Genomic DNA, 72089 nt, shown 5'->3' with positions numbered 1-72089 from the left:
AATGCACATTGAAAGCCCAATTATGCACTGAGCACACTTTGTATGACCAAGTATTTCATGGGCATAGTTGGGGGCCCCAATTGTGCCCTAGGATGCTCTCGGGCTCCGAACGGGGTCCCAATGGGCTCGAATGGACCCAAAACTTAGGGTAGAGTAGAATAACCATAGGGGGATGTCAGAATTGTGTTAAGATGTAGTCAAAGGTGGTCAAAGTGGTCAATAATTTTTGAACTTAGGGTATATGTAGGTCAAACTTAGGTAAATGCTAATAGAGGAGAATACAAAGGGCCCAAAAGGGTGTAAACAGACTTGGAACAACCAAAAACTTAGACCACATGTTCAAAACCCTTGTAACAATTGGAAAAATAGGTAAATTGAGTCTACAATGTTTAGAAAAAAGTCAAACCTAGTCAAACTTAGCTTTGATGGAGGAAAAAGGTTGACGGATAAATAGGGACAGTGTCAAAATGATGCAAATGAGCTCAAAGTGACCCAAAACTTGGTAAACATGTTCAAAACCCTTAGAAAGAGTTCAAAACATAAGCCACCATAGTCAAACATGCTTAGAAAAATTCAAACTTAGTTAAACTAAGTCAAACTTTGTTCAAAAGTAGGGTAAACTAGATACAAAGCCATAGAAGGCTAACATAGCCTACATGGTTATGTAGGAGGAGCTGTCCCTGTTATAGATGAGGGTACATAGGTTGAAAACTCTTATGTTACATCGTTAGATGATAGCTAATGAATGAGGGGTCTTGGCTAGTCTTGGTTTATATCATATTACATTTATGTCAAAGGTGAGGGGCAACAGAGCCCTATTGATAGCATGGACTAAAGATGGCACTTGGAGATGAGTTAATTCCATATACCAATAGGAGAGGCTATAGTGACCTTAGAGAATGTATTGCACATCTTGATGATATTGATTCATGGAGAGTTAGCAGTGTACAACCTGGTGACTCGGTAGCATTATACCAATTGTTTGGATTTGAAGATGTGGAGCTAGGCATCTACAATTATGAGATTGGATGGGACTTATTAGTGGCATGCCATAAGTAGTTGGTAGTGGTGATCTACTAGGTGATTGGTGGGATATTGATACTAGATAGGTAAGGACATGGATTTCCTATTGTATGGGGCTGGGTTTTATAGTAGATGATGATAGAGGAGACCATGTTTGCCTGGGACCCATGCATGTTATGGATGTTGTATTACTATTTAAATTAGGTAGCCTATAGAGGTCGTTTGACATTTAGTACCAAGGGTACATTGTTATAGATCTAGGCTTACAAGCACATTACAGTATTTCAAGCAATGGTTGAGAGGGAGTTAGTAGAGGACATGCCATATGCATATAGTTATAGAAGTGTACTAGCATGGGGACCACTAAGATATACGAGGTACTTTCAACATCAGCTACACACTATGACATAGTTCATTTGGAGACCTTACAATGATTGCCTCAAATGGGATGATGATTATATTCACCTACCATACTGTAGGGAGGCATGCTATCTCATAGGGCACACAGTGATTGGGCACTTGGTAATAGAGATGTACCTACTAGAGTCGATACATAGATAGTTTGGTGAGATATAGGATGTACCAATTGGTCCAACATTATTTGAATAGTCTAGAGCAGAGGCCTGAGAGGGAGGACCAAGGTGGCTTATGCATAGCTAGAGGAGTTATGGTCACAAATATAGGGAGCATCAGTAGATGTAGTGGATGCAGGCATGATGACAGCATATGATAGATAGTTTACATAGCATCATCTGAAACCCTTGATAGATGTAGTAGTACTAGTACCACGAGCAAGGTGTCAGGTAAAGAAATATGATGCGGGAGAGGATGAGGATGGAGGAGATGAGGGTGATGATGAGGAGGGGGTAGATGAAGATGATGATGGGGAGGAGGGAGATGAGGAGGGAGAGGATGTTGAGGATAATGTAGGGAATGGTGATGAGGATGTTGAGGGAGAGGATGAGGGAGATGATGAGGAGGATGCTAAGGGAGAGGATGAGGGAGATGAGGAGGAGGAGGGAGGAGACAGTGGGGGTGGGGATTTTGTTAGAGGTAGTGATAGGGGAGAAGATAGGGATGATGGTTGTTAGGCAGGTGATGAGGATGACATAGGTGTGGGTATAGCTATGATGCATGTGAAGGGGGATCTAGTGAATTACACTAGGAGGACATTAGTACAGGTATTGGCAAGGCCTAGCTAGTTAGAGTTGATGGAGTTGAACAAAGGTCTACAAAGTTAGTTGGACTGATTTAAAGTAGAGAGGGATGCAATGATAATAGAGAGGGATGCAGTGATAGCAAAGACGGATTAGGTTGTGGTTGAGAGGGATGTCATAGTACGCAAGGTAGAGAGGGCAGTGCAAGAGTTCCAAGAGTTCATTAGCAACATCAGAGATGCAAACTTCTGAGAGATGGTGACGACTATGAACATGGCTCATATGAAGACACAGTACTAGAGGGATTAGTATGAGAGGGTGGTGTCACCATGGTAAAGAGTAGAGATCTTTCATGCATCAAGATCTCACTCACATCAGACATAGAGGACTCAGAGTAGTGAAGGGGTGATAGGACTAATGAGGCCACCACAGATAGTAGAGGGATCATCCTCAAGGCCAAACAAAGGCTACGAGGCTAGGGATAGCATAGGGTGATACTAACATGCTCATGTCTAGAGGGGCTTATCTATTTTACTTTTTTGGTTTTATGTTATGCTCTTTCATGGTTCATGCCTACGAGTGATTATTATTTATGTAAACCATGATCACATACTTTGATACTTTTTTATACACTTATGAGATGCAACTATGTTATGATGACTATATGAAATGGTTTATTCATATATTTTATATGTTTTATATGGATGCATTTATGCCATTTTATGTGGCCTTTTATATGATGACATCATGCATTGGTTTATTATGTATTATGCTTAGAAAATGATATCTTTGTTTGCCAGATGCTTTTCTCATGAATGGATTCTTAATGAAAGGTAAATGATATGAAATGAATGAAAATGAAATATAAAATCATATGAAATAAAATGTGAAGATAATATAAACTCCATGTTTATGCGAAGATTCATTCTATTGATGGACATGGGTAGTGGTTCACCCGCTAGAGTCACAAGATGATATACTCTGGACCCAAATGATGCAATAACTATATAAGGTCCTTCCCAATTTGGTTCAAATTTGCCTTATTTTTCTCTATGCTATTGAGTCTTCTAGTTCATCTTTAGGACTGAATCACTGGTCTCAAAATGAAGACATTAGAATTTCTTGTTATAGATTCATTTGACTTAGTTTTGGTAAGCTTGCAAATGTCTCAAGGCAACTCATCTTCGTTCATCAACCATTTCTAGTTTGCATAGTCTAGATATTTGGTAGTTTTCATCATCAACAACACCTAGTAGAGACGCTCTCAGTGATGGAATTTCAACTTCAATGGGAAGTATGGATTTAGTGCCATAGACAAGAGGGTATCATGTTGCACTAGTAGGAGCATGCATACTTTTTCGGTAGGCCCAAAGAGCCAAATTTAGTTCTAGGTGTCAGTCTTGACCAGAATCATTAACAGTCTTTTGGAGAATCTTAACAATGGTCTTATTAGATGCTTCTGCTTGGTCATTTCCCTATGGATGGTAAATACTAGAATATCCATGTTATATGTTATACTTTACATAGAACTTGTCCACATTTTTGTTTTGAAATGAGCTACCATGGTCAGTTATAATAGCCAAGGGTACTCCATACTGACATATGATGTAGTTAAAAATAAACGTTAAAATCTACTTTCCAGTGGTGAAAGTTAAAAGAATAGCTTCAACCCACTCGGTAAAATATTATGTTCTTGCGATGATGAACTTATGACCATCATAGGATGGAGGATAAATAGCTCCAACAAGATCAAATGCCCATTGTGAAAAGGGCCATGGAGATATGACTGGCTAAAAATTTTGTACTAGTCCATGGATCAGATTACTATGTGTCTAACACTTCTGACATGTTTTTTCAAAATCATGGGCATCTTGTTCCATTGTTGGCTAGTAATATCTAGTTCTAATAAGTTTCTTAGCTAGGCTCAGACCATTGAAATGACCTCCACATATACCTTCATAAACCTCATGTAAGGTAGTTTCAGCTTCTTGCAAGTGAAGGCATTTGAAAAGGGTTTTTTCAATGGACCCATTGAAAAGGGTGTCACTGATGATGACATATCTAGTAGCTTAGCAGATAAAGGCTCAACATTCATTTTTGGATAAATCAGGTGGTAGGATTTGGGTGTGTAGGTAATCATAAATTTCTTGATACCATAGAGAATTGGGACCAACAAGTTTGCACACAAACTCAGATTAAGGGAGCTCAAATGCTGGAAACAAAAGTTTCTCAACAAGGAATTCACAAAATTCCACATTTTGAGGCATATCGATCATAAAAGTTATGGTAGCTATAACATCAGCTTGCTTGTTGTGTATTCTTGGTAGCTGATGAAAAGAGATAGTGACAAATTTAGACTTAAGGAAGTCTACCATTTGCTTGTAAGGAATTAACTTATCATCTTTGGTTTCATAGTCATCATTGACTTGGTGGATAATCAACTAGGAATCACAAAAAACATGTAAATGTTGGATGTTCCTTTGGCTACTTTGCTATGTTGTTTGTACAATGGAACACTATCCTATATGACCTAGGGATTATGTCTCCTTAGGGAGTGATAAACGTAATGCCAGCTCCTGAACCATTTCTTGTATGTGGTCCATCATAGTAAAGGTTCCATTCATTAGCTATATCCATGTTAAACATGGCTTCATCTAGAAATTTTATCAACATGGGATGACCATCTATCATAGGTGCTTCTGCTAACTAATTGGCTAGCACTTGCCCCTTGATTGCCTTTCTATCTACATATTCTATGTCAAATTCACTAAGGATCATGACCCATTTGGCTAAGCATCCTATGAGAGAGACCCTACTTAGGAGATACTTTAATGGGTCAATCTTTTAGATGAGCATCATTTCTTGATGGAGCATGTAATGTCCCAACTTTTGATTGCAAAGACAATAGCAAGGCAAGCTTGTTCAATGAGTGAATAATTTAGTTCATAGCCCACTAGTGTTCTTCTAATATAGTATATTGCTTGCTCTCTTCTATATATGGCTTTCTCTCTTCCTTTTTCATCATTTTGTGCTAAGAAAGCTTCTAATGTTGTATTTGTAGTGGATATGTATAGAATGAATGGTTTTCCTAGAATAGGAACCATTAAAATAGTTAGATGTAGAAGATAATCTTTGAGCTATTGGAAGAATTCTTAACACTGCTTGTTCCATTGAAAGGATACCCACTTACATAATAGGTGTTGAAAGGAGTGACACTTATGTGCTAGCTATGCAATGAATCTATAGATAGACTATAATATTCCTTGTAGACCTCTTAATGTTTTCAAATCTATTGGAGGAGGCATGTCAAGTATTGCTTTAACTTTCTTGGGATCCACTTCAATGCTTCATTGAGAAATAATGTATCATAGGAGCTTTCTAGAAACAACCCTGAATACACACATTTTTGGATTTAGGCAGAGCTTATAGCTGTCCATTCTGTTGAATATCTATTCTAGGATGCTCGCATAATCCTTTCTTTTATAGGATTTGCAAAGTAAGTCATAACATAGTCTTCAATTAGGATGTGCATGAAATCATGGAAGATGGTAGTCATTACTCTTTGATATGTTGCCCTAGCATTTTTAAGGCCAAATGCAATAACATTCCAATAGTATGTTCCCCAAGGGCATGTAAAGCATGTCTTGTGTTGATCTTCAAGAGCTATTCTTATCTAATTGTAGCTAGGAAAGCCATCCATTAGTGATAACATCTCATATCTAGCTATCATGTCTACACTGATATCTATATTTAGTAAAGGGAAATAATCCTTGGGACATGCCTTGTTAATATCGTGGAAGTTAGTAGTTATTCAGATGCCCCCAAAGTGTTTTCTTACTAGTACTAAATTAGATATCCATTTGGCATAATCAATGGGTGTTATGAAGCTAACATCCAATAATTTCTTCAATTCAGCTTTGACAGGGAGGGCAACTTGAGGATGCATCTTTCTCAACATTTTCTTTACTAGTTTCACTCCTAGTTTTAGTGGTAAGTGATGAAGGACTAGTTCAAGTTCTAATCCATGCATGTCTACATAAGACTAGGCGAAGTTGATCTACCTCTCTCGAAAGAATCTTACAAATTTATCTCTTTCCTCTAGTGATAATGTGCCTGCAAAATGTATGACCTTGGGGTTGTGAGGGGTTCCCATATTTATCTCTTTTGTCATTTCCACAATTAATGTTGACCTTTCCTTCAATGGGGGTGTGTCCAATCTTCCATTCTCGGGTGCCTCTAAGAGGTTTTCACCCTTGGATACATCCATTATTTTTACTTTTTCATGGTCTAATGGTGCCTTGTTGTTTTCACCAAGAGACCTACTTTTTTTTTTGTTATTTTCTCAATTTTGTGACTACAAGATGGAGTTGACTCCCCAAAATATGCCATGATATTTAGATCAATGGAAAATCTAGACTTGATGATCTCCTTGCGGTAAATCTTCACGGAGCTCAAAGAATTTCATGATGGCATCATCATTTTCAAACTGGTCAAATGTTGGTGGTCCTTGTTGGTCCCAATAAATAAGTTTAGGAAAAATAAGGAAATGCCATCATCAGTGTTTAATAAGCTTTGGTCAAAGGCATATATATGGATATCAGATTTAGTGGTATCATTAGGATCGTGTTCAAATGTAGGAGGACTTGGATCCCAAAATGTTTTAATCCAAGGTGAAGAATTTTTCTGAGTGATAGGTGGAGTTATATGTTTGTCTTCCATAGGTATGCTATTAGGGTCAGCAAATATATGATCAAGACCAAGGGAGGTATTAGGATCATCAATTTTGGATATAGATTGGGTGGGTTTAGGTTGGGCATTCTCAAATGCCTTTTTATCATTAGAAGCATTTGCATCCTTAGATGAGGATGACTCAGTATTAGGAAGACCCAAAACAAATGGTTTTAATCCAAGTCCCAAGCTACAAGGTCATCCTAATGCAATGATGGTATGAATAATGCCCTAGTTCTGAGCTCCCAAGCCACTACATCTATCATATCCCTTTTTATGCATGATGGTTAATCCAGGTTCATACATGTCAAATGATATAGGAGTAGATTCTTGCTCTACTTTAGCCTTTTTAATCCATGTAGAGGTCTTTTCATAGACATGTTCTTCCTATAGTCCACTGCCACTAGTAAAAGCCACAAAAGGTTTCTTTTGAAATGCGAACTTAGGCTTGTTCTGTATAAGATAAGGTTTACCATATGACTTAGGAGATAAAGAAATTTTTCCAATGCAAAAGGCATGGGACATGGAATACTCACCACAACCTTGGTCTTCAATTTTGAGCTTTCCTTTCAATGTGGGTGTGAGCATAGAAGGATCAACATACTTGGAGGACTCAAGTAGATTTATTGCATGGTTTGTCAGGAACTGGTATACAGTGCTTCCTCTAAGATTGGCATAGGATAAGAAGGGAACTGGATCACGAGGGATGGTGACCTCTATATTGTTATAGGAAAATTTTAAGCACTAGTGATATGTAGAGGGCACTATTTTCATAGCATAGATCCATGGGTGACCCGGTATCATGTTGTAGTTCATTTCTATATCAAGGACCTAGAATAAAGTGTTCTCATTAGCTGGACCAAGTCTGGTAGGTAAGATGATGATCCTCATAGGGAAGTTCTCACCATCATCATAGTCTTTGATTGTGATTCTTTGAGAGGGATTCACATTTTCGTCAGAATAACCCAAACCTTTGACTACTTTAAGTGTACAGTTATTTAGCACTATTGCCTTGTCTATCAAGACATGTCTAACCTTAACATTCTGGAAAAGGACTTCAATTTGAAAAGGATCATTGTGGTTTGGTCTGGCTTTAGGAACATCCTAAGGGGAAGAGGTGATATGTTGTGATGCAGATAGGTTCCACAACATTTCTTAGAACTGGGAAACATCAATGGTATCTAGGATTACTGACTCTTTAAGGGCTTGATCCAAGATCTTTTTATGTTGGGTAGACACACCTAGTAGGTCCAAGATGGATATTTGTGTAGGCATCTTGCTGAGTTGCTCAACAAGGCTATAATCAAATGAAGTAGGAGCAATGGTTCAACTAGGGGGTCCAGGTCTAGTAGAGGTAGTAGGCCAAGATGGAGCTCTAGGTAGGGTGATCTTGGTGTGGTGTGTAGTGATAGCACAATCAGGGTCTTCATCCTTTTAGGTGATTTTGGATATGTGAGAGTCATACTCATTAAAATAGTTGATGGTGTAGTCATATCCAGTGCAGGTGTAATTCACATTACCTTGTGAGTTTGAGTTTGAACTAGAGGGTTTCTCTTCATCATGATTACCAAAAGGATCTTTGAAGATAGTGTAATCAAAGTTGGATGCTAGCATTGATGCATTGACTATGATTACACAATCATCAATAAGGTCTTGTATTGCATTCTTTAGCTAGAAATATGATGAGGTCTTATGTCCTTTGGTGTGGTGATAATCACAACAAAAAAAAATTCATCCCACCAAGATGCCTTAGTTAGTGTCTTTATCTTTGATTGGGGGTAATTGCAGGAAGTTATTATTGAGTAATTGTTGAAGTGTAGTCTCAAGAGGTACCCCTAATGATGTGAATTTTCTATCTTTTGTTCTATGATGTCTCCCAGGTCCATCCTATGTGGAAGTCTCAATTTTCTATTATGGGGTTGATGTTTCATTGGGAGTTTATGAATTTGTAGGGTTTGCACCTTTCAAAGTTAGTTCAGCTTGTGTTTTGTTAATTGTATGTGCATCTACAATGCCATCATTAGTCACATTCTTGTTTTTGGATTAAAAAAATTCCATGTCATTGGAGGAGTTGGTGTTTGTGTTTTCCTTGTTCGTCTTGAGGATTCCATTACAAATAAGAGCATCTTCAATGCTAGCCCCTTTTTTCATCAGTTTAGAAATAATGCTTGGACCTTTGATTTTGAGTATATACATTAGGTCAAGAATTAGGTTTTCAATGCAAAAGTTAACTTGTTGGTCTTCAAGAATTTCTAGTGAGCATTGACTGACTAAGCTTCTCCAGCGTAGTAAGATTGTGATAAATGGTTCTTCCATCTTTTGTTTAGTTGAGCACAAATCAGAGAGTGTCACCTCATTTGTAATATTAAAGGCAACATGGGAGATGAACTTCTCTATGAGTTTTGACCAAAATTTGATAGTACTAGGAAGTTTGGAGTATCATTCAAGTGCAAGACCACCTAGAGAATGAGGGAACAATCTGATGAGGTAAGCAAGCTCATCACTAAGTTCATTACAAGAGGCACATAATTCTTGAATGTGATCAACGAGGTTGCCTTTTTCTCAGTATTTTTCAAATCTTGAGCCTTAAAGTGTTTTGGGAATGGAGACATATTTAGACTTTTGTCAAATGGATTAGGATGTAGGTCCCTTTCTATATATAGAGCCTATTTCTTTTGGACTCCCAATGCCTTGACTTGTTTGGAAAGTTGTTTGAATTATTTAAATAACTCTTCATTAGGCTTTTGCATAATAGTCTTCCGTTCAAGTCTTTTGTGTCTATGAGTAGACCATTTGCTGTGGTGAGAACTATGTCTACTTGGTTTTGATGTTTCTATATCTAATGACTCTGCTGATATGTCACTATGTGGTGGGGGTATGTTACTACCTTGAAGACAAAGGGGTCAATATTGTGGTACTTGTTGTGATATTGACTATGATTGTTGTACCATGTGTTGTTATTAAACCATTCGTTATGGTTGTTGTTGGGATACCTCTGTTGGTTGCATGTGGGACCATGTATGTGACTGTTGTTGTAGAGGTATCTATTGGGGTTGTTGTAGCAAGTGTTGTTATTGTGAAAAATGTTGTTGATATGCGATTTGTTTCTGAAGGCATCTTTGGTATTCCAAATATTGTTTGAGTTGCTCTTGTTGTTTTGTAAACATGGCTTCTTGTTTTTGGAATTATTTTTGATGCATTGCATGTAAGTCAAGTGGGTTTATATTGGATTGAGTGTTAGGGATGTTGGATCCTTGCACAACTTTAGGTTGGTATTATTATGGTTGACGTTGCTACTGATATGTCAAATGTGTATTAGAAACATTAATTCCTTGGACTAGTGTAGGTTGATATTGGTAGGGTAGTTGGTTATGTCCTTGAGAATTGATCACCATGTTGGTATTCTTGTTTTGGAACCTTTGTGTGTCAGAGGTTTCTCCTTGCGACATCATATTGACCTGATAATGTGAAATGTTCCTCTTGGGAATGGGCATAATGTCAATAAGACTTTTCCTTTGTTTGTTAATAGGGATTGTTGCAATTGATGTTTCACATGGTGTACTCATGGGAGGCTCCATAACATTTCACATAATAACACTTAGTAGAGTTAGGAGCAAAGGTGCACTTTTTTTATTGTCCTCCAAAGGAGGTATGTTTGGCATCCCTAGAGCACAAGTCCCTTTGGGTATGTCTTTTTGTTCCACCATGTGATTAAGATCAAGTCTTAATGTCCTTTTGGAATACTTAGGAAAAGTCTTGTTTCCCTTGATTGGTTGTGGTTTGTCAAATAAGACATTAATGTTGATGTGTTCAAATGTACTTTGGAGGATTTCAATGGTTGATTATTGATGGGACCTTATAGGTGCCCTTATTATGTTTGGAAACTCCAAAGTTTTTTTTCCCTTATCTAAGTCCAAATTGATCATGGGTTGTAGGTTTTCAATTATTGTGTTGGTTTGATGTTTGGACTTAGGTCCCTCCAAGTTTGGGTTGAATTTGACAATTTCTTAGGCTACCAAAAGTTTGAACTTATTGTAGAAATTTTTGTCTTGACATGCCCTATCCATTTCTTTTTTAGTGATGCCATAATTAGTGTCACATTCATCACTTAGGTGTACAATACCTTGTTATGTGTTTGATCTATTAGAATTCAAGGTACTTGTGTTGGGTTTGCTAAATTCAAAGGAATGTGTTTGTTCATCCTTGGGTGTGGTTGGTACACTTCCACCTTTTGGTGGTTTTAGCAAGAATATAGGTTCAAAGTCAAGACTCAATTGAACTATCCCATGTGTAGACAAAGTGTTTGAAGGAAACCTCATGGTAGGTATATTGCTTAGGGTTTGTTGCATCATCCCTTAATGATGGTGATCTTGTAGATACATGTTCAAGGGGTTTGCAAGTAACAGTTGTAATGACTCAATTTGATCTTTGTCAAATGTTTGTTGGGTTTTCTTTCTCTTCTTTTGTATTTGATGAGGTGTTGGTTCTTTTGGCACCTCAGAAAACAAAGGTTGGTAAATTTCTTTAGGTCTTTGAGTTGATTGTGTCCTAATGAGTGTTAGCATGATACCTAAGGATGTAGATGCAGTGCAAGAAAAACCTAAAATGACTCCCTACCTCTTAGATGTGCACCTAAACTACCAACTATGCTTAGATAGTACCAACTGTGCCCTTGGTGCACTTGGGACACTACAAGTAATTATTTGGCAAGAAAAAGGTATTTAGTTGGAAAAAAAAGGTGTTGGGGTGCTTAACATGTAAAAAATGAAAGATTTGAGTGATTTTGAGTGTTTTCTCGAGTTTTGGGATGCAATACAAGCTATGGAAGTGTAGATTAGACTTTTGGAACCTAAGATGAAGTCCCATACTACCAAGTGTGCTCTAAAACTACCAACTACACTCTAAAACTACCAATTGTATACCTAAAGTGCTCATTTGGTAAAATAGGAGTGTAGTTGGTAAAACGGGGCAAAACATGGAAATCTGGAAGTCAGTATGCAAGATATGAGTTTTTTTTGGATTTTTAGGTGTTTAATGATGTTATACGACCTAGGAAAGTGCCAAATAAACTAGGGTTTTGATATACAAGGTGTAAATGTCCTAGGGAAACTATACAAATCCAAATATGAATGGCATTTTGGAATTTTGACTAAAGGGTATGCAAAATGTAGATTAGGTTGTGAAAAATGAAGGTTAGGGTTGGATTTTGGACTTTATAATGATGCTAGAGATTGATGTATGCAAGGTGGACTAAGAAAGGGATTTTGTACTAGGGTTGATAATGACATTTTGGATATGCCAAATGAGGATAAGTGACCAAGGAGACAATTTGGTTGATATGTGAATTGATCGAGTTTGGTTGTCAAAATGATACGAGGACTTTGAACAATGCAAGATGAGGGGGATATACCACTAGCGTAAGTAAAAGTGATGTTTAGTGAGACTACATATATCATTATACTAATGATAAGGGTATATGCAAGATTCTAAACTTAGGTGAAATTTTTGGAAAGTATTTTGTCTAGGAGTTTAACCTTGTGAAGATGGACTTTGGATCTTGACAAAAAAGTGATAAAAGAAAAAAAGATCAAGTTGATAAAGATAAAAAGGTCAAATCTATCAAGACATAGAAAATTTTTGAGAAAAGAAAATGATAAGAAAATACAAAAGGACTAGTCAACATCCATCATCCATGAACAGTAACAGATACTCTAGGACTCATACTTTGTTTAGATTTTTAACTAAATTCAAAGGTTTTGGGTTCAAAATGGTGTTTAGAGGGCTCAAAATAATGGTGATGCTGAGCAGGTATGAAAAATGAAAAGGTTCTAAGATGAAAAATGATATTTTGGGTGCAAGATGTAGTTTTGGGTCATGTGCAAAATGAGGACCTATGGAGGCTCATAAATGTAGTTTCAGGGTCCCAAAATGCAATTTAAAGGCCTAAAATGGTCATACAAGTTCCCAAGTGCACTCTAAAAGCACCAAGTGCACTCAAATAGTATTAATTATGCCTATGGTGCATTTGGGGCCAGTTTGGGTGCAATTGGTAGTTTCATGGCATAGTTGGGAGGTTGTGTTGGATGGTTGTTGATTCTAAGTTGGATGATTGCCAAGTTGTTCTACCAGGGAGCTAGGATTTTTGAGTTGATGTTATGATGGGATAGGAGATGCAAAATGAATGTTACAACCTAAGGAATGATGTCTTATGTGGAGGTAATGAAGACTAGGAGGTGCAGAATGCAGATCAGGGCATGTTAATGCAAGTGGACCTACCCAAGTACCTAAGGACACCTCTGAAGCCTCAAATGTTCTTAGACTACCAAGTTTGATTAGATAGTACCAACTCCACCTATGGTGCAGTTGGGGCCAGTTTGGGTGTAGTGGTAAACTAAGATGAAACTAACGCAATTTTAAGTTCTAAAGTTTCCATATTGATGTCATAGAGAGCCAAATGCTAGAGGACAATGCTAAGACTTGAATGAAGGTTTAGAATAAAATTTAGGTCAACTATAACGATGATTAAAGTGTGTAATATGAAGGTTGGGTATGCAAAGATGCAAGATGGAAGATGCAAAGTGTAGATTTTGAGGTTGAAATGTAAAAAACTAAGGGATGCACGCTAAACCCTAATGAATGCAATATCAAAGGTGAGGGATACCAAGTGAATTCTAAAAGATATGATGAAGCCTATATGATGCAAGTATGAGTCTTAAACTAGGGTTAATGCAAGTGGGTTCTACGCAAGGATGAAATCTATGTTATGTCAAGCACATTTACGATCACAAGTTGCCATGTTTTCCAAGTCTTGAGTTTATTGGACCAAAGTTTGCAAATTTTTGACCAAAGTTGTAATGTTTAGATAGTTTTTGTTGTTTTGACAAGGTTTTAACAATATCCAAGGTGTAAATTTGTAAAGTGGCTTTTATCTTGATTAGCATTTTACACACACGCAAGACACATTCAGACAAGAATAGTTATTATTAAAATTGAACAATCACACCACAACCTAGGCTTTAGGACTGTATCCACTAAAATCCTACTTGAACTAAAGTTTATCTACACTTATCTAGAGTAGAAAACTTAGGATCTTGGCAGTAGAGGCTCCCCCTTATAGTGCACTAACTTCTCAAGGCTACCAAGATCAGCTTCCCAAGGGGCATGACTTCCCAAGGCACTGTTGTCTCTACTAAGGACCATGAGTATCTAGGATGTTTTCATGGGCATGAATGAACCCTTGAGCTAGTGGATAGAAAGGATTTTAGCCACTAAAACATAATTTTTAGTAAGGGAATTCCATTTGAAAAGTGAATGATAAACTTACTCAGAAGGTCTCCTAGCCCCGAGAACCAATATTTGATGCACCACAAGGGTACTAGAGGAGAGCTATCATGTAGCAATACATCCAACATGGCTTTCACCAATATTAAGTTTTAGATAGCAGCTAGAACATTGACCTGGCTTTTGGCTTATTACTACTTTAAAGATGTCCCCTGGCATACCCTATCTTGGGTATCTTGGTCCAAAGCAAGCTTCCTATAGAAGTCACATGGATTTCTCTTACACCCAAGATCCATGAATGGTGAGGGGAAAGGATACATCCATGTAACCCCTAGGGTTTTAAACATTTTAGACATGCCAAGCAAAAAATAAAAATTTCATTTTATGCACCAAACAAAGTGTTATCTAATCTAAGAAATCCACACACATGGTTTTGACAAACACATAGGGTCTTCAACAATATCCTTCAAACAATAATTAGGATTTTTTCAATGATTAGTCTACATCCAATGGTCACCACATGCTACAAATAGACCATTAGTAACACAAAAAACATCTACCCTAGGTCCTAGAAAGAAATAGAAACCCTAGATGCAAATTATGAGTTATGTATGTGCTTTCTATGAACCAAGTGTGCTCTGACAGAGCAAACTACACCCTAGAAGGCTAGAATGGATTAGGATGCCCCCAAGTGTTCTTAGACAGTGCTAATTATGCCCACGGTGCACTTGGGGTTGAGAAGTGCATAGTTTGTAGTTTATGGGCACAATTGGGAGACCAGGTGCAGACAATGTGGAATCGAGCCCTAAATAATACCCAAAAACTCAATTTTTGAACTCTACCCTCCCAAGTGCACTCAGATTCTGCATACTACATCAATGGTGTAGTTAGGACCTAAAAAGGCATCGTTGGTAAGCTAGGAGTGGCAAAGAGGGGTTATGGTGGCTCCTAAGCTCCTAAAATTGCCTCATAAGGGTCCTCAGTGCATCCTGATAGAGCAGTGTGCACCCTAGGACAACAAGCTAACAAAATGTCTAAAAAAAGAGTATACAACCCTATTATTGGGGCCCTTAATTAGACTAAGTGTGATAAAGGATAGAGAATAAGCATTATACCCCTCCAACTAAGCTCCTTCCTTGCACCTACAAGCACAAACACAAGAAACCCAAGTTAGTTAAGCATGCTCACGTTGGGTTCACCAATTGTAGGACTAGAAAATGGAAAAATGTCTAACATACAATGAGAAAATCACAAACTCAATAAATATACATCAACACTCTCTAGCATCTATCAATTGATTCAGAAAAGTATTGAAGACATTGCATATGAATCAGTACTTAAGGTACATTGAATTTCATTTAAGTTTGAGTTGTGTTGTCTTTGGCATGTGTTGTCAAAGAGGGAGATTTTACTATCATATCTTTCTAAAATTTGCAAGAAAAGAGTGTTTATGCAAGAGGGAGAGATTACTATGAAAGAGGGAGATTACTGTATTTGACAAATTTTTTGGAATGAAATGTAAGAAGGTGAAGCATTCTGTCAGAAAATACTTGTTCTCAAATTTCTTTCTACTATGACATGTTGTGTTGCCTTCAACTCTAAAGGGGGAGATTATTGGATATAATTGTTCAATTGTGTGTTGTCTTTGATGTCACACAAATGTCATATCAGTTATTAGTCAGAGTCTACCAAGCTCAATTGGTTAGCAAGGTAGAAGACAAAGTCTACCAAGCTCAGAAGGTTAGCAAAGATGGTTTATAGTGTCTACCAAGCATTCTTGGGCTTTACCTTATCTAGACATTTGTTATCAAGTTTTCAAGGTTAAGCAAGGAAATTCAGTTGTTATTGAGCTTACTCAATCATCAAAGGGAAATATGGCTGAAACAGTTCTTATCGAGCTCTCATGGTTAGCGAAGGAAATTTAGTTCTTACCGCATTAACTTAGCAACTGAAGGATTTTGCAAAATTTACAGTGTTAACTGAGTTGAGATGGTTAACTCAAGAAAATTTTTTTGGAGCAATGTTTACCGAGTAAGGTCAGTCAATGAAGGATTTCATTTTTTTGGGAAATAAAGTTTATTTTTTTAATGAACTATTTGTAGCCAATTGATGTATTTTTTATTGGTAAATGTAACTTGTGAATGAGCTGACTTGATAATCTAAATGGAATATATAAGAGGTCAAGTTGTTAATTCTAAGTGTGTGATGGATTTGATGTGATGTGAATGTGAAGGAGGACTAGTTATTGAACAACAAATTTTGATGGATGATCAGAGATCATTGAGGAGTAAAAAAAGCTATATTTGATCAAGGAGGATCTATTGGTGTAGAATAGAGATCTATAATCAGGAAATTCAGTTGCATCTTATTCAAGTCAATTCATTGTTACTTTCTAACCATCGTAGTAGTGATTCCAAAATCTCTTAACAGAGTTGGTTTAGTAGCCATTTTGTAAATCCTCTAACAAGGTGACAATTTGGTTGAATTGTTCTAAAGACCTCTAGCAAGACCACTTCTAGTAGGGTGATTAAATAATCTAACAGGGTCACACCTAACAGTGCATTTTGTAACCTTTAACAGGGTTGGCTCCTAATAGGGCTGACTTTAAAAAAGTGAAAATTGGTATCTAGTTACTTGGTGGTTTTTTCCATATTGGGTTTCCATGTTAAATATGGTGTCTCTTGTGTTCATTTTATTTACTTTTGCATGCATGTTAATAATTATGAAAGCTTAAAGATTGGTAACAAGTTAATATACCAAGTTACAACATTTTTGTGAAGTGTTTACCAAGTGATAGCTGTAATTAGTTATTTAAGACATCTAAGGCATCTAGATTTATTTTGGTCATAACTAATTCACCCCCACTCTCAGTTACTTCATCTATAATTCCAACAATTGGTATTAGAGCTTTTGGTCCTTGCAAGGAAATATTTCAAGGATCTAACCTAAAGATCAAGATGTCTTACAAGAGGGAAATTCCAAGACTTAACAGGGACAACTTCTCAACATGGCAGGGATTGATGAGACTTCATCTAGCTTCTATTGGTGATACAGGGTTGAAGTACCTTGATGAAAAATATGTAGAACCTACTGGCACATTATCTGTCAATGATATTATTGAAAAGAAGACTCACAACAACATGATGATAGATATTGCATCTACCCTAAGTTATGAATAATTTGATGATATCAAGGATTGCATAACTACATTTGAAATGTGCAACAAGCTGAAAGAGATCTATGTAGGTGATGATAATGTGAGAAGAGCCAAGGAAAAAATTTTGAGAGGTCAATTTGATCATATGAGGATGAGAGAAGATGAAAATATTGTAAAATATGTTGAAAGAGTTAATTCATGTGTTAGTGCAATCAAAGCATCTAGAGGAGATATCAAGGAGGAAACAATTATAAGTAAAGTTCTTAGAACACTACTCCCCATTTATGCAATTAGATTTTCTACAATTCAAGAAAGAAGATGTGAAGAAAATCATAAGATAAATTTAGAGGACATAGTTGGAAGATTGAATGCATTCGAGCTAGATAACTGTGATAATTATGTTCCAGCTACCAAGAACATTGTATTAGCATTTGAAGCCAATCTTTCACTCAAGGAGAAAGGCAAGAAGATAAAGGATTCATAGTCAGACAATGATAAATAATTAGATCATAGTTCAAACAATGATCTTGAGGTGGTTCAAGCTCTGCTAACAAGAAAATTTTCAAGAGGCAAAGGGAAATACAAAGTAAGGTTCCTCTAATCTGTTTCTCCCATATTGGTAGCTAGTTACTTGATGTTTTTCCCATATTGGGTTTCCATGTTAAAACTAGTGTCTCTTATGTTCATGTTATTTACTTTTTCATGCATGCTAATAATTATGAATGCTTAAAGATCAATAACAAGTTAATCTACTGAGTTACAACATTTTTGTGAAGTGTTTACCGAGTGATAGTTGTAACTAGTTATTTAAGACATCTAAGGGATTTAGATTTTTTTTTGTGGTAACTAATTCACACCCCCCCCCCAACCACCCCCCCCCCACCCCTAGTTACTTCATCTATAATTCCAACACTATCATGAAAGAAAAATTAATAGAAAGGAAGCAACACAAAGTTAGAAACCCCCTCTTTCATTTGTAGCTTCAATGTCCTTCTTTCTTCTCCATATGATGTAGCACCAATATTGCCTATAATGCACACAATGTTGAAGAAAAAGCCTAAGATGGTGATAATGCTATGAGAATACTAAAATATTTTATTTTATTATGAAAGTAAGAGTGAAAATATATGAAGCTAGGGACCTAAAGCACTTAAGAACTAGGGACTAGAAATGAGAGGAAGAATGCTCATTTTATAATCACCATGAAAGATGAGATCATTGGAATCATCACCTTGAATATGTGACTTGGCAAGAGATTCCTTTAAGAATACATGCAACATATGAATCAGGATGCCAAGAGTAGGATTGTATGATGGTTGGAAGTCAGTTTGGCTAAAGATGGAAGAGGATCTATGACACATCATACGACACCTCAAACCCACTTAAAGCCAAGAATCTATGACAATGGAAGATAAATATGGATGTGCATAAGAGAATAAGAATATATGGAGTATGACATATCTTAGCCAAGTATCAATGGAGAATCCATGATGTGTCACACCCATGTGTCATGATGATGTCAATATTAAGTGGAATATTTGAATTAAAAATCCATTATTCCACACAAATAGAAATTAGTGAAAATGGAATTAATGGTGGAAAATATGACTTAGGAAATTGATAATTTCCATGGTTTGTGGATGAGGAACCAATTAATTAATAAAATAAAAATTAATTGAGAAGTTTGGTTCAGAAAAATAATTAGTGAAATGACATAGGATTAAATTATGGGTTGTTTATTCCTATAAAGAAAATTACTAGATGATTGGCTAGTTTGATTTGATAAGTGTGAAAGTATGCTTTGATGAAATGTTATGATAATGGATATTGACTAGAATGATGATGGATAGAACAAGGTCATGCTCAAATTGATTGATTGATTTAAATTAATAACATGCCAAGGACACATGACATGAACTAAAGATATGTAACATTTAACTAACATTGCAAAATGCTACAGGGTCAAAATTGGTTGATAGGGTTGACCATAAGAATATTGATAGACACTATAAATGTTATTAAATGGTTGATATCGCAATGATCCAACGTTGAGAGACTTGAAAATGTTAAAGATTAGATGATGTGAATGATAGTTTCACCTAGCACTGAGAGCCATGACAATACTAAGGTCAGATTGATAAGGTTTTATAGATTGGTTGGTTTCCAAGGAATTGAAAGGCACAGATATGCCCAAGATTGGACAAATGATGATAGATATGGGATGATTGGCAGATTTTGGGTTGATTAGGATTGATTATGGGTGATTCTGGGTTGATTTGTGGTGATTCCAGGTTGATTTGATATGATTCTAAGTTGATTTGATATGATTTTGAAATGATATGAAATTGATGTAAAAGAAGATACAAATGATGATAGACATTGTGGAGATATGATCAAGTTGGCCAAAAGATCAAAGTTAGTGGAATGATAAAATGGAATGAGCTAGTATGAAAATGTGATGAAATCGAAGATGCAAACCATTTTTTATTGTCTACAGCCTTTAACATGGAAGACTTTTCATAGCATAGATCATGTTTCATGGTTAAAACATTGTAACCTTCATTTGATACACTTTATTACTATAGTAATGAAGATTTGTGGGTATCATCCCCACCCTAGTTTTATCTTCTCACTTGGATGGGTTTTTGGTAATCATATCTGGTGTTATGTGTGTGAATGCTTACATGGTTATATGATTTAGATGCATATGATTTACATGTTATTTTAGCTTACTTTTTAATGCATGAGATGAATGAATGGTGAAAGTTTTTATATGTCCAAGGTTAAACTATTGATTCAACACCCCCCCCCAGCTCCCCCCTAGAAATTCACCTTTCCTCTTGTAATTCCAACAATTGGTATCAAAGCCTTGTTCTCTAAAAGAGAAGATTTGCAGCAGTGAGGAAAGATCTTGAAATAGAAGTCTACAAGTTCGAAAAGACTATTGAAAACTAGGAGATTGAAATACATCTCATACTACATCAACTGAATGCAACAAGAAATGAATTAAAGAAATCGTTGAAGATAATGAAAGAGATTGAATTTGTAGAGAATGAAATACTATACAAAGAGATGGACACTACTAAGCTATTTGTAGATGCAGACTCAAATGAATTTGATGCATTGTTGCATATCTAATGGAAAAAAATAGAGTCCAAGCTGAGGAAATCAGAAGCTTCAAGTTAGAACAAGAATTATAAGCTATATTGCTATGTGAGGTGACTAAAGAAAAGAAGAAAGTCATGGAAGACAAAGCCATGATTGAAGAAGAAAAAATAATTTTGGCCAATAGATTGGAAGAGAAATCAACAGAGCTAACCAAGATATCTAACATACAATTGGATACCTCTAAGTTAAATGATGAATGCAAGCTATGAATTGAATGTCAAGGAGATTGAGATAACTACATTAAAGTTGTAGATTGAACAATTGTAGAGTGATCTAAAGAGAGAAAATGAATTTTCTAAAGATTTCAACAAGCCAAATGAAGCCATCAAATACTTTAAGAAATTATTGAGATCACCTAAATCTAAGAATAATACATCAAGACCAAGATACACAAGCACTCAAGAAGTAGAATCATCCAAAAGTGTAGAAGAAAGGAATGCCAAAGGTAAGAACTCCAAACCTACATGTCATAATTGTGGTAAGAAAGGACATACTGCTAATGTGTGTAGCAGCAGGATTACAAATCAGAATGTCAAGCCTAAGAACATGACTCATTGTCACAAGTGCAACAAGCAAGGTCATGAGGCACATGAATGTAGGACCAAAACTATGCATACACAAAGATTTGAAGAATATTTCTATAATTGTTAGAAGTATGGACATAGATCTTTTGAATACAGATCAAAATCCATGCAGTCATCAAACAAGCCAACAAAGGTAAGACATAGTGGCAACTCTTATAATTGGGATTATAATAAAAGATATAGCTATCACCACTATCAAGAATATGGACATGTTCCTAAGAACTATAGTAGAGCACATTTTAGTGGCAATTACAAAAGATGGTTAAGTCAAACTACATGTTTTAGCTATTTGAAGACTGGTCACATTGGTAAATATTGTCTGACTAAGTCAAAGACATGAAGTTGTGAATTTGATAAAGGTAAAAGAAAGGCAAATGTTGAACACATTAGAGATGAGATGAACAAGAAATGGAGAAAGAAATATATTTTTTGCACATCAAATGGAGAAGGGATCACTTTACCCACTGGGTTAGGTGATCACATCTCATCAAACTAGGCAAACAAGAGGTACGTGGGACTACTATTTAAAGGTTATATCATGGATGAGTTCTAAAAGGAAATAGTATTGAAAAGACTACATTAGCATGAATAAAGATGTAAGACGTTATTAGAAATTCAAGACAAATCTTTAAGTTTTTCATATAGTTGCCGATTATGAAAAGTTTCCTTTATATTTCAAGTGGAATGTTAGTTGATGCCAAGCTACCAAACTAGTTAGTTGATGTCAAGTTCATAGTAGCTGTCGAGTGGTAGAACTGTCAATAGATGCCGAGTGAACCCAAAATTGGTAACTGCTAAGGTTACAGTTATGTAAGCACTTAGCATTAAATTCAAGGTTTTCAAAGGGTATATCATTGATTTGAGGTCATTTTTCATCATTTTGAAATTGAGAAAGAGCAAGAAGAGCTAGAGGTGACCTAGAAATTTGTTAGAAGCGATTGCAAAATATTTGTGCAGCAATTCATCACCACCTCAACTGATCTCGCAAGGTATTTATCAAGAGCCAAGCTATGCAATTTAAATTCCCATAAAAACAATCTTGTCACAATGGCATCAAGTTCAATAAATATTGAAGGAAAGGAAGTTTTAAATGTTTAGCTAGTTAGTAATGAAGTTAAGTAGCCTATTCTAAAGCCATTCCTAACATCACTTATAAACAAGACCCTTCTGGTGTATTGTAGATGATCCCACCAAATGTGATAAATGTGCAAGATGTGAGGAGATGCTAAAATTGAAAGATAGGAAGCATTGCTGACATCGAAATAAGAGGTGCATACAATAGGTTGTGTGAAAATGGAGTGTTGAAGGAAGAATACAAAATTGTTGAGAAAAAGGGTTTAACACAAGCCTTAGATTTTCCAAATGTATTTAAGAATGAGTGGATATGAATTGTACTAAGCCAAATTCATGATGGTTCCTTGTGGCTAGAGGGAGGACCAATCAAAATAAATAGGAGAATAATTCATAGGGTTACTAGCTACCCAACCCTAGATTGGTCCAAGACTCTTAGAAGTGATTCCAAGAAAATGATTGAGAAGAATATTGGAGTAGTCTAGAATAAGAGAGGTATGACTATAGATACAATCACAGATCCCCTTATCAATTTTACTATAAGGGTAATCTCACATAAATTCTATCAATCTTGCAGATTGAATAGTGTACCCTACATAGCTATGGATGTTGGTTATAAAATTGTTATTAAAGATCATACATATGATCTAGTAGAACTTCAATTACAACTAAGGGAGAAACTTGGAGGAATAAGGAAAACCAAGAATGCACAATGCAATTTTGGTTCTATACTAGTTTGCATATTCCTTTATGTACAAAACACATTTCCCTCATTTGGAATAGTAGGATGGAAAACTAACAAATCAGTTGCAACACAAATTGGGGAATACATTGAGAAACTAGGAGAAAACTTTGAATCTATAATGACTAGCTACTTTAAAGACTTCAAAAAGTCAATGAAGAAGAGACTCTAAATACCAGTTTCCTTAGTTGAGAAACATTACAATGATGTGTATTTACTTGTTGATGCTAACTACACATTTGTGCAAGCTACCACACCAAGGGTAAGATGGTTAAGACCCTTAGGTTATGAGGTTATGAGATAGTGAAATCAAAGATTTCCATGGAATTGAAGATTGTCTCTACAATCAAGAAGAAGGATAAGATGGTAAAGAAGTTAAAAGAAAAATTTAGAGAGGCTATCAAGGAGGAAGAGGAAGAAGAAGAGGAAGAGGAAGAGGAAGAAAGAACACAAGCTCAAGAACTACTAGCATTAACTCAACACATGGGAGAAGACAAAGAAGAGGAGGAGACTGAAGGTGTCAAGGGGGAAGAAACCAAGGAAGCACCTATTGCTACCAATTAAAAGAAGAGGAAGGAAAAGGCATAGCTAGTGGAAAGGGAAAAGAAAATTGTAAAACCAAGTTAGCCAAAGTCCACTATACCTCCCACAAGGGCCACCACACATGAAACTACCCTAAAGGCCAAGGAAAAGTTAAAGTAAACATAGCATGGAGGATAAGAGCAAAAAAGACAGAGAAGGAAGTATGTGGCTCAAGTAGATTATGATGAAGAGAAGATAGAATTAGATGATAATAACCAATTCAAGATGATAAGTCACAATCGTCTCTCAGATCTTGAGAACTTATGTGAAAATATCAAGAGCAATGCAAATTTATCAATTTTCAGCCATGTTAATTTTGAGAAATTAGGTAAAGAAGAGAAAATTCAAGTGGAAGAGACATTATATGCCATGATGTCAAAGTTCAAAACCACATCACTAGAATTTTTGAACTCAGTACCAAAAAGTCTACATAACATTTTTGAGCAAAAATGGCATTATTGTCTAAATTTGGAAAGACAAATTATGGAGACAACACTAGCTCAAGTAATTCCAAAGTTGAAAAAGGGACAAATTGCTAAGGTAGTAAAGAAATATGTAGTTAGGTTCACACCTAAATATAGAGCCTTTAGCATTCTCCTAAATAATATTAAAGATGTTAAGAAATCAACTCAAATATTGAAACTCATTTATGGGTTAACCATTGTTAAGAAAGGAGTCTCTGAACCTTCAGAGGACAAAGATGATGATGATGATGAAAAAGATAACATAGTTGGAGGAGAGATAGAAAAGCAAGATGATGACTAAGGCAAAAACTGAGCAACAATAAGAAGAACAGAGTGTGCATGACACACAAATATTTTTTGGACAAAAACAACATAGATGTATAGCCCATTTGACATAAGTGTCCAAAACGAACAGAAATATAATATGGGGGAGTATGAACAAAAGGGAGAGAAATAAGAAATTGGGAGCATAGCAGCAGGGAGAATACAACAGAGTTGAGATATATCATTGGGGAGATATACATTTTGGGGGAGAAAGAGAAAAAAGGGATAGATATCAGCTAAGGAAGAGCATATTAGATGAAAAAGTATCAGTAACACAGTGCATTGAAGTCAAAGTGCATCAACAGAGACACATTTTACTAAGAGAGGAGCACAAAATTTTGGATACAATATAGACATATTAGCTCAAGGGGAGTTATCAAATTTTTAGGTATACATGTTTGTGCAAAATTTTGAAATTTTGAAATTTGGTATATAAGCCAAGTTATGGATATGTTATGCTTGAGAGATTAAGGATAATATTGTATATTGAAGTGTTTTTGACACTCATGTCAAAGGGGAGATTATTGATCTTAGATTGGTTTTGACAAATGAGTGTCAACATACTTAAGCCATTTACCTGGTTCATGTCAAACTAGTAATACATCCCAAGCACAACATGTAAATATTAGACCATGTCAAGTTGCAATGAGTGTTGAATAACTCAAGCACTAAGTAGATAGACCATGCTGAATGATTCAAGAGCCGAGTAAATAGTGGATACTGAGTAACATAGATGTTGATTCATAGTATAAAAAATAATGCATATTGAGCATTAGAGATTTCATATGTTGAGTGACACTGTTTTGAGATTTTTTTTGTAATTGCACAAACAACTATGTAAACTATATTTTATCCAACCTAAGATTATATTTTGATATTTGGAAGATAAGGATGAATCTCAGCTGTAGATTCATACCTAACCCTAACCATGTAAGTCTTCTTAAGGAGGAAAAAACCCTTAAACTATCTATCAAGTGTGTTAGGAAATAAAGGTGGGAAAAAGGATATTTTGCATGAGAAAAAAAAGCATTCAAATTGACTTAGAAGTTATGAAGAAAGAGTAAATTGCAAAATCAGCTAGAGAGGAATAAAGGATAGAGAAAAGGATACACCATTGAGACATCTGATCCTGAAGGATCAAGATGACATTTTTTAGAGGTGATCTTTTATCAGGAAAGCAAGTGCCAACTACAAGATATAAGCTAACACATTTTAACAAGTGATTTGAGTCAAATCTCTTAACAGAGTAGTCCTAACAAGCTATATGAAATCCTTTAACATGGTGCTTACTTGTAAGTTGAAATCTTCTTTAAAGACACACTTCTAATAGGGTGTTGAAATCCTCTAACAAGGTGAGACCTAATAGTCTTTGTAAGCCTTTAACAGGGTAGACATTTCATAGGGTAGATCATGTTTCATGTAAAAAATATTGTAACCTTCATCGGATACATTTTATTACTATAGTAGTGAAGATTTGTGGGTGTCATCCCCACCCTAGTTTTACCTTCCCACTTGGATGGTTTCTTCGTAATCATATCTAGTGTTATGTGTGTCAATTCTTACATGGTTAGATGATTTAGATATATATTGTTTACATGTTATTTCAGATTACTTATTAATGCATGAGATGAATGAATAGTGAAAGTTTTTATGGGTCCAAGGTTAAATTACTGATTCAACCCCCCTCTCAAAAGTTTACATTTCATCTTGTAATTCCAACAATCCAAGGATCCATAGTTTTTATCATTACCTAGACAATACAATATGGCATGAGTTCACTTTTGTATTTTGCAATATTTCTATCAGAAGAAATCCACAATGGATTAATAGGTGTAAGCAAGGCCAAAGTTGAGAAACCCTTTTGCTGATATTCAATGTTGATGTACATCTGTTTGTACTAAGGGGTTTCTATTTTCTCCAAGGAGATGAAGTTGGAACTGAGAAAGGATGGAGAGAAACTAGCAATCTAACTATGGAGTGTTGATATGGCTTGGGAGGTCAATGATGTCATCTTTGTCAGATTTTACAGATATCTTTCTTCCAAATTGAGGATTCTATTGACTAGAAATAATCCTAGAATACCTCAATCCTTGTTAAAATTAACTAGACCTAAGGATCATGCCAAGCGGATGAAGGTGAGTCACAATTGGGGAGACATTATCCCATATTCATTCTCAACTATGTTTAGAGTATATGGTTTCTAAGGGAGGCCCCATGTCTTTCCCTATCAAGTGCCATTAAAAGTTGGAATTGCAAAAATTTTCTAGAAACTAGGAGGACTTGAAGAAAAGGAGCTCTTAGGTAGATCCAAAGGTACTCTTTTTCCTTTTTTCACTCTAATCCACAATTTTGTCATTAAAAAAGGAGGATAGAAGCATTTAGGTAAATTTCTAGATAGATATCAGATGGCCCAACTCACCCCCATTTTATTGGTCCTGAAGGGTTATATGATATGTTTACAAATAGAACAAAGGCTAAATTCTATGAACATTTTGTTTACTTTCCTTAAGATATAATTAGGAATGAATTTTAATTACAATAACAAGAGGTTAGAAAAGAAAAGTTGAAAGTATATAGTAGGATTCTTGAATTCGTTAATGTTTTAGAGCCAAAATATGACCCCCTAACTGATGTAAAGTATTGGGATAATAATATAAACATCCTTATGAATAATTTTTTTGGGTTCATGCAAATCCTAAATGAGAAGAAATAAATTTTGGCTCAAGCTTATCCATACTAGACTATTGAAATAGAAAATAGATTGGCTAGCAAATATATCATAAGCCTAGGACAATACACATTATAGAAAAAGGCGAGATATGCGGTGGTAAGAAGTGTACAACATGTGCCTCTCTACAAGAGAAAACTTTTAGAAAGTCCACCTATTGTGACTATTGTAAAGAAGTAGAAACTAGTATGGGGCTCCTCATCCAAGGTTGAGGAATATTCCCCTTCACAAATCCCCATACATATAGATGATGAAGACTCCTAGAGGGAGAAATTGAGGCAGATAGGAGGCCAAGGGGATGTTGTGATCACCAGAGTAAAGGTAGAGGAAGGAGCACCTGGAGAGCCTCCCATGCCATTATTAGCCCTCATTGTAGTGAACTTTAGAGGAAAATATTTTCATCTTGTGGTGGAACATGCATCAAAGAAATTTTTGGATGATGAAACTTTTGTTAGATCTAGAGCCTTTATTCAATTTCTATGGTGGAATAATATTGAAAATTGTAATGCAAGATGCAAAAGGATAAAAGTAGAGAAACCTAATAGACAAAAATTTTACATTGAATAACATGTCAAAGCTAGCCTCATGCAAGAGTTTTCATAGATAAACCCTACATGGGGGAAGGCAATTGTTGAAAGATTCAAAAAGCATGATATTTTCTGAAAGGGACATTGCTAATGCAATGGTCTTTGATGTAATTAGAAAAGAAAAGGAGACCTAGTTTAGAACCGAGGATAAGGTGTTACAAGCCCATAAAGGGTTCAAGTATAGTGATCACCATAAAGCCTTGGTTATGTGATCCAACCAAAAGAGAGACAAGGTTAGAATTCAACAAGTCTTAGATTCTAAGCATACGAGCAGTATCATGGTATACAAGGTTGAGGAGGTTGATAGTGAAAAGGTGGCCCTGATGAATAAAGAAATGACATACTTTCATGTAGTGGTTGCTACCAAGGATAAAAATAAATTCCTAGAGTTAAATAAGAAATTTTCAAAAAGTACTAGAGGCTTATGATGAAAGGGGTAGACAGATCTACCAATTGGAAAATAAAATTGCACAATTTGAAAACTAGTTTGAGAAGAGAAAGGTAGGTAGGCATTCTAGATAGCTTAGAATTGTTTCTCCTTGTCCCTCTATGCCACCCTTCAACATTGTGCTAATAGTGAAAGTTCCAAGTACACCTCAAAGGCCCTATTTCTACATAGTTGAGGAGCTTGAAGAAGAAAAGGCCAAAATATGGTCACTAAATGTAGAACTAGAAGTCCAACATGAAGATACAATTAGGAATACCATTTTGTACCTAGTAGATAGGGTATTTTGGCCCCTCTTTTACCAATAATTTTCAAAGGTGGTAGAGATTTGGAATGAATTGAATAATCATGAAGCCAATTTGAGGCCAATCTTAAATAATTGGATTAGCAGGGATAATTCTATTATAGCCTCATATTGCTCCATCATTGATCACTCTAATGATCTAATAGAAAAAACTTTTGATCAAGCCAATGATCTCCTTCATTTTGATCATAAGATGAACCTCCTGTGAAGAAGAATAAATAACTACTTTCAAAAATATCTTGGCAAAAAAGTTGATCTCTTTCCTCATGTACTCAAAGCCATAGGCAAAATAAAATAAAAAGAAGAGTGGGCCAATGAGTTAAAGGAATTAATGAATACCAGTTTGAATAAGGCGGTAAACAAAGAAAATTATATTTGGTTTTCTAGGACCAATGAAGAAGTTGTACAAGTGCAACTATTTTTTGATTCATTTAAACAAGATTTTGTTGAAATATTGAAACTAGGGAGAGATATTTTGAAAAGGGAGCAAGAAATAATGATCTTTAACTAGCAAGATGACACACTTTTTGACAAGTGGATGGAAGATTATTCTCCTACAACACAACTAGTACAGATGGCCCAAGTGAAAAGGAAAATATGGACAAAGCAATTGCTATTAACAAGGTACAATTTGTTGATAAAGAAATCCAAATGGAAGAGAGAGAAAGGGAGCACCAAACTCGAACAATGAACATAGCTACCAAAAATTATGATCTAGTGGTAGAACAACCAATTGTAATAAATATCCAAATATCAAAACTTGGTATAGCTCAAAAGGAAAAAATGGTCCAACAACCTAAGGAATAGAAAGTATAACAAGATCAATCATCAGGTGCATTGGATGTAAAAGAAAAAACTACAATAAAATTGGGCCCACCATAGAGAAACTAATGAAGAAGTCATTCCATTAACAAAAGTAAAAGATCACCATTTTTTGTCTCTTCTCGTGCTAGTTTTGATGTTGACAGTTTAGTCCTTTTGTAAGTCTTTTTGTTCTAAGTATAGTTGTCCTTTCCCTCTAGACCTAAAGCTTGTTGCAACTCATACGGTATAAGTGAGTTCCCAAGGGTAAAGGATGGTCTTTGTTTCTTTTACTACATGAGTCTTTGTAATTTTTAAGTCACTCCATGCATACTGTAAATCAATTCCAAAATTGAATACATATTTTTATTTGTTGGTCTATTGTGTTATTTTTTATGGAGAGGATCAATGAATTGTATACACTTCAAAGAAAATGAATACAAATACTAAAAGTCAATCTCACTCCATACCTTGTCTCTTTCCTTATCTCTATTGTGTTCTCTAAAATTCTAATAGCAAAGTTTATTGAGTTTTAGTTGTAATTCATTATGAATTATATTTCATTTTGCTTTTGCTAATGACCTAATGGATTATGTAAATGCTTAGTGCAAATTAAAATAACATTATCATTTTGGGTAAAGATGGGATTTAAGTATAAGATCTAGAAGTTAATATAAATAGATTTTTACACAAAGTGTTGAAATAAGATCTAGAAGTAGGTGTATTATCTCTATGAGTTCAGTCCAATGGATAAGACCCTATCCATCCTTGTCAATTAATCTGAATGGAATATTTTTCATAGTTCAAAATACTATAATCAATTAATATTTTATATTTATATTAACTAAGTGTGAAAATGTCAGTCTATACTTGATTCATGGTGTTTAGGGTTTGGTAAAATAGTTGATTATCATCTCTTAAGATCTTTGAATTAGAAGAAATAAGGCTCAATAATCTATTGTAATTGGAATTTAGGATATGAATTGTGATTTGAAGAGTAGATAAAGTTGATTTCCTAAGGTAAACATACCTAAATCTTGAAGAATTCAAAGTGGAGAAGACTTTGATGTCTTGTTATTTGGCCCTTTTTAATTTGTAGATTTCCTATAATGGTTTCTAGCTAATTCCTAGGTTTTTCTCACATCATAAAAGGTAGTTGAAGTCACTGTTAAATTAGGAGCCAACACATCCATTTAAGAATTTTTGTATTTCTTGAAGCGAAGACCACATACTTGACAAATTGTTAACTATTGAGAGAGGAAGGCTTGATTAAATCAGGGCACAAAATAGCACAACCAAATATTTACAATATTTACAATTGTATAGAGTTCAAAAACTATTGTTCATGGAATAGAAAGTACCTTCAGAATAAGTACTTCTTCAGGAATTGTCCATGAACTAGAAATTCAAAAATATCTATTTTGATAGTTTTTTGATGAAATATGAAACATGTCCTCACTTTTCATGAATCAAATATGGTCCAAGCGAAATGTGATCAAGTTTCCCATGTTTACTCTTGTCTTCCATTCTAGCATTCTAGAGTAGCACTAAATCTTCCAACTCAAATTTCCTCTCTAATGCCTTCCTACTATATGGGTGTTTTACTTGTAAATGCAACTTTGCATTTCTTGTAGAAGCTTCTCTTCTAGTTTCATCCTATTGTAGAAAATCATCAAGTCTTATATGTATCTCATCTATTGCATCATCATCATACTATTGGATAAATTTGTACATTCCATTTAGATTGTTCTATGGTAACCTAATTTATATCCCATGAACTAAGTAAAAGGGTGCAAAACATATTACCTTCTTCAATGTCACTCTATCAGCCCATACTACTAAGGTTAACTTGGAATCCCAAGCCTTTTCACTCAAAATCCTTTGAATGATCTCCAATAAAATTTTATTACTAGATTATTCATGTCTTTTGGGACTCAAAATCAAACCCCCAATTTTGAGTACAATTGAAGAAATTAACCGCTTAAGCACTCTTTAATGCATGTGTACCTAGCTATTCATTTGAGGCCCATGAGGTTTTTAATGTTTCTAACACCTTGCATTCAGTATATGCACTCATCCTATGAAGATAAATTTCCATTCCAAGCCATTCTGTGAAGTCCTATTTTGACCAATTTCTGAATATGCATTTTGCCCAAGTGTCAAACAGTGATAAGAGGTTGTGTTTGCAATTGAACATCTCACACCCAATTATATTTCATCACTCACTTCTTTGGAAGTGTTTCGTGTCCATACTTAAGAACCTATTTTTTAGATTTTGATTTATTTCGAATTTGTTTCACTAGGTTGGGAATCCCTCAAAGTTGGTCATTTATTGTTGTCATGATGATGTGAATTGTTTAGAATTTTGTAAGGCCTTGTTTGACTTGTCATAATTTTGACCCAATTTATTTTAATGATAAAATTTCTATTGCATTCCACTCTAGAGGTCAGGAATATGTTTTGTTTCAATTTTGAGTTTATGATGAATCCATTTGATCATTTTTCTAACGTGATTCTAAATGCAATTTATAACTTTTGACTAGTGTCAGTAGATGCAAATTAGTTGGTACCGCTATTCATCATGCCATATCTTCAAATATATGATAGATGAGATTAAATGGATTGTAACACTATGTTTTACAACAAAAATACTTCAAGTATACCAATTTGCAATTCTTGACAAATTTTTCTACATACTTTCCTAGGTCCATTTCGTTCACAACAATCACCTTTTTGTCAGTCTTTCCAATCAGCAATTTCAAGTAGCCAACTTCAACTACTCGCCAAATGTTTTGTGTTATTCATCATGAGCCCTAATAGAATATTTATGCTCTCCTCATCACAGTGAAGCAATGCCCAAATTTTTCTTTCGAAGTGCCAGTTTACCCAGTTTTCGAAGCCAAATCCGAACATGTTTTATGGCTTTTGGATTTGTTTTATTGCAGGCAGTTCTGAAAGGGTAACTTCGATAGTCGATATCTTTTTACTGATAATTTTTCATCAAACAAGATTCAACAAGGTAGAAGTAAATGGAATAGAGAATCAGTGTGTTTGATTTCAAAGCCCAGCCAGTTGTTTGGGTTAGCTTTTAAGGCTAGTCAAAGGACCTCCTAGCACTAAGTTGAAAAATTGTAGAATGATGTCAAATGATTTTTTAAAATTTTTTCCAATGGTTGAATTTTCTTCAAATCAATATTATATGATAAATGGATCAGTTTTGAATATCAGTTTTTCAAAGACGAAAAAAAATTTAGCCAGAACCACTTTGGGGCTCAATTTTTTCCATCAAATTGATAAGTTGTTGGAAAATGAAATTGATCAAAAGATGTTTTAATGATTATGATCATTAAATGTTTGTGATAGGAAAGTGGATAAAATGGATCAAAATATTTGAAGTAAAAAGGATAAAAATGAAACCCCTAAAGTGATGATTATCTTGAAGATGCAAGGCTGACTAGAAAAAGTTCTATATTGCTATTATTTTCAATTAAAATGGAGATGTTACATTCTATATTGCTATTATTTTAAATTAAAATGGAGATTGTAACATCTTATGGACACCATGTTGAATTTTTGAGTCAGCAATATTCCATGACAGAACCAAATCTATGGTTTCCATCTAGAATTGTTGGCCTTGTCATGTGTAGAATTGCTTATGATATTATAAGATTGGTAAGCTAGCTATATTTTAAAGGCTATACCAAGCTCACCAAGATGGAACAAGTTGAATGTAACAATAGAGGCTGCTCTTCTATCCATGTCATTATTGTTTTAGGGGCATCTAAATATCTTCTATTTATCTTTCATCTATTCTACAATCATGATCAAGATGAACCAACAATACTAAGAAGCTCCTCTTCTCAAAATTTGTTTTAGGGGTATCAGTTGGTTATTTTCTTTCCGATTTTGAAATGATATTTTAATATTATCCATCCTTGGGTGGTAAAGAGTATATTTTGCATCATGCATTTTCCATGACTACAATTGGCATTTCACTTTATAGCAACAAGGCACAATTCTATGTATACATGATTCTATTATATGAAATTACTACACCATTTGTGAATGCAAGATGGTAACTAGACCTGACAGGCCTAAAAAGATCAAAGGAGTATATAATACATGGAATCACATTATTATTTTGTTGGCTGATCGCAAGAATTATCCTATTCATTTTCTACTTTATCTATGTTCAGTCACATTACAATGAGGTTGTAAAGGTCAAACCTTCTATTACTATCTATTCATAGTTACTTCATTGTTGACATTTACAACCATATATTGGTTTTGGAGAATCACAGAGGGAGTGCAAGAGAACCATATCCAAAAGACAAGGTGGCATGTGAAAGCACCTACTGCTGAAGAAATAAAGAAGTCACAGTGTAAAAAAAAAGGGGAGCCATTGGGAATGATCAACACATATAGAGGAACCCCCACATTGATTAAGAAAAAAAAAGAGAGAGAGAAAGCCAATGCAAATCAAGAAAGCCACAAAGTTATGTCAAAGGAACTAGTAGAGGAGCTAATGGAAAAGGTAAGAATGTAAAGTATCATCTAAGCCCAATAAGTAGAGGACAGCCCATGGCAAGAACAACTACAAGAAGAAAGCATCGGGAAGCAAACCAGCTTGAAATAATTGAAACAAGATAAGTGTCAAGCAATGATAGGTGAGGAGGTAGAATCCTTTAGTAAGGCTGCAACATGACATGTAAAAATAGAGGAGCCTCCATGTTAAAAGAAAATAAGTAAGACACATTACTCAATTTTCAAAGCAGTACAGATGTATAGAATGGAATTTCTAAAAGTGGATAGATTGATCTCAAGTGAGATTGACAACATAGATTTCAAAGAGAAGCTACTTCAAAACAAGGGCAAGCCTACAATAGTCAGTGTTAATATTGGGACTGTGGTTAAGGAAATTTTTGATTATTTGGATATGGTAAGATAGACCCTCAAAGAAACAGGGTTCACCCAGCATAGATTCAATACTCATTGTGATGGACCTCTATTTGGGTTAATGATCCATTTTGTCAAGTGTGAGCTTTTGAAGTGAGCAGAGAAATTGCCATTTTCTAGAAGTATATGAAATGCAAGTAGTTTAGAAGAAAGCCACAAGTTTTTAAAGACTGAGAGAATTCATTTGAAAGCAGAGCTAGGTGTGGGAGCTCCATACGCAAAAATCTTAGATGTTCCATCTTTACCAAATTCTTTAATCATTATATATAGCAAGTCTATGTTTGAAAGGCCAATGATCCATTGAGAGAGAGAGAGACAGAGAGAGAGAGAGAGATGCAAAAGGAATACCATCTTGTGGTGTTGCAAGAATGAAAGAATAGAAGAAGTTCCACAAGAAAAGGAAATGGAAGGCTATGGAAAAACACATAAAAAATTGTTAGCTTTTGTCCTACATTGGGCATAGGGTATCTCAAAAAGTTGTTTTTATATCTTGTCACTCAAACACCAAGTGTCTAAAGTGTTCAACACTTTATGAAAAGACTTGCATCTAGAGCCTGTGGATGGCTACTTGGAGGAAACATAAAGAAATTTTGACCAACCATGTAGCCCAAGATACTAACATCATCACCGACATGAAAGCCTACTAGAGAAGGTCGCCAGATTCTAGTGGTCGCTATGTCACCACCTCAAAATGGGAGATTTTCCAATAAGTGACACGCCAACCTCCCAGAAAACCAACAATCTAGTTATAAAGGTGTGGGACTTGGAGGTAGTGATGACAACGAACCAAAATTTAATAAGTGGTAGTGCACGGTGAAGAAAAAATTGACATGGTGGTCTAGATATCAGAGGTCACTAGATCATGCCACATGGTAAATCTAACAACAGTCGCTATGTCACCAAAATGAAGTTGCTTGACTGTTAACTGTGCAACATGGTGACCCAACTAGAAGGTGACACATTGTAATGAGTTGATGCTAATGTGTCGAGATGAGGTAGACTAGTGACAGGGCGCTAAGGTGGTAATAGGTGACACATGTCATCAAGTCACTATGTCGTGATGATGTGGCATGAGGAAAAGGAAATATGTGACATGGTGACCCAACTAGCAAATGACATGTGGCATCTAGGTGGCAAGAGTCAAGTGAAGAAGCAACAATCATCCAATCAGGTGCTACCACGTGGCAGTCTGGTCAAACTAGGTTTCACCCAAGAAGCATGGGTAGGGTAAAAATTTGAAAATATTAAAAAATGATTTTTAATTATTTTTCCAAAAAAATGCACGTGATTGGTTTTGAATTCAAAGAAGAATTTTTCTATAGTTGGAACTTTGGGATTTTTTAAATTTTTGAAAAATTTAAAAGTGCTAACTAGAGTTTTATAGTAGAGGGGTATGTTTTTCAAAATGAGATTCAAGGGGTTTTCGATATGCCAATATAGTGATATTATATATTTCCAAAACCAAGAGAAGATGAACTTTCCATTTTGTAGTTTTTTTGGTATAGGAAGCTATCTATTCAAGTTATTCAAGGTTTCCTTCTAGATTCCCAACTTGCAACTATATTCAGGTGTCAAAGTTCAAAACTATTTCTACACTGGTAATGAGTTGAATGTGGGTAAAACATGGTAAAAAAGAAATTAGGGTCAAATTTGGTCACCTTCAAATTAGTTTAAACCCAAATTTTACCAGTATTTAATGATGCAGCTCAGTTATTTTGGTGATACAAAGGTTTTCATCATTCAACAGAGATATTTCCAAGTTTGTTACAAGATAGTGATGAAAACTAAATTAGATCAAATGCATAGAAAGATGAAAAGAGGTTTTGCAACTACAAGGGATGGAATTTCAAGTGGAAACATGCCATTCTTAGATCAAATTCAAGAATTATCTCCTTCTATATCTTCTTCTTTCTCATATTGTAAGGGTTGGTAATTTTTAAAGTGAGACCACTTTGTTCGATCTAGAACTATGATTCCATGATTATTCTTCAACAAATTATCTTTTTTATGAATAGAAACAGTGAAGATAATATAGTTAGTTTTGATCTGTTAGGTGTTTTGATGTTTTAAATTTCATGAATCTAAATGTATAGTTTCAAAGAAACGAATACAAGTGAGCAAGAATTTCTTTAGTTTCATTTTGATTCTTGTCTCCTACCTTTGTAATATGCAGTCTTATGTGGTCTAGGAACAAAGAGCTAAGAACCATTTGCATCCCTTTAAGGTTGTATGTCATATATCTTTTGCTATTGGAATAAAGGGCCAAAGTAAATGCTTGATGTGTTTGATAGGATTGCTAGTTATTTTGAGAAGGATACTTCATAAGAATTAGGTCTTTATGGACATTGATCTGTAATTCACAAAATGATTAAACAAATCTGATATTTTGATGTATGGAATACATCATTGATATCACAGATGTATGTGTTTGATTCATGGAATTTCCTAATAGATAAGGCACTGATCAGCTATAGGATCATTTGTTCTTACTGTTGCATATTTGGGGCTTTTGTTGATATTCAACATCATTAATCAAATATATTTCATTTTCATGTTGAAGAGCTGAAAAGTATGCCCTCACTCAGCTTATGAATTGCATCGTCTTTCATTTAGCTATTGTACATCTATGTTATTGCATGATTCATTAGGAGAAATAAGGGTTAAATCTTTTGTTAATAGATTCAAGAATATGTTTAGTACCAGTACCATATAAATTGAATCTATAGGTCCACCCACCTAGGTTTTGTAGAGCTTGAAGTAGAATTAGGGTCTAGCCTTATAGTTGGCCCAATGTCTGAAAGGATATGTTGAAAATGAGAGTTAGCTGCCCCTAGATGTGTCTTGTTCTCATTGGGATAATTTGGAACCTGTGACATTTCAAAACACCAAAAAAATGGTCACTATGCTAGAAATTGTATTGAATCTAAATAGTAGACAAACCTTGAGAATTTTAAAAGGAGATTCAATACAATATGACAAGTGCATGGAAACAGTTGTAGTAGTAAGTTATCTAATGTGTTTTCAAGTTTTCTTACTCAAATATCATGCACCCTAGTGATGCTTTGTTCAAGACAACAGTATCTTTCAAGGTTGAATACAAATTGTATTGTTACTAAGTTTTATCTTCAATCAATTTAGCCGGTTGTGCTTTTCAAAGTACTACTATAAATTCAGAGTCAAAATTGTTTAAAGGTGGTTTCTCTCTTGCAAATTTTTAATGATTTGCAAGTCATGCAAGTGGAAAGATTAAATTTAGATTTGTCATGTTGTAAATCCTATTTTAAAATCCTTCTCATAGTTGTGAGTGGTGACTCTGTAAAAGACCTCTATATCAATGAAGATTGCTTATATATAAATGTTTTCAGACCTTTCAATTCAATTGTGCAGATTTGAAAGTTATGATAAGTTGTAAGCAAGAACAGAGAATATATGAATTCTTGACTAATAAGTTTTGAAGTGTTGTGTTTGATTTTCTATCATAAGAAATTTGAATGTAAGAATGAATCACAACAATGATTTCATTTGGTTCTCCTCAAGGAGATGGTGGCTCTACAAGGATTTGATCAATGGTGTGAAGAATTGAAATCAACACCTATGCCAATCAGTAGATCAATGTTTTCAGCATCAACATTTGAGGTATTTCATTTTTCATGATGTTGTTCTTGTCATGAAAGAAATGGTATATGTATGTATTCTCGATCAAGTTATTTTCAGCACTAAATACAAGAATGGTTTGATACATCTTAACATACTTTATGAGGGATAGATTTAGCAAGTGTTTGAATTTTTTTTAAATGTCAAATTTCCCTTCACCTAGTATGCAGTCTATGGATAAGAATTATAGATTTATTTTTACCAAAAGATACATGCTGTTAAATTTTAATGGCATTCATGATTTCCCTAAACCTATGTCATATAATCTTAGAAAATGTTTACCTATGTTCAATGGGAAACATGAAAATTCAGCTAGTCATCATGTTCAACTATTCAATGATTTGATTGGTGGTTTTGAAATTGCTCATGAAGATGTTCAAATGAAGTTGTTTGTTCAGACTTTAGAAGGTGATTCTAGGGATTGGTTTTCCTTTTTACCAGCATGTTCAATTTCATCTTGGGATGAATTACTTTCAGTTTTCATGAAGCAATTTGGGGAAAGAGTAAGCGTCTCTGATTATTTTGAGAAGTTATTGAAGATCCAAATCAAGAATTGTGAGTTAGTTCCTAAATTTAATATCAGATTTGAAAAGTTTTGAATAAGATTCCTGAAAGTTATAAGCCAGATGATCAAGTGTATTTAGTAGTTTATCTTAATGCATTTGACAAGAAGATGAGTTATCTATTGAGAGATAAGGAACCTAAGACTTTGCATCAGGCATTCATGATAGCAATAGAGATTGAAAACAATGTAAAGTATAGATTAACTATGAGTCACTTCTCTAGGAATGTTTATCAGCAACATGAGGTGCAAAGGACAAATCAATGTCAAAAGGAGTTTTTAATTTTAGATCAGCAAATAGATACCAATGCTATTGTAAATAATTTTGATCAAAATTTAGAAGTAAAAACATTTGAAGATTAAGTCTCTTTGTTGCAAAAAGGAGTTGAGTCCATTCTTGTTCAATATAGTGCACATGTTTGTGATATTATAATAGGAGATGATAAAGTTAGTTCACTTGATGAGTTATGCATGTAAGATATAAATTCAATCATTCCTTTTCCTATCAGTAATTTGTATTGTGTTGAAAACATAATGAATCATGAAGTTGAAAGGTATTCATCTTAGTATGAGGATGAAGAAGCTAAAAGTTATGTTTCAAATGATGAAAATAAAGTTGCTAATCTGACATATTATGAATAAGCACCATGTGAAGACAATGACGAGAGTTGTTACTCAAGTCAAGAAGAGAATAGTGTTAGTATATCTTTGTCTTCATGTGAATCTGATGCAAATTGGGAAGAAGAAAGCAATGATGGATGTAAGTACTCTTATGCTAGTAGAGGTATAAGTTCTTTTTCTAAATCTGAAATTGAAGTTCCATTTCAGAGTTATACAAGTCAGCTTGAGAATGAAAGTTGTGAAGAAGATTTGTCTATACAATATGAAGACAAAGAAATTATTTATAAGGATGGATTACCCAATTGTGTAGATGAGTGTCTTGAAATGTATACAGTAGTAACCAACAATATGCAAATGATTTTGAGGTTAATGCATCAACACCTATTGGAAAGATAAATGATAATTGGTTTGTAAGACATTTGAATCACCTTCATGAAGACAATGAAAGGAACTTTGATTTATATATTTTACATGCTTCGTTGATGGGGTGAATATTGAGTCTTCATATAGTTCTAATTTTTGTTCATATGCTAAGAGTCTCCATGAAGATGAAATGGGTAGTGAGCTTAAACTTTATACTAACACTTTATATGATGAGGATTATGATGATGATCAACCCACTTTTTGTCAAAGTTTTCAAAAAGCATCCTCATATGGAGTTATGAACCCACTTTTTGAGAGTGCATGAAATGTTTAGATTTAGTTAAGGATGATTTTAATGATGATACACTATCCTACTGTTGTAAGAGATCAGATTGTTATTCTTCTGAGTATGATAGTGAGAATGAGAATAATGTTGCTAACAAGGTGTTTAATGAAGTTTTTATTGAAAATCAGCATGGACCTTGTAATGAGTTTCATGATGAATACTCTAATAAGATGGCTAATCCATTTTCTGATTTCAAAGGACTATTGGATTATTATGGATTAGTTTCAGATTTTGACATTGATGACTTTTGTGAGTAAAAATTTGATTGCTCATCCAAGTACCATCTAGTTATACATAAGGATACACAATTTCAAGGTATGTGTGACATTTTTCGCCAAGTTGAATATGAAGCTTTCTTATTCAAGACTGATAGCATGCTTATTTCATTAAATGAAGAATATTTTTAGTTTGAGTCTAATATTTTTGAGCATTCTGATAGCAACTTTCATAATGAGAAAGTTGTTGAGAATGAATCTAGTTTTTATGTGTTATGAAAGTGAAGATGTAGATTCAATTTTGCTAAGTGGTCTATTTCAAGATCTATATCTAATTGTTTAGAATGATATGAATGAAAATTTTAGTTTACCTCAAGAAAATATCAATGAGAAATAGGTATATGATAGAGGTAAAAGATTTTGTTGAAGTTTGGTGACCTGGGGCCATCATTTGTAAATAATAGGAGTTGTTTTTGCTTTCAATAAAGCTATTCAAGAGAACAAAATTTTTTTGTCAAGAGTGTGATCTACTTCTCCCATAGATCTAAATACTTGCCATGCCTGCAAGGGACATACATCCCCAAAAAAAGCCACTGTTCATACTCAAAATTGAAGCCCTGATTTTGAGTACAATTGAAAAAATTAAGCCCTTAAGTTCTCTTTAATGTACGTATACCCAGCTATCCATTTGAGGCCCATGATGTGTTTAATGTTTCTAATACCTTGAATTTAGTATATCCACTCATCCTATGAAGATAAATTTCCATTCTAAGCCACTCTATGAAGTCTAATTCTGAGCAATTTTTGAGTTTGCATTTTTCCAAAGTGTCAAATAGTGACAGGAGGCTATGTTTGCAATTGAATATCTCGCACACAACTATATTTCATGAATCGTTGCTTTGGGAGTGTTTCATGTCCATACCTAAGAACCTATGTTTCAGATTTTAAGTCACTTTGAATCTATTTGGCTAGGTTTTCAATCCCTCAAAGTTGGTCATTTATTGTTGTCATGCTGATGTGAATTGTTCAAAATTTTGGAAGGCCATGTTTGACTTGCAATAACTTTGACTCAATTGACTGTAATGATAAAATTCCTTTTTCATTTCATTCTAGAGGTTAGGTAAATGTTATGTTTCAATTTTTTATTTATGATGAATCTGTTTGATTAGTTTTCAAATGTGATTCTAAATGCAATTTGTAACCTTTTACTGGTGTCAGTAGAAGCAAATTAGTCAGTACCCCTATTTGTGATTCCATATCTCCAAATCCATGATAGATGAGATTGCATGGATTGTAACACTATGTTATACTCTAATAATACTTCAAGTATGCCAATTTGCAAGTCTAGACGAATCTGTCTACATACTTTCCTAGGGCCATTCCTTTTGCAAAAATCACCTTTTTGTCAGTGTTTCCAATCTGCAATTCTGAGTAGCCCACTTTGACTATTTTCCAAATGCATTCTATTATACTTCATGAGCCCTAATATAAGATTGATGCTCTCCTCATCACAATGGACCAGTCTCCTAGTTTTCATTTCCCCAAGTGTTAGCTTACCTAATTTTTCAAGCCAAATTCAAACATGTTTTGTGGCTTTCTAACATGTTTTACTGCAGGCAGTTCTGAAAGGTTAACTTTGATAGTCAATATCTTTTGATTGAAAATTTGTCTTAAGAAAAAAATTGACAGGGTAGAAGTATATGGAATAGAGAATCAATGTGTTAGATTTTAGAGCCCAGTCAATTGTTTGGGTCAGCTTTTAACGCTAGTCAAAAGACTTCCTTTCACTAAGTCGACAAATTGCAAAATGATGTCAAATGAGTTTTTAAAATTGTTTCCAATCATCGAATTTTTTTTGAATGAATATCAGATGACAAATGGATTGGTTTTGAATATCAATTGTTCAAAAAAATTTTAAAAAATTAGTCAAACCCACTTTGGTGCCCAGCTGGTTCCATCAAATATATAAGTTGTTGGGAAGTGAAATTGCTCATAAGATGTTTTAATGATTATGATCATTAAATGTTTTTTATAGGAAAGTGGATCAAATGGATCAAATTATTTAAGTAAAAAGGATAAAAGTGGAACCCTTAAACTGATTAATCTATTGATTATGCAGTCCCATTATCTTGAAGATGCAAGACTGACTAGAAAAAGTTCTATATTGCTATTATTTTCAATTGAAATCGAGAATGTAAGGTCTTATAGACACCATGTTGAATTTTTGAGTTAGCAATATTCCATGATAGAACTGAATCTATGGTTTGCATCTACAATTGTTGGCCTTGTCATGTGTAGAATTGCTTATGATATTATGAAATTGGCAAGCTATCTATATTTGAAAGGCTATACCAAGCTCACCAAGATGGAACAAGTTGAATGGAACAACAGATGTTTCTCTACTATCCATGCCAATTTTATTTTAGGGGCATCTAATTATCTTCTATTTATCTCTGATCTATTCCACAATAATGATTAAGATGAACCAACAGTACTAAGAAGCTCTTCTTCTCAAAATTTGTTTTACGGGTATCGGTTGGGTATTTTCGTTCTAATTTGGAAATGATATTTTGGTATTATCCATCTTTCTTTGGTAAAGAGTATATTTTACATCATGCATTTTCCATTACTACAATTGGCATTTCACTTTATAGCAACAAGGCACAAATCTATGTATACATGATTCTATTATCTAAAATCACTACACCATTTGTATATGTGAGATGGTAACTAGACTTGGTAGGCCTGAAGAGATCAAAGGCATCTATAATAAATGGAATGACATTATTTATTGGCTAGATGATCACAAGAATTATCTTTTTTATTTTCTACTTTGCCTATGTTAACTCGCATTACAATGAGGTTGTAAAGGTCAAACTTTCTATTACTATCTATTCATAGTTCCTTCATTGTTGACATTTACAAACATATATTGGATTTGGAGAATCACAAAGAGGGTGCAAGAAAACCTTATCCAAAAGACAAGGTGGCATATGAAAGCACCTTCTACTTAAGAAATGAAGAAGCCGCATTGTAAAAAATAGGGGAGCCATTGGGAATAGTCAACACCTAAAGAGGAACCCCCACATTGATAAAAAAGGAGATAGCCAATGCAACTTGAGAAAGCCACAAAGTCACGACAGAGGAGCTCATGGAAGAGGCAAGAATCTAAAGTATCATGTGGGCCTAATAAGGAGAGACAAGCCCATTGCAAGAACCACTGCAAGAAGAAACCAAAGGGAAGAGAACTGGCTTGGAACAAATGAAACAATATGAGTTTTGAGCAATGATAGGTAGGGGGGTCGCATCCTCTAGTAAGGCCACAACATGACATGTAAAAATATAGGAGCCTCCACATTAAAATAAAATAAATGAGACACATTACTCAATTTTCAAAGCAATCCGGATGTATATAATGGAATTGATAAAAGTGGATACATTGATCTCAACTAAGATTGACTGCACAGATTTCAAAGAGAAGCTACTTGAAAACTAGGGCAAACCTACAATAGTCAATGTTAATATTGGGACCATGGTTAAGGGTATTGTTGATGATTTGGATATGGTAATAGAGACCCTCAAAGAAACAAAGTTCACCCAAGATAGATTCTACACTAATTGTGATTGTGCTCTATTTGGGTTAATGATGCCTTTTCTCAAGTGGGAGCTTCTAAAGCGAGCAAAGCATTTGCCATTTTCCAAAAGTATATGAAATGCAAGTACTTTTGAAGAAAGTCATAGGTTTTTGAAGACTAAGATAAGATATTTGAAAGCAGAGCTAGGCATAGGAGCTCCATATGCTAAAAGTTGAGATGTTCCATCTTTACCAGATTATTTAATCATTATATATAGCACCTCTATGTTTGAAAGACCAATGATCTGCTAAGAGAGAGAGATGCCAAAGGAAGACCATCTCATAGCATTGCAAGAATGAAAGACTAGAAGAATCTCCACAAGAAAAGGAAATGTCAGGCTATGGCAAAGCACATAAAAATTTATTGTTATCTTTTGTCCCACATTGGGTGTGGGGTGTCTAAAAAAGTTGTTTTTATATACTGTCACTCAAACACCAACTGTCTAAAGTGCTCAATGCTTTATGAAAAGACTTTCATGTGGAGCCTATGGATGGCTAGTTCAAGGTAATGTAAAGAAATTTTGACCAACCACGTAGTCCAAGATGCTGACATCATCACCAACGTCAAAGCCCACTAGAGAAGATCACTAGATTTTTGTGGTTGCTATGTCACCACTAGAAAGTGGGAGGTTTTCTAGCAAGTGACATGGTGACTTCCTTGAAAACTAGAAATCTAGCTAGAAAGGTGTGGGACCTGGTGGTAGTGATGACAATGAACTAGAATCTGACAAGTGATAGCATGTGGTGAAGCAAAAATTGATGTGGCAATTTGGATATTAGAGGTCCCTAGATCATGCCATGTGACAGATCTCACGACAGTCGCTATGTTGCCAAAATGAAGTTGCTTGACCATTAACCATTTGACATGGTGACCCAACCATAAGGTGACACATGGAAGTGAGTTAGCACTGATGTGTCAAGATGAGGTAGACTGGTGAAGGGGTGCTTAGGTGGTGATAGGTGACACATGTCATGTGGTCACTATGCTTTGATGACATGGCATGAGGCTGACTCAGCATGTGACATGGCGACCCAACTAGCAAGTGACACATGGTGTCTAGGTGGCAAGGGTTAGATGATGAAGCAATAGTCAACCAATTAGGTGTTGCCACATGGTAGCATGGAAAAACTAGGTTTGACCTGAGATGCATGGGTAGGGCCAAAATTTGAAAATATTAAAAAATGATTTTTAATAATTTTCTCAAAAAATGCATGAACATGGTTTTAAATTCAAAGAAGCATTTTTCTATAGTTGGAACATTTGGATTTTTTAAATTTTTGAAAATTTTAAAATTGCAAACCAGACTTTTATTGCAGAGGGGTATAGAATGGAATTGGTAAAAGTGGATTCATTGATCTCAGGTGAGATTGACTGTGCAGATTTCAAAGAGAAGCTACTTCAAAACAAGGGCAAGATTGCAATAGTCAATGTTAATATTGGGAACATGGTTAAGGGCATTGTTGATGATTTGGATATGGTAATACAAACCCTCAAAGAAACAAGGTTCACCCAGGATAAATTCTATAATCAATGTGATGGAGCTCTATTTGGGTTAGATGCCTTTTGTCAAGTAGGAGCTTCTGAAGCAAGCAGAGTAGTCGCCATTGTCTAGAAGTATATGAAATGCAAGTAGTTTGGCACAAATCTGTAGGTTTTTGAAGACTAAGAGAAGCTATTTGAAAGTAGAACTAGGCATGGGAGCTCCATACACAAAAAGCTAAGACGTTCCATCTTTACCAAATTCTTTAATCATTATATATAGCGGCTCTATGTTTGAAAGACTAATGATTCATGGAGAGAGAGAGAGATGCCAAAGGAAGACCATCTCTTAGTGTTCCAAGAATGAAAGACTAGAAGAAGCTCCAAAAGAAAAGGAAATGGTAGGCTATGGAAAAGCACGTAAAAAATTGTTGCTATATTTTGTCCCACATTGGGCATGGAGTGTCTCAAAAAGTTATTTTTATATCCCATCACTCAAACACCAAGTGTTTAAATCACTCAAGGCTTTATGATAAGACTTGCATGTGGAGCCCATGGATGGCTAGTTGGAGGTAATGTAAAGAAATTTTGAAAAACCATGTAGTCCAAGATGCTAATGTCATCATTGATGTGGAAGCCCGCTAGAGAAGGTCACTAAACTCTAGTGGTCACTATGTTGCCACTAAAAAATGGGAGCTTTTCGGGCAAGTAACATGGCAACTTCCCAGAAAACTAGAATTTTGGCTAGAAAGGTGTAGGACCTAGTAGTAGTGATGACAATGAACTAGAATTCGATAAGTGGTAGTGTCTCATGAAGCAAAAACTTGCATGGCAATCCAAATATTAGAGGTCACCAGATCATGCCACGTGGCAGATTTGATGGCAGTCGCTATGTCTCCAAAATGAAGTTGCTCAACCATTAAACCCACGACATGGTGACTCAACTAGAACGTGACATGTGGAAATGAGTTGATGCTAATGTGTTGAGATGAGGTAGACCAGTGATAGGGTGTTGAGGTGGCAATAGGTGACACATGTCATGTGGTCATTATTTCATCATGATGCAGCATGAGGCTAACTCAGCATCTAACATGGTGATCCAACCAGCAAGTGACATGTGGTGTCTAGGTGGAAAGGGTTAGATGAAAAAGCAACAGTCAGCCAACCAAGTGCTACCATGTGGCAACCTAGTCAAACTAGGTTTTACCCAAGATGCATGGGTAGGGAAAAATTTTAAAAATATTTAAAAATGTTTTAAAATTATTTTCTCAAAAAAATGCATGTAGATGGTTTTAAATTCAAAGAAACATTTTTCTATAATTGGAACTTTGGGATTTTTAAAAATTTTGAAAAAATTAAAACTGCAAACCAGAGTTGTATAGCAAAGGGGTATGTTTTTCAAAGTGAGATTCAGGGGCTTTCTGATATGCCAATGTAGCAATATTATATATTTCACAAACTAGGAGAAGACAAACTTTCCTTTTTTGGTGTTTTTTTTTGCATAGGAAGTCATCTATTGAAGCTATTCAATGTTTTCTTCCAAATTCCCAACTTACAACTCTATTCAGGTGTTGAAGTTCAAAATTGGTTTCTAGTGTGGTAATGAGCTGAATGTAGGTAAAACATGGCAAAACATTTGGATAGGCCCTTAATATGTGGCCAGCCTCTACATTTAGAGGGGCAGCTCCCTCATAGGATGTATAATTTGGGTTTATAAAAGGTTATAAAAATAAGTATAAAGATTTATAGCACTCTGTTCTTGCTCAAAGAATATACAAACTCCTAACAAGAGCTTATACATTTAAAATTTCTATATCGTAGGTATAGTTTCAAGATACCAAGAAAAGGTACTCAATTGCATGGAATGAATTATTAATTGACTATTTTTCTTTTCCAAAAGAGACAGCATAAAATGTTATATTCTCATAGAATGAACATAATTGATAAAAGTTGAAAAGCTAAAGGCATTGAAAATATTTTCAAAAGAAATTGGTCTACAATACATAAAGCAATACTAGTTTAGTAATAAAGTTTTCCTCTCATTTCTTCAAGTCTCAAAAATTCACTTTACAAAGCCAAAACCATCTGTTATATAGACAATGAGGTTAAGAACTACTCCTATGTGGTTAATAACTACCTCTGGGTCATGTATTTTTGGATAGGTTAATAAACCTTGATGAAACTAACCAAAATGACTTGAGAGACAAACATTTTGAAAAGAATATTGAATAGTTGATCTTGATGGTAGCCATTGCATATTCTCCTTTTGATCTTGGATATTGAAGAAGAATCAAATTGAGCATGTGTTTTTTTCTCAATTTTAACATTCCCCTTATATGGCTATATCGTTACAAATTATTTTATGCCTTAATTGTATGATGATATTGTTGAAAAAAGATTGATACAAGGATACTAAATGTGTTACAATCATTATTTTGTCACTTATATCAAACCTTGTAGTTGTTGGTAAGACAATTGCTTATATGATTTGAGTATTATCATTTATTTGATTGATCAAGAGGATTTTTTCAAATGAGATACAATAAAACCTAATAGAAAGCTTGACTTATGATATGGAAAAGGAGTACAAGAATCAGTTAAGAAAGTGATAATATAGTGCATTGATAATCAACTTAAGGTTGCAAAATATGGTTACACTGATTAAGCTTAGAAGAAAAAGTTAAACAAAGTTTGTCTACCATGCTTGAAAATTTGCATAGTAGGTGCTGAGAAAAGTTAGTATAAGCTAATCAAAAAATTAGATGAAGCCAAGAAAAGTCAATTTTAGTGTAAGTAGAGTGAAACAATGTAAGCCGAGTAAAGTTTAGTTGACATCAAGTACTAGTAAACTTTAGTTCATGCCAAGTGATTTGATAGAGGATGTTGAGCAATGTAATATGTGTCGAGCATTAGAAGAAAGTTAATGCCAAGTGTCAGCATTATGAGACAAATCAAGAATTCGATGAATCTAAGATGACAAGTTTGATTTCTTGGATTATGTGAACTATGTGGAAGATAAGGTTGATGAGCTGGAGTCACAAAATTCATGATGAACTATTTTTAGCCAAATTTATAGAGGATTGAAGGAGAAGTTTCTAGAAAGGAAAGAAATGAAATGAGGGGTAGATTCATTAAATCCTACCTAATCTAGCCTAACCCTAAAATGGATGATGGAGGATGAATAGAAAAAGATCTTAATTCTCTATTTATAGAGATGGATGGTCAGAAGAAAAGGTTGCCATGTGCAAGAACCTAAGGAAGACAAGGAGTCTAGTGTATTGCTTCATTTAGTGACCTAAGTGAGGATATTGCATTGGCAAGCAAAGAAAGAAGGCTTAAGGGTATGGATGCTTGAAAGCTAAACTAGTTGTCAAATTTGAAGTGTGTGAAAGCCAAGTAGAATGGATGACTAAAACAAATATATATAAATTACAAGTGTCTAGTAAATCATTATCAGATTAAGCCTTACTATTACTTTCTAATCATTATATCAGTCTAGGTTAAATGGATTAAGGTTGACCTAATAGTCATTTGTAAATCCTTCAACTGGGTGACATTCGAAGTGAATGATCTAAAGTCCTCCAACAAGGCTCACTCCTAACAGGGTGATTTTAATTAGGTCAAATTTAATAGTGTGCATTGTAACCTTTAACAAGGTTGGCCTTTCATAGGGCATCACTTCAAAAGAGTGAGAATGAGTATCATGTTACTGGTGGTTTTTCCCAAATTGGGTTTCCATGTTAAATCATTGTCTCAAATGTGTTATTGAATCTATTATGCTTCATGTTTACATTTGTGCAAACTTGATTTGATGATAACCTAAAAGTTTAAGTGATTACATGATCTTATGGATATGGGTTCACTAAGCTATGAAAAGTTTTAATTGTACATCTGGACCTTGGATAACTGATTCACCCCCCTATCAATTATTCTAAAATAATTCCACCAATTGGTATTAGATCCATTTGCTTAAGAGCACTAGTTTCAAGGTACTAGAAGCAACAAGATTGAGATCTCAAAAATAGAGGTACCCAAGCTTAATAGAGATAACTTTCCTACGTGGAAAATACTGATGAACCTACACCTAGGAGGTCTTGGATATCATGCACAATCTACCATTTTTGTTGAGCATACTGATCCTACTAGAAATTTGAAAAGGAAGAAGAACACTCAAACTAGCTATGCTGAGTTTGATGATAACAAAGGTCTTGACAGTATTTTAAAAAATGTGAGATGTTATACACACTATCTATGGAGGTCACAAGAATGTTCTAGGAGTCAAAGATGAAAGTCTCAATGGTAAGTTTGATGATATCAGAATGCAAGAAGGTGAGATTATTTCTCTAGCATAAAAGATGTTGTTAATGTAATAAGAGGAGCTACTAGTACAGTACATGATGATATTGTACTAAGAATAGTCTTGAGAACACTTATGCCCATCTATGCTATTAGATTTTTTGCAATATAGGAGGTTAGATTTATGCCAAGGAATAATATAACTCCTGAAGGTCTAGTATGTAGGCTTACTTCTTTTGAGCTATCTAATTTTAATAATTACAAACCTATTGATGTTGAATCTACTTTCAAAGCTAAGATCTCATTGAAGGAACCTAATTAGAAGAAAAAGAAAAAGACAAAATATGTGTCTAGTGAAATTGATACAGATGAGAAGATGTAGATCAACTTGAAGCACTACTTGCGAGGAGATTTCACAGAGGTAAAGGCAAGTTCAAAGGTAACTTACCCATCATGTGTTTCAATTGCAATGAGGTTAGTCATACTACTACTAGATGTCTAGAGAAGAAGAATTGTAGAGGTGGTGACAAGTAAAAAAGTAGAAGAGATGAAGATAGAAAAGATTACAAAGACAAAGGCAAGAAGTCTTGCTAAATTGCTAAAGAGGAAACAAAATATGGATCTATCGACCAGGATGATGTAGTGTATGTTACAATAAAGGATGAGTCTTATGAGGTTGAGGCAACTGCACTAGTGTCTTGTGTGAATAAGAATGACAAATGGATCATTGATAGTTGGTGTTCACATCACATGACTGCAAATAAAATTAAGTTGATTACCTTGAATTATTATGATGGAAATAGTGTAAGGTCTAGTAATGATGCACCATGTTTGATTAAAGGAAAGAATTCTATCAAGCTCATATAAAATATTTTATGTGACAATGCTTACTATGTTGAATGACTTAAATATAATTTTTTGACTCTATCACAATTGAACAATTTAGGTTTTAAGGTTGAGTTTTAAAACAAGATTGTTAAGATATATGATACTGATGGAAAACTGATTGGAGGAGGTGATCAAACTAGAGGTAATCTATTCTGCCTTGATGTAGAGGATGCTACTTGTTTAATTGTAGAATTTGATGATGTGTGGCTATGGAAAAAGAGTTTGTGTCATGTTAATTTTGATAACTTGGTTAGTATTAGTAACATGAGAAGAGTCAGAGGTTTTCCTAAGTTGAAAATGCCTGACAATATACTTTACAAACAATGTCAGTTAGGCAAAATGACAAAGTCAAGTTTTAAGAGTAAGACTCATACCTCTAAAGGAATAATAGAGATTGTTCATACTAACTTGTGTGGACCAATTGAAGTGAAAAGTTACAAAGGAGATGAGTACATTATGCTACTTGTAGATATTTATTCTAGAGTTATGACTATCATGTTTCTAAAACAAAAATCTGATGCTTTACAAATGTTTACATGGTATTTAGCAAGAGTTGAGAAAGAAATAGGTAAAATTTTGAAATGTTTGAGATCTTATAGAGGAGGAGAATTTACATCAAATGAGTTTAAGATGCTTTGTAATGACTGACGAATCAAAAGACAGACATCTACTCCTAGGACCCCTCCACAAAATGGAATTGTTGAAAAGAGGAATAGATCTGTAATGTATTGTGCTAAGACACTCATGATGGAGAAAAAGGTTTGCTTTGAAAAACTAGAGACAAGCTATAATTATAGCTATCTATACCTTGAACCATGTGCAAGTCAAGAAAGGTACGCATTCAAAATATTTTGAACAATGGTATGGATACTCACCCAATGTAAAATATTTTAAGGTATTTGGAAGCAAGCGTTATTTTCTCAAATACTTCAAGAATGGTAAACTAGATGCAAATAGTGAATAAGGTATATTTCTTGGTTATTCAACAAGAAGTAAATCTTATAAGTGTTTAAATACTAACACTAACAAGTTTGTGGAAAGTGAAAATGTGATATTTGATGAATATATAGAAGTATATGAGGGTGAACCTATGAAGGACCTAGAAGAATATGAATCATTTGTCTACTTTTATGAAGGTATGCCTACTAATAAAGATGTTGTAAATAAAGTTTCAAACTAACAAAAAAGTTTCAGTGACTATCGAGTCACATACTATGAATGTTGAATTGCATTCAAGAATCAAGTTACACTCAGTTGTCGAGTTACAAAATGAAGTTGACGCACATTCTGATTCTAAGACTATTGTACATGAAAGGGATATTAAACTACCTTATAGAGAAGTACATAGTGATTCAAAAGTTGACAGACCAAATGAAGAAAATTGAGTAGAACCAAGATTCTCTAAGTATGTCAAGAGACATCACCCTACTGCACAAACCATTGGAGATAAAGATGCTAGACCAATTACAAGGAACAAGTTGAGAAATGATACATGTTTTTTGAGCATGCAAGAACCCAAAATAGTGAAAGATGCCTTAGAAGATGTGGACTAGAGTAAAGCCATGGAAGAAGAGATTGAACAAATTGAGAAAAATAAGACATGGACCCTAGTTCCTAGACCAGAAGAAAAAAATGTGATTGGTACCAAGTGGATATATAGAAACAAGTTAGATGAAAATGGTGAAGTCACAAGGAACAAAGCAAGATTAGCATGTACAGGATATGCACAGGAAGAAGGGATTAACAATGGAAAAAAAATTTCCCCTCTTGCAAGACTGGAACGAGTAAGAATTTTTCTTGCTTAGTCTACATACAAAGGTTTCAAAGTTTAAAAAATGGATGTTAAGATCTATATTTTTGAATGGTATATTAGAGGAAGAGGTCTATATAGAATAGCTAGAAGGATTTGTTGATGCCAACAACAAAAACATGGTATGTAGACTACACAAAGCTCTATATGGTTTAAAGCAAGCACTAAGAGCATGGTATGAAAATCTTCATAACTATCTTGTGAAGATTGGATTTGAGAGGACTGGTGATACTATAAATCTATACTTGAAGACAGAGAAAGGAAAAGGTATTTTGTTATATAAATTTTTGTTAGGATAAACCACAGACAGAAATAAAAAACTACATGCAAATATAACCAATAACAGAAAATAATAGAACACACAGGAATGAACACAAGGCACCAAGATTTAACGTGGTTCACCCAATCCCTGGGCTACGTCCACCAAACAGCAAGTCTGATCTTATTACAATCCAGTGATTACAACATGATTACAATCTGTAATCCCTTACAACTCAATACCGCCGCAAGAACCAATTTCGTATCACCACATATCAAAAATACCCAACCCTAAGCCCTTTTTATACAAGTATTAAACCACTTTAGGGTTATAACATGTCGGCCATATGTCGGCCATAATATGTCGGCTACCATGTCGGCTACTTCCCAAAAAAAAAAAATTCTAGGGCGATGCCCCGAACCTCACTATTTATGAAGTATGTATAGTACTTTCCTGATCAGTCACCACAATCTAACAATTTTTTGTTGATGATATCATATTTGGAGGCCAAGATACTTTATGTAAGGCTCTTGTAAATGAATGAAGAAAGAATTTGAGATGTCTATGTTTGGAGAGATCAAGTTCATTGTGGGTTTGCAAGTACATTAGATGAAATATGGTACATACATCACTTAGTCAAACTATGTAAAGGAGATATTGAAAACTTTTGGATTGGAGAATTCCAAGCCATTAAATATACCTATGGTGACAGGAAATAAATTGTAAAAGAATGATGATTTAACTAAGGTGAATCAAATATTATATAGGTCTATGATTGGCAAATTATAATATGTAGTACACAAAAAACTTGATATTGCATTATCTATAGGGATAGTTGCAAGATTCTCTGTTAATCCTAAGGAGAATCATTTGATGGCCATTAAGAGAACAATGAGATATCTGAAAGGAATAGAGGACTATGGTATATACTACAAGAAGAATGCGTAATTTTAATTGAGAGCCTACACTGATGCTAATTGGGCTGGAAATATTGATGATAGAAAGAGCACTAGCAGAGGAGCATTTTTCTTAGGCAAAAAGTTGGTTACATGGACTCCCAAGAGATAAAATTGCACTATTCAATCTACTCTTGAAGTTGAATATGTTGTTGCTGTAGTAAATTGTATAGACATTGTATGGATCAAACAGCTACTCAAAGGAACCTATGATACTTTATTGTGATGAGAGAAGTGCTATAAATATATCAAAGAATCATGTGATGCACACAAAGACTAAGCACATTGTAATCAAGTATCATTACTTGAGAGAATTAGTTCAAGATAAAGAGATGAAGATGGAATATGTTAACACAAAAGAACAAATAGTTGATATCTTCACAAAAGCATTACCTAAGGATTCTCATGAGTATTTAATAGGTAAACTCGGGGTGATACCCCTATCAAAGGCTATCTAAGAAGTATGTGGAGTGCCCTACATCAAACAAGTTGATTGACATATGTTACATATTTATGTAGTGGATCTTATTTTATGAGCTGCCTAAAGTAATCGAAGAACTGGAGCTTTAAATTAGTCACAAGCAAGGTGATAGAGGGAGAAACTAAAAATATCCGTATATGCATATGAAGATGACAAGTCTTTGGCATTGTTATCAAAGAGGGAAATGAAAGCTGAGGGAGATGATCTAACTAATCCTATTGATGGATAAAGTGTACCTGTTGATTATATCTACCTACCAAGAGGGAGATAATGGTGAGGGATATTTAAGAAGTAATCAAGAGTGGGACATAAGGATGAGTTGATTGATTGTCTATTGATCAAGGCATAATTTTGTAACTTATTTAGAAGATGAAATTGGTTGATAGAGGGAGAGCTTTTAATACAAGGAATTATTTTCTTTCTGGTAATTTGTTGGTCTTATTGATTAAGTCTAGTCATTTTAGCTTGCCATCAATGCCAAAGAGGGAGATTGTTGAAAATAGATTCATACAAGTATACTAAATGTGTTTTAATCATTGTTTTGTTACTGATGTCAAACCTGCTAGTTGCTAGTAAGACAATTTCTTATTTGCTTATAAGAAGTAATCAAAAGGGAGACATAAGCATGAGTTGATTGATTGTATGTTGATCATAACATAATTTTGTAACCTATTTAGAAGATGAAAGTTGATTATAGAGGGAGAGATTTCAATACAAGAAATTATTTTCTTTTTGGCATTTTGTAAGTCTTACTAATTAAGTCTGGTTAGTTTGGTTGGCCATCAATACCAAAGAGGAAGAATGTTGAAAAAGATTGATACATGTTTACTAAATGTGTTTCAATCATTGTTTTGTTACTGATGTCAAACTTGCTAGTTTCTAGTAAGATAATTGCTTATATGATTTGAGTACTGTCATTTATTTGATTGATGAAGAGGATTTGATCAAATGAGATAACGATTGCACCTAGAGGAAAGGTTGAATTATGATATGGAAAAGGAGTACAAGAATTAGTTAAGATAGTGATATTATAGTGCATTGATAATCTACTTAAGGTTACAAATGATGGTTACACTAATTAAGTTTAGAAGAACAAGTTAAACGAAGTTTGTCTACCAAGCTTGATAATTTGCATAGTAGGTGCCAGGAAAAGTTAGTGTAAGTCAAGAAAAATAGTAGTTAAAGCTAAGAAAAGTAAATTTTAGTGTAAGTCAAGTGAAATAGTGTAAGCCAAGTAAATTTTAGTTGATGTCGAGCATCAGTAAACTTTAGTTCATGCCAAGTGATTTGATAAAGGATACCGAGCAACACAGTATGTGTTGAGCATCAAAAGCTAGTTAATGTCAAGTGTCAGTATTATGAGAAAGATCGATAATTGGATGAATCTAGGTTGACAAGTTTGATTTCTTGGATTGTGTGAACCATGTGGAAGATAAGGTTGATGAGATGGTGGCATAGAATTCATGATGAACCATTTTGCAAAAAATTCAAATAGGATTGAAGGAGAAGTTTCTATAAAGGGATTAAAATAAATGAGGGGTAGATTCATTGAATCCTACCTAATCTAACCTAATCCTAAAATGGATGATGGAGGATGAATAGAAAAATATCTTAATTCTCTATTTATAGAGATATATGGTTAAAAGAAAAGGTTATCATGTGCAAGAACCTAAAGAAGACAAGGGGTCTAGGGTATTGCTTCATTTAGTGACCTAAGTGAAGAGACTACATTGGAAATAAAAGCAAGAAGGCTTAAGGGTATGGATGCTTGAGGGGAAAACAAGTTGTTAGAGTTGAAGTGTGTGAAAGACTAGTAGAATGGAGGACTGAAATAGAGATTTGTAATCTATAAGTATGTTGTAAGTTGTTATCAGATCAAGCCTTATTATTACTTTCTAATTATTGTATCACTCTAGGGTAAATCCTTTGGATTAAGGTTGACCTAACAGTTTTTATTTAAAATCCTTTAATTGGGTGACATTCCATGTCAATGATCTAAAGTCCTTTAACAAGGCTCACTCCTAATAGGGTGATTAAAATCCTTTAATTGGGTCACATTTAATATTGTGCATTGTAACCTTTAACAGGGTTGGCCTTTCACAGGACATCACTTCAAAAGAGTGAGAATGAGTAGCATGTTACTGGTGGATTTTCCCAAATTGGGTTTCCACATTAAATCATTGTGTCAAATGTGTTATTAAATCTATTATGTTTAATGTTTACATTTTTGCGAAGTTGATTTTATGGTAATATACAAGTTTAAGTGATTACATGATCTTATGGACGCGTGCATGATGAAAATGATTTATGGATATGGGTTCACTAAGTTGTGAAATTTTTTAATTGTACATCTAGACCTTGCATAACTGATCCACCCCACTCTCAATTATTCTATAAGAAATCCAATAGATATATCAATCTAGGCTTCCATCTTAACCTTGATGATTTTCATGGTATGCTCTATATAGGAATTTGATCAAATAGATCATCATAGTCGATCACATTTCCCCATTCTATTATGCATTACAAGCATATCTAAGAGACACCATTAAATTGCTCATTATTTTGGGAAGGATATCTAATTTCTATTTGACCAACACTTTTTCCAAGTAATTGTGAACTACTTCTAATAAGCTCCTATACAGTCTAAACAACAAGGCAAGTAATCTTGTTTTTATTGAAACATTTTTTCATAAATTTTTTATGCATGGTCCTTTATGCAATAGCACATTAAGAATCTTTATATAAGTCTTGTGACCTTCCTTGCACACCTCAAACATTCTTATCAAACAATTGGTGACATTTAGATTTAGCATTCTTCTATCAGTGACTCCATATCCCACCAACACTCCATATCACCATCATGGTCTTCATAGAAGCTATTTCCATAGGTATGATGCTAATGGGTTGGTAAGTCATTTGATATTTTCTAAACATCTAGCCATTATATGACTCACAATGGTTAAAAAAAATAGCATTAGCACACAAGCCAAGGGAGATATGAGCATCACTTAGGCACCTTTTGTCAAATAGATCATGGGTAGCATTCTTCTTATAATATTGGCATCTAAAACTATATTTGTCCTTGTGGGATTCACTGTAGACAAGGATCATTGACTTGACACAAACCTGTGCTTTTGATTCTTCTAGCAAGCTATACTTCATAAACTATGAGCTAGGAGCTAAGTGTGGATCATCGTGCATGCTCCTCCAAGAGTTTGAATTACTCCACAAAGATCTTTTCACTTTACCATATCTATGGCTATGTTTTCATCATATATTGTATAAGGAATGTGAATAAAAATTGAGGGAGTGAAGTCTCAAGATGGAGGTGAGACATAGATCATCAAACACACTCCTTAAGAATTCAAACTCATGCACTAATTTCTTTGAAAATTACATTTGCAAGATGGAAATGGGAGGAAGCTATTATCGATGTGGTGCTCTATGGACTTGAGAATTACCAATCATTATTCCACTTATTTTCTACCTTCAAACTTGCATCGAACACTAAAGTCATTGCAAAATGTGTTAGAAATCTCCTACAACACTATAATTATATCACAAGTCAGAAGATGTGTATGAGATACTCTTCACTTTGTTTGAAAATTTGGAGCTCCCAAGCGATGTCTCAAGGAAATCACCATACACAAACAATGACGTTATTTTTTTTGGAAGAGGTGAGCATGGAGGATATGCATGGGGCTACACATGAGAGTGGTATCATTTTTCCCAAAGTCTATATAATCCACCATGAGCTAAGTAGACGTTGGGCATTATTAATGTGATTACTTAGTTCTTGGAACTCAATTTCTCCATTTTAGAAGTGCCAATCCTGTAGAAATCTCATGTCTTAAAAATACATAATCTTTCATTGTGATTAATAAAGAAACCATTCACATGCATAATGCTTTTCCAACTATTCAAATTGGTTTATAACCATATCTAAAATACATATTTTTATCCTCTAACCTTTAACTTTTTTGGGTTTGAGAGGTTAAGATTAATGGTACAAAATGCATGTTTGAGAAGTTTATCTTAACTCCTTTTTGGGGGAGAGGTTAATATTTGGAGATAAAACATGTGTTTCAAACCACTAACCTTAACTTCTTAGAGATTAAAGGTAATTGTTTCCATCAAAAACTTTTTTTTAGATGCATTTCATTAACCTTTCACCATATGAGACTCAAATACTAGATTTTGAAAACTTGAAGTGTTGAGTGGAGCTGGAGGTAAAGTAGAATGAAGTCACTAAATAACTCAAAAGGTCATCGATCACATGATATTTTAAGCTTTGAAATCAACACATTTGGATTAAAGGTGGAGATGACGAATAGACAAAAATGAAAACACAAAAATAATGACAAAAAAATTACAAGTGGTGGATCATTTTTCTTTGGATGAAGATCGGTTTCTTGGGTAAGCAAGAAGCAAGATTGTATTTCACAAAGCATAGTAGAAGGAGTATGTAGCAGTAGAGAATAATTGCAATAAGATCATGTGGATGAAAGAGATGCTAAAGGATATCAAGATAGAGTTCTCTAAACCTATTATCAAATGTTGTGATAACACAAGTATAGTGAATATATCTAAGAATGTTGTGTTATATTCTAAGACAAAGCACATATCGATTAAGTATCGTGTCTTGAGAGAGAAATAGATCATATTAGAGTATGTTAATACAAAGGAGTAGATTGTAGATATTTTTATGAAGCCTTCTCCTAAGGCTATATTTGAGTTTTTGTGAGGTATGCTTAGGGTTATGCACATACCTACTTCAAAGGAGATATTGTAGAGATTGCATCAATCTAGAAATACAAAGCACTATTGTTTATTTGGAATGAATGTTGATTCTTCGTCTATGAGGGAGTATTTGTGATTGAGAAGACTCATGAAGGAATCTTTGTAGCTAGTATTGAAAAATTTCTTTGGACACTTGATTTGGTTGAAGAATTTTAGTAGTTGATTGATATAATGATATGTTTATCATTGATGACAATGGGGGAGATAGAGCACATAAAAGAAATCTCCTATGAATGGGAAAATTTAATGGGGAGAGTTATGAAGGAAAGATTGATTGATGTTGATGGGATAGAAATATGTCAGTGAGAGATGTTTGTCAATGGAGGAGAAATATTTGTTCCTTAGAGTTCCAAATTTGATTGATGAAGAGGATTTGAAAATATGAGAGCAACAACAACATCAAAGGTTGATTTGGTATTCTTCGAACATAGATGTTTTTTATCTATGTTTCCATTAATACAAAATGGGGGAATTTTTAGCATAAATGTCAATGATATTCATATGGGGGAGCATTCTATTATTGCTGGAGTAGTAGAGAGATTTCCAGAATGAGTGTGTGTGTGTGTGTGTGTGTGTGTGTGTGTGTGTGTGTGTGTGTGTGTGTGTGTGTGTGTGTGTGTGTGTGTGTGTGTGTGTGTGTGTGTGTATGTGTATTCATGACTATGTTTATCATTGATGTCAACATACTATGAAGACTGGTAGAGTAGCAAATAGAGATTGAGGTTGTTTGAATCAAGTATTGATGATAAGGTCAAGAATAGTTGAGGAAAAGTTCTATAGTGTATCCTAATGATGAGGATAAGTGCACGTGTAAAAATTCAAAGACGTGTGAGATTTTTTTGTGGTTTACAGAAGAAAATATGCAGACAGATTATCTAAGAAGTTGATTCTAGTAATTGGATTGTGTCTCTTAACAAGGATAGAATCTAGATAAGAAAATTTAGATGGAGATAGAAGACATCTTGATCATGAAATTAGTGAATGTGTGAAGTTTGTGGTTCTACATATGATAATTTGTGAAGACTATGATCTGAGAGTATTTTGTAATTGTGAGAAGATGTAATGAATTGTATTATCTTATTGACATCCTATTATAATTTTAATTGGGAAATCCTCAAGGCCAACTCAATGAATTATTTTAAGGACATGGTATAAAGGAAAGTTATTTTCCTTTTAATGTAGTACAATGTGTAGTAACAAATTGTATTGGATTCATGGGGATTGATAAGTGCAAGTAAGAGATTAAAGGGATCATTGTCATGCAAAATTGGAGATCTAGTATTGAGATCTAAGAAGTATTTGGTGCAATATTGGCATGTTAAGAAGACAAAGAAATATTTTGAGTTGTTGAGATCGGTTAAATTTCTATTATTCTGAAACTAATAATACAAAGGCCAAATGGATAGTGATTTTTGTGCTCTTTCCCCTAAAGTTGGTTGGACAGTGGGTCCTTCTTCCTTCTACAACTCTTAATAGGGTTGGCACAATTCCTAACATGGTTGGAATCTCCTTACAAGGATCCAAAGTCTCTTAATGGGGATTGATATGTATTGAATGTATTTCATTGGGTCCTAATAGATTCTATCCTCTTACAAGGAATATTTATATTAGTACATTTTTTGTGGGTACCATCCCCACCAAGGTTTTCCCTCTAATTAAGGGTTTCCCTAGTTAACATATCTGGTGTTATAATGTATGTGAATCTTCTTATGGTTGTGTATATTGATTACATGTTTGAAGTTTAATATGGTTGATTAAAGTTGTATTGATCAGATAACTATTTCACCACCCCCCCTCCCCCAACCCACCTTCTCAATTATCTTGGTGGACTTTAATTTCTAACAAATTCAAAATTGACTAAGGAGATATGTCCAAAGACATAGGAATAGGAGGATAAAATGTCCAAACTACCTTATGCTTCAGCTATAGGAAGTTTTATGTATTCTATGATATGTACTATGCCAGATATTACACATGTGGTGGGAGTCATTAGTAGGTGTATGAGTCATCCTAGGATTGAGCATTGGAATTTAGTTAAATGGATTCTCGAATATTTGATAGGAATATTCAATAAATGTTACATTTTAAGATCTCTACTACTAATTTATAAGGGTGTGTTGACTTGGATTTGGTAGGGGATCTAGATACTAGGCAAGGTACTACAAGATATGTGATCACTATTTATGGGAGAATAGTGAGTTGGGTTTCTTAGTTACAGAAGGTGAATGATTTATCTACTATAGAGCTAGAGTATGTTGTAGCTATAGAGGTAGCCAAGGAGATGATATGGCTTTAATTCTTGATGGAAGATTTGTGACACCCTCAAATGGAAAAATATTTATTTATAAATATCTAGAGTGGCATTCATCTTGGGAAGAATTATGCTCTACACTCAAAGACAAAACACATATACTTGTGGTTGTTATGATTAACCATGGACAAGAAATAAAAATTATGTGCAAATATAACCAATACTAGAAAAATAATAAATCACATAGAAGAGAACAGAAGACACAAAGACTTAACTTAGTTCACCCACTCCCTGGGTTAGGTCCACCAAATAGCGAGTCCATTATTAAATTACTATCCAATTATTACAACCTGATTACATTTTGTAATCCCTTACAACTCAACACCATCACCAAAGGGAATTATCACATCATACCTTATGAAATCCCTAGGCCTAATTCATTTTATAGAAGTATTTTTACCACTTTAGGGTTAAAATTAGTTAAAACGTATCGGCCCAAAAATGATGAGGAGTTTCGAGGGTATATCTTGTGTCACATTTTTGTGAGTATATTGAATATTCTCTTGCATATGGATTTTAATTACATATTTATTTCAGATCTATTATGGATTATGTGGAAACAATTATATTTTTATTGCAAGTTTCCTTCCATGTGGTATCAGAGCTATGATTCTATTATTGTAACCCTAGAATGAATCCATGGGAATGCATGAGAGGATAAATGAAAGGGAAAGATATATGATTTTTATAGGTTGTTTATTGTAAATTTGAGGGCTTTGAATTTTTTGTTATGATGAAATGTTGGCATATTTTTTGGGCATATGAAATTACTAGTCAAAAGGATTTTTTTCATGTTTATTTAAATGGGGATTTTAGAGGGGAGTTTGTAGAAATGACCTCCTAGGCAAAAAAGACCTCACTATTGGATTCAGGTTGTCTTTTCCAAAAATTTTGATATATAACATGCCCTAGTTTGGCCATGTTGATAGAAAAATACAAAGGTTTTTAGTTTCATCTTTTGATGACCATCAAATTTAATTTTTTCAAGATTGTTATCACCAAAAAAAGTGAAAAATTGCAATGAAAATCATAAAAAGATGTTTTTTGGTAAAATGTTCATAACTTTCTGTCAAAATAATAAAATTTGGACTTATTATAGTTGTTGGAAAGCTAATTCAAAGAACTATAACTTGGTATAGGTTTGATTCACTGATTTTAACATTTTGTTAGGTTTTAAGAGTCTAAAATTTAGATGCTATTTATTTGAGCATAGATTTGGGCACAACTTGGGCATATAGAGTTAGAGTTTGGACTTTAAATAGTCAATGGAAAGCTATTGGTCATATCTACACATTGGTTTAGATTTGGAGTAGGTTTGGCATGATTTATTTGGTGAAATATTGATCTCAATGGTTTATGATATAAATTAACTATGGTAACATTATGAGTTTATGATCCAAGATCATTTGGGGAATTTGGGACATAATACCACTATATTCTATTATTAAGGGGGTCTGTTGAATGGCATCTTGTTCTACATTATTGTAATTATTTTCTATCCCTCCCAACCATGAAAAAGCTTCACTCTTATCCTCTTCAATTCTAAATAGTTCAGATAAGGGTACCTTAATAGAAATTTGTGACAACATGAACATCATGTCAATAGGATTAGACATAGTGGGTTTCACAGTCATACTTAGAGTAGGAGCCTTCTGAGCAGCATGGACTACTATTTGCATAGTAGTATCAGATCCTAATCCCTTTTCTTGCATAATTGCTTTTGCTGTCTCATTTTCTTGGAATCGAACATTCTTCTTGGGTTCCCACTTCTTGGTTTTGATGTCCTTAATCTTGACTATCTCTACATTAGCCTTCTTGTCTTCATCTTTCATCTTATGTGTAATATCTTTTATAAATATACCAGAAGGCTTCCCAACATCATTGTTAATTGTTCAATTTCTCAAGTTGTAATTGCTATGTACTTGGGAGATCATTTCTATAGTGATCATATCAATTTCCTCTTTAGAAGGCATTCTCAAATTCACATGACCAACTTTAGAAGATGTAACACACAACTAATCTTCATCATACCCTTCATTGTCTGAGAACACTTGTTGATGATGTAACTAATAAGAATTTTTCTTATTCTCAAGATCACTTTCTATTTCTTCCAAATTAGAATCCACACAATCATTACACATGCTTACCATATTATAGCTTACATCAACTTGGTTTTTTCTTCTTCTTCCTCCTAAGTTTGTGCACTATGATATGAAGCAAATGATTGAGCAACTGTACAATATTCTGAAGAGTAAGGTGATTGAAAAATAACACACCATCGCACATTATCATTCATATTTACTGAACATCATTGTAGAGGATCTAGTGTACCCTTATCTTTTACATTTTGGGTCTGGTTAGGGATTGGCTTTCCATCCTTCCATCGGGTGGTGTAAGGGTAATTCTGCATTCTAGGTTGTCTATTGAAATTTCTATTGTTTGTAGGGGTCTTATCAAAAACATTTGGCTTCTAGGTATTGAAACTAGTAGGATTCATCTTTTTTAGCAATTCTAATACTTGACCAATTGTAGGTTCTTCTGTCTTCTTTCCTACAGGATTTTTATCAACCTCCCTTTTGTTGTTATTCTTGGGATTGAACAGCTTTGGATCATCTCTCCTACCAAGCTTGCCAGATGCCTTCCTATTATTCTCAATATTTACTACAACTTTATAAGCATCCCTCAAATTTTTAGGATCTTTATCCCTCAACTAATAAGCCATTTTTCTATCAAAAGCATTAAAATATGTTGTAAGATAGACATCCCCATTCAACCTCATAGCCTGAAATAGTTTGTGCATAACTTTTTGGAATCCTACATTGAAATCAAATGTAGACTCATTAGGGTTCTTCTTGATGTTATTGAATTCATTTAACATGAATCTAGCATTAGTGTTGTCTCCATATTGTTCTTTGAATAACTTCTCTAAATCACCCCATGAACTAATGCTATCATTAGGTAACCTTCTAAACCAATCCCTTGCATCCTCTATTATTGAATGAGCAAATAACTTCATCACCACATCCTCATGTTCAACTTCATAATAATTTATCATATCAATGAAAATTCTCAAATGCTCTTTGCTAGTAATAGCATTATTTCCAGAGAACTTAACAACTTTATCTCTTAAATCAAAAGATATGGGATGCGGAGCACTAGGAATACCTACAAATGATATTTGTCTATATTTTTCCATGTATATAGGTTTCTTCTGAAAACCAACAACATTTGAAGTGCTTGCTACATTGTCTTGGTTAAGAGGAACACTTTGACATTGTTAAGGTTGCACAAAAGGGGCTTGAGTATTAATGGTGGATGATGAGACAGGGGTAGATTGAGATATTCCCTAAACTAAAACTATTGGTCGACAAGCTGGTACAAAAGTTGAATCTGGGGTAGACAAATTTGGCAATGAGGCTAATGCAAAATTAGACTTAATGAACTAAATTTTTTTCCTAGTTTCTATAGCTTGAGCCTCATTCTCCACCTTCTCAAGTTCTTTTACAAGATCTTCCTTCTCCTTTTTAGCCTTCTCCAAATCTAAGTCTAATTTTTACATGGAAGGTTTTACGGATTTTCTTGGTAGAGCTTGAGGTTCATTTATTTGGATTCCTATGGCTTTTCCTTTACCTTTATCTATAACTTTCACAGTAGGTTCTACAGGATCTGCTTGGATAGGTTTATAAACTTGGACTTGAGTAATGATTGGTTCTTATTTTGTCTCAAGAGTTTTTCCTATTCCTGAACTTTAGTTCTTAGACTATGTACATCTCCAAATACATCAACATGAAGGGTTGTTGTTCTTTCTTCTAACTTCTTGTTTTGTTCTTTTAAGGTAGCCATCCTTCTATGCAGATTGTCTCTTTTGACTATAGCATCTAGGGTTGCTTGCTTCTTCTCCTTTTCTAGATGAATGTGCTTAGCTTCTTCCTCAACAACCCATTTATGTAGAAATCCTATCTTTGATTGTACTTCTACAAAGTTTGTATAAGAAACTTCCAAGTCGGTAGGGTCATCTAGGTCTATAAGATTAGGTTTCATATATGGGATTATTTTAGGATTAAAAGGATCTTCAAATGAACTCTTGAGTCCTAACCTATGATTCATTTCAACTATTAGATATAGTCTAGGGGATATATTCCCTATTGGAAACATATCCTTATCTTGGTATCTTCTTTCATCTGGTACTGGGGTACTAAATATCCTTCCTAAGAGTCTTGTGATTTCTGATTCAAAGTTGAGTGAAGAAGACTCTCTCCCTATCATTGGTTGATATTGAGAAATAATTGATACACTATCTCTGGGCTTCCATGTGGGATTTGGGTCTACCATCTTCTTATTCAAGTTCTTCCTACATACATTGGTACATCAGGATTGGCTCTTATGCATGCTCTTGTTTTTTTTCTTTTGTTATCCATTTTTACTATTGATCAAATAAGCACTAGCTTCAAATCCTTGACTGAGTCACCACTCTTTTCTTGGTAAAATACACAATTACAATTACAACTAACTTCAAAGAAAAGACACAAGCTAATATAGAAATATCTGACACATATGGACCAATTACTAAGGTCATAAGACTGCAACTCTTGCTTGATAGATAAGACACTTGGAAAGGTTGCATACGTTAGTGCATCTCTGTGGAAATAGGTTTTTTATTTTTCTCTTTTTAAATTATTAATTTTATCTCTAAAATATAACCATTAAAACTAGAAACAATGATAAAAGATCTGACACACACATACACAATAGGACCAAAGAAATTGTAGTACTTTTCACAGATGTGTTGGGCAACTCCCCAGTAGAGTCACCGTTTTGATGGAGTCTTAAAACTACTGAACAAAAAAATGCTCAATACCAAACTGATATTACTCACACAACCAAAGGATTATCCAATTCCTATTAACAATTACATGTGAAAACCATTTGGACCCAACTTCAACAAAACCAAAGATGGTTTTCTACTCTTCAAGCTCTGCAAAACTAGGGTGGGTACACCCAAGGGATGGTTCAAACTAAATGCTATTATACAAGAATTATATTAGTTTCATTCTAATTCTCATCTTCTATCTTTAGACACATGCATGACTTTGAAAAATTAGATAAACTACATTCCATATAGTAGATTTGGTCATAATTCCTCTATAGATTTACAAGTATTCCTAGCAATAGTGGCTAACTAAGGCTAAAAAATTCCATGCAAACAAGTGCTGACCACCATTAAAAATCTTCAAGAAAAGTTAAAAAAAGTTGATTGTGTTTTTAGATTTGATGCTTATTCATGACATTTGTCTGTAGAATGAATTAATTTGATCAATGCCCATTCCATTGGGATTTAGGGTCTATTCCAATTTATAGATCTAATTTGTTACATTACAACAAATATTATTAGCAATTCTTATTGGAATTCATCCTTACAGACATCATTTCTATTACCATGGCAATCCCATCAAATTCATCAAAGCCTTTACTTAATTCAATGAATTAATAGTAGTAATGAATTGAAACACAACCTAAATGAATTGCCTTCAATTGAGCAAGCTTTACTCACACAATCTCAAAATAACCAAGTAACATCAAAGGAGACAAAATTCAACAATAATTCATATGGGGATAGTTCAAATTTGTATTAATTTTCCTTGAAAATTGTATGTAATTGTAATAAATCTAGAATGACTCTAGAAAGAAACACAAAGACCACTCAAAATTAATGTATTCACAAAAAATATGTAGAGAAGATACATCAAAAAGTTTTCTCAAACACTGGACCAAAAACATCCTGAATATAAAACTAAAAATGCATTAGAAATCAGACCCTTCTCTAGCCCTAGAATTTCACTTATATAATGTGGGATGCAACAAGCTTCGTGCATAGAGAACTGACAGATGTCCTAAACAAAACATATTTACAAGCAACTGTCACAAAAAGAAAAAAATGTGTGCAACAGAAAAACTTATACATCAAACACTATTTTGGTAGGCCCCTTTTCTATTACATCTCTTAGAAGAAAAAAAAAACTATGATTTCATTCATTTATCATTCTGATTCCTTGGAGTAAGTGGCTATCAAGCTTGAAAGTGATGTTTCATCTTCAATTACCTGCACACTCAATTTAACCTGGGGATTCTCCTTGTCTTCATCATCAACTGTAAAGGTAATGATTACTTCAACATCATGTAATGAACCTAGATTAATATGAACTCCTTTTATCAAGAAATATTATGTATTAAAAGTAATATATATTCAATGTACTTATGTGATGGCATTACTTTGAATTGATTTAATCAAATAGCATATAAGTTGTCATAAATGTTATTAATATTAAAATTCCATATAAACATTCACATTATAAATATATTATTACATATTAAACTTCCATTATACTAATCTTATTATTACAAATATTATCTATGTTCAACAAATATAATTTGATTACTATAAACATTCTTTGAAAGGAAAACCTAATCAATTGATTATTATTATTGATACTTCCATATGACTACGACTACTACAATATAAATATAATATAATAACACTTATTGAATAAATGTAATCCCGGCATTGAAATATGCAATTGAAAGTTAAAATTATTTAAAAATTCACGACTTTACGTACATGGCTATCCAAAGATATAGATATACCCATTATTAGGGTTAGGTTACGCAACCAAGCAAGGAGCGAAATACAATATATGCACAAAGCAACAAAGTCAGAAGGTAATAATATCGGCCCATGTTGATCTTCTCTCAGTGCACAGACTATATTCTCAACCCACTGTGCCACGCAGTGTGAATCCATGCTGTACCATGGACTGACAGCCAACCAATCTCTCTTACTAACTACGATGTCGCACCATGATAACCTGATACAAAGATTGTAAATAAATAACGATAATGGACTTGGTTATGAATCATTGTGACTGTCACATGTATTGCAATTGATAATATACATAATGCATAAATTTAATATTAAAGCTTTCTTTCATTCATCGACTTGAATTGATAAAGATAATTCAAGATTCTATAGAGAATGAAATCAAATCCATGTCAATATCTAAACATATAATACTATATATATATCTATATATATATATTTATTTATTTATTTATTTATTTTTAATTTTAATTTTTTTTTTTAATTTATTTATTTATTTTTATTTTTATTTATATTTATATTTATATTTATATTTATATTTATATTTATATTTATATATATATATATATATAGGTACACAAGGATAAATATCTCAAATAATGATAATGTGTAAATAATCATGATAAATAAGAAATATTGTAACATTATAATTAACAATAATGTTAAAGATTACCATTGAGATGTATTTCAAACTATAGCCCAGGAAACCTTGTTCTCTTTGGAACTATGACGTCTTCAGATAGGGAGTGGATGGATGGAGAGGCAGAGTAAATTTGAGCACTTGATGGAATCCTCTAGGGAGCCACTTGGATCTTGTTTCACGTGCCCTTTGCACCATCAATCTACCGTCTCCAGACAATTATAGCCGAAGAGAGCAGTTTACCTGGTGCTATAGAGTGAAACTTTATAAATCAATTAAATCAATTAATTATATTGCTGAATCCCTTTATTTTGAATAATAATAATAAGGATCTAAGGCATGTTAACTGGAATGACTTCCTAAAATTATACTAAATGTTGAAATATAGGTCAAAGAACTAAAAGGGGTCATTACAATTGGTATCAGAGCCTGAACCTGCCATCCTGAAAAAAAAAATAGTAAATGACAAGAGGAGAAAAGATGAGTGAGCAATTATCAAATGAAATTAGAAATGTCATAGAGCAGACAAACCAAACCTTAGCAAAACAAATAGAAAGATCAAATCAAGCACTTCTTCAAGCCTTGCAAAATATGGGAAATTCCATAAACAATATCAAAAACCATAATTCTGGTGGAAGAGACGTAAGCTCAAACCATTCAAAAATTAATGGAGCTATGCCATCTCAAGTACCCAAACCTCCATTCTTACCTAGGGAAGGCCCCTCAATGCAAGAAGAAGGTCAAACACCCAATACTGCTATTTAAAATGCTAGAGCTTATGCCAATCTTAAACAAGAAATTAGGGAGTCAATAACATTCAGGGAATTCTTTGAAGCCAACAGGCAAGAAAGTCATAGGAAAGAAAAAAGACATCAGAATCAAGATTTTAGAAGTAAAGTAAATAAAGTGACACTTCCAAATTTTGATGGATTAGAAAAGATTACAACACGTGCATGGCTACAAAAATTGAACACCTATCTCACCCTAAGTCCAATGACAGAGGAAGATGCACTTCAATTTGCAATCCTTCACTTAGAAGGCACAACTCGTGATTGGTGGCATCATGTCCTTGTCACCCAAGGGCATCAAAATATTAATTCCTATGAAGAATTTTCTCAAAAACTCATTAAGAAATTTGATAGGAGGCATCCTCAAGAAAATTTTAAGAAATTAACTCAATTAAGGCAACAAGGAATAGTAGAAGATTATATTAAAGAATTCCAAAGGATCTTTGTCCAAGTCACAGGAGTAGATGATGAACACTTTACCTACTTGTTCATAGAAGGTTTGAAAGATTCACTAAAAGGTCTAGTAAGTGCCTTAAAACCTTCATCCTTAGATGACGCTTTTGAAATGGTATTGAGATTGGAACTTTCAAATATGAGCAACAAATCATGGAATAATCCCACTATTAAAAATCACAAAAAAGATAAATCCTACAAAAAGTTCATTCCAACTAAGGAACGAGAGGAATTAAATAAAAAGAATTTATGCTTTAAATGCAAAGAACCGTGGGAGCCAGGCTAGAGTTACAAAAAGAACACTTGTAGAAATTATGGAATAGACTGGGTGCCAGAACACAGATGTGGGAAAAAAGGTCGTATCCAAAGAATAGAAGAGGATTATGAGGAAGAGAGGGTGAGCAAAAAGGAAAAATGTGACAAAAGAAATGAAGAAGAAGCAGAGGGGGAAGAATACGGAGTAATAGCCACTATGACTCAACCCTACAAAAATAGGGTCTTAAGAATTAGGTGCACCCTTAATGGATAGAAAGTCATTGCACTGGTGGATAGTGGAGCATCCTATAACTACATTAATGAAAGACTAGTCAATAGAATGAAATTAAAAACTGATAAGTTCAAAGGCTTTACTATTGTTCAAGCCACAAGATCACTAGTATGTTGCACAAGGGTAATTCCACAATAAGAAATCACTTCAGGAAGAAAGCACACCATCAAAGAAGACCTACATGTGGTCCCACTAGACTTAGATATAATTTTGGGCAGTCCATGGATATTTTCTTTGGGATATTTTAGGTTTGACCTTCCAAACCTAAAAATCCATTTTGAGCACAATGGGAAAGAAATAACATTGGAAGGAATACCTGATGATTCTGTGAAACTGGTTTCTTGCAAAAGAATAGAAAGAATACTATGACATGATCAGGGAGAATGGATTGCACAATGTTTAGTATTAAAAAAATCAACTCCATAGGAATCAGTCATCCATATTGACATTGAACCTATCATTAAGAAACATCAAAGAGTATTTGAAGAGATTCCCCCAGGATTACCTCCCAAAAGAGGATTTGAACACATTATAGAATTAGAAAAGGATGCTAAACCAGTGATCACTACCCCTTATTGACATCCTCAAAAGTATAAGGATGAAATTGAAAAGGTCATTCAAGAACTCTTAGCAATGGGACACATTCAACCTAGCTCCAGTCCCTTTGCATAACCAGTCGTATTTGTGAAAAAGAAAGATGAGACAATGAGGATGTGTATAGATTATCGAGCACTAAATAAGAAGACTATAAAAAATTGTTATCCCATTCCTAGAGTGGATGAACTCATAGATGAACTTCATGGAGTAGTATATTTCTCTAAAATTGATTTACATTCAGGATACCATCAAATTAGAATGAGGAAGGAGGATGTTCCCAAGACGGAATTTAGATGTCATTATGGGCATTTTGAGTTTCTAGTGCTACCCTTTAGCCTAACTAATGCTCTAGCCACCTTCGAATCATGTATGAATCATATATTTCAAAAAAAACTCATGAAATTCCTTCTTATTTTCTTTGATGACCTCCTTATCTATAGCAAAACATGGGCATAACATCTTCAACACATTGATGAAGTCTTGTGTATATTGGAATCGAAATCCCTATTTGCAAAAGCATCAAAGTGTGAATTTGGATTAGAAGAAATTCTATATATCGGTCATAAAATCAGTGCCAATGGTGTAAGTGTGGATGAGGAAAAGATTAAAGCAATAAGAGAATGGCCAAAACCCAAAACTCTAACTCAACTCAGAGGGTTCTTGGGCCTATGCAGCTACTATAGACGGTTTGTGAAATTTTTTTCAAAATTAGCATTTCCTTTCACAGACCTGACCAAGAAAGGAAATTTTAGATGGAATGAAGCGGCACAAGAAGCTTTTGAAGAATTAAAAGAAAGAATGAGTTCGTGCCAAGTCTTAGCTATCCTAGATTTTACACAACCTTTTGAATTACAATGTGATGCTTCTAGTAAAGGAATATGGACTATGCTTATGCAAAAAAAACACCCTATTGCTTTTGAAAGCTGAAAACTTTCTAAGACAGAAAGACACTTCTCAATTTATGATAAGGAAATGTTAGCTATCATGCACACACTGGAAAAATTCAGGCAATACCTAGTGTGTGGAAGGTTCAATATTAACATAGATCACAATAGCCTAAGATTCTTCATGAGTCAAAAAGATCTTAATGATCATCAGCAAAAATGGATAAGTAAAATCCAAGCTTATAACTTTGATATTGAGTATGTCAAAGGAACCCATAATGTGGTAGTTGATGCTTTATCCAAGCAAGGACAACTGAATACTATTACTAGTATCATAGATAATTGGAAAAATGAAATTATTGCACAATATGCTAAAGATCCTAGAACCAATGAGATCATGGAAGGAAACATAACCAATGATGAAATTAAAATTGTGGAGGAGCTCATACTATACAGAGGAAGACTATTGCTAGTAGCAAATTCCAAAGTTAAAAGAAAGATCATGAAGGAGTATCATGACAACCCCCTATCTGGTCACACTGGATTTTACAAAAGTTAAATAAAGGTAAGAGAAAGGTACTCCTGGAAAGGTATGAAGAAGGACCTCATAAAGCATGTCCAAGAATGTATAACATGTCAGAAAAATAAATTTGAACAGCATTACCTAGCTAGTTTATTACAACCATTACCTATTCCCAATCAAAAGTGGGAGAGAATTTCTATGGATTTCATTGCAGGCTTACC

General features: G+C 34.2%; 2 pseudogenes; both read left to right on the top strand.

The window, feature by feature from the left end:
* The first annotated feature begins 32680 nt into the window (after positions 1 to 32680).
* Positions 32681 to 33492, top strand: LOC149545702 (uncharacterized; annotated as a pseudogene).
* A 443-nt stretch (positions 33493 to 33935) lies between these two features.
* On the top strand, positions 33936 to 42860 carry LOC149545701 (uncharacterized; annotated as a pseudogene).
* The last annotated feature ends 29229 nt before the right edge of the window (positions 42861 to 72089 follow it).

The sequence above is a fragment of the Cupressus sempervirens genome, chromosome 7 (genome assembly GCF_028749045.1).
Source record: "Cupressus sempervirens isolate cs-2001-9-10 chromosome 7, ASM2874904v1, whole genome shotgun sequence".
Classification (NCBI taxonomy): Eukaryota; Viridiplantae; Streptophyta; class Pinopsida; order Cupressales; family Cupressaceae; genus Cupressus; species Cupressus sempervirens.
The sequence above is the reverse complement of the archived record's forward strand: the minus strand, read 5'-3'. Positions and strand labels throughout refer to the sequence as shown.